The sequence below is a fragment of the Rattus norvegicus genome, chromosome 3, assembly GCF_036323735.1.
Source record: "Rattus norvegicus strain BN/NHsdMcwi chromosome 3, GRCr8, whole genome shotgun sequence".
In the NCBI taxonomy this organism is placed as follows: domain Eukaryota; kingdom Metazoa; phylum Chordata; class Mammalia; order Rodentia; family Muridae; genus Rattus; species Rattus norvegicus.
In genome coordinates this window covers 37,633,661-37,705,749 of record NC_086021.1, presented here as the reverse complement: position 1 = coordinate 37,705,749, position 72,089 = coordinate 37,633,661, and the positions used below count along the sequence as shown (strand labels likewise).

Genomic DNA, 72,089 nt, shown 5'->3' with positions numbered 1-72,089 from the left:
TTTTCCAATCTGCTTTGTCGTTCTGTATACACAGAGGTGATGCTCTGAAATCGAAATGTCCCCCCTAGGCTCGTGCATTTGAACAGCTGGTCTCAGTCCCCAGCTGGTAGCACTGCTTGGGGAGGTCACAGAACTTTATGGGGAAGCCTTTCTGGAAGAAGCAGTCACTGAAGGCGGGTGTACACCTCTCCCCACATCTTCTCGCCATCTCTCATCTTCGTGTATGTGGATGAAATGTGACCAGTCAGCTTCCTGCTGCCACCCGATGTCTTCTTGGCTTTCTCACTGTTATGGACTCTGCCTCTCTGGGCCCATATGCTAAAATAAACACTTTCTTCCTCAAGTTGCTTTTGGTCATGGATTTTATCGAAGTAACAGAAGAATGACTAATGTGGTGTGCATATGTATACACGAACAAATGTTTAATGCAAGAGAATATTCTAAAAATCTCTCGTGGGGAGAGCATTGGTTTTTGCATTCGAGAGAGCTCAAGTCTGATCTCTAGCCTCCCCGCCACCCCAATGGGCACCATTTCCCCGTTGTTTCCAATTAAATTACATGAGCCTTGTCTTTGAGTTTAACAACGGCATGAGAAGAAAGGCCAGTGTTTATTTGTGACTCTCCCCCATTGCCTCCCCAAAAAAACTCATCCCATGGGAGAAGCACAACTAAGCCAGGCCATTTCTTAAGTCCACAGGGCACTACAGCCACTGCTATGAAATTCCAAAAGTTTGACTTTGCATTTGAGCTTTTTAAAAGTGTATTTTATTATGATTTTTTAAATTATGCCTGTGTGCACTCAGGTGTGGAATTGTGCAGATGAGCGCAGTACATACAGGAGCCAGCAGAGGGACTGAATTTCCCCTGATGCTGGAGTTCCAGGCAGAGTGAGCTGCTTGGTGTAGGTTGCCTGAGACCCCAACTCGGATCCTCTGCAAAAGCTCTTAACAGCTGGGCCTCTGTACCTGTATTTTGTGAGTGAGTTCAGGTAGGGAAACAGAGCCCATGCTGGGGCTCAGGTCTGGACTCTCATGAAGTCTTTCTAGGACTAATGATAGGTGTTCATCTTAGGAGCGAGCAAGGTAGTATCTTGACCAATGTGACATGGCCCCACTCGACAGACAGGTGAGTAAGGGTCTCTAGCCCACCCTGACCCAAATCCCAAGTGTGTTCCACACAGAGGCTGCACCCCCACCAAGAAGGCTGCCCATGCTGTCATAGGTCAGGCTGTGGCCTGGAGGATGACAGACAGGTCTGTCCCTGACTGTCTCCATGCGTTCCAACTGTCCTCCCCAGTGCATGGGCCGCAGTGGGACAGAGAAATAGGAACAATTGGTGGATGTGAGGAGAGTGGGACCTGGGGAGCTGAGACGCAGGGGAGAAGACAAACCAGGTGCTGCCTTATGAACCATGTGAAGTCCATAGCCCAGATGGGGACCTAGGAGGTCTGCAGGTTTACAAGGTATGACAGAGAGGTAACAAAATGACTTGACTGATCACCCCTCCAGGCCAGTCAGCTACCTTGGACCTGCCTCTGCCCAGTGATCTTTGAATCCTTTAGCCAGTAGAATGCAGTATTCATGGGCCTGTGTATGTGTCAGACCCATGCACATCTCAGAGCTGGGAGCCCTGGGCTTCCCGTGGTGCTTCCTTGCAACCATGCAAAGACTCTGTTCACGCCCTTATGAAGCAAGGAACCTCTTGCCTGCCTGCTTGAGCTGAGGTGATCTTTTTCTGCCTTCAGACCCAACCTCTGCATCAGCTCGTCCAGGACCACTAGCCTGCCAGTTTTCAGACCAAGCTTGCCCCATCAATCCCCTGGCCTCTCTGGCTTGCTGGCTGTGGATCTTCAGACTTCCTAGCCTCCCAAACACAGATCAAGTCCTTATCATGAATCATTTGTTTGCACACACACACACACACACACACACACACACACACACACACACACCCTACTGCTTCTGTTTCTCTGAAATACCCTGATTGATACAACTGCCACCCACTCTCATTTGCTAGAAGCTGTTACCAGGCTCCTGTGCCAGTTGCCCTAGTGGCCACACTGATGTGTCTCCTGCTGACCCTCAACCTGCTGGTGTCTCATGCATACCCCCGACTCCACCCTCGAGCCTCCAAACCAGCTCCCAACTTGTGCTTTGGTTAAGCCTCCTCCCCATAACTCTATACCTTCCTGCCTCTCAGACTACAGCTGACTCGAGTATGGGAGGGAGCTCTGACCAATGGGTAAGAAGTTTTCCCTTTCTTCTGGTCCTCATTGTCAAGTGGCTAAGGGTGTGACAGGGGACTTCCAAACAGCACCTGCCCAGGTACCATAGGTGCCACTAGACCATGTGCACATGTATGAGTTGTGTGTGTGTGTGTGTGTGTGTGTGTGTGTGTGTGTGCACCTTCTATCACGCATGTATATGAATGTATGTGTGCATATGAGTAGGTATGGGAATTGGGGGACAGCTGCAAACCTCTCCTGCAACAGTCTGTCCTCTACCAAGCTAGTGGATGGTAGAGAGCTTGCAGGCTGCCCTCATTAATATTTATGACAGAGAGAGGAAGTTGCATAAATCTTCCCTGATACTTAATTAAGCCAAACTTCTTTTGATTTCCCCTCTTTCTGCCTCACCGAGTGTGGCCAGCATGCCTATTAGATGCTCCTCCTCCCCCAGTGGACACAGCCACCTGCTATTCCACACGTCCAACACTCCAGCATCAGTGGAGCCCAGGGAGGCAGGTGACCCCTGCAAGACCTTGGCAAACTCCCTATGTATGAATCTGGCCTGGTGAGGGACGGAGATCCAGACAGAGCACTGCCTTCCCCAGGACAAAAAAAAAAATCCAGGACAGGAGAGAAAAGAGGGTCAAGGAGCAGCTGAGGAGGGACTGTGACCTCCCACCCTTCCTGCTGCTCACACAGAAGGTCACTAGGCTGTGACTTTCATAGCCTCTGAGGAGCACCTATGTTTCATCGAGAGGATGACATGGGCCTGTTCCCTCACCCCCTCCCCCAGTCACCATCCTGGTACCACAGAAGAGAACCCTGACACAAGCCCCGTCAGAGCTGGGTGTCTCCCTGGACTCTAGGAGCTGCTTAGCGCCAGGCTGACATATCTTTGATAGGGCATCATATACAGGAAGCAGCTTGACCCCTGAAGGCCCCTCTTAGCGTGGGATTGACACCAAGCATTGACTTTGCTTCAGGCTTATCCACAAATCTCAGCCAATTTTTATTAAAGAGCCGCGTGTGGTGTGGAACATGCCAGGGAGACAACCTTATTTATAGATCTTGATCGGCAGAGAAGAGCCCACGCTTGCTTCCGCTGACGCCCTGGCTTGCCTCCCTCCACCTCAGGTGGGAGGGGGTGATTGGCAGGCTCGGATCTTCACTGCCTGCTCCTCCTCCAGTCCAGCTGCACGAAACATAGACTCATGTGTAGACAGACACACAGACAGGAACCTGGAACAAGCCCATACACATATATTCTCTCTCTCTCTCTCTCTCTCTCTCTCTCTCTCTCTCTCTCTCTCTCCCCTCTTTTCTTCTCTCTCCCCACCCTCTCTCATACATGAATGCACGCGAGTGCGCACGCGCTCACACACACACACACACACACACACACACACACACACACACAGAGTCTCCATTCATGTTGACAGTTTAAGCTCCCCACCCCTACACACACATATGCAAAGTCATTGCATTTACATGCATTTACAGCCAGGACCTTAGGGAGGTAATGAAGGTTACAAAATATCATTTTAAAAAAATGGGCTTTAATCTGATAGGTCTGGTGTTCTTGTAAAATGGACAAAACGTGGGACATTCTCTAATCTCCTCTTCCCCACCCAACCTCCTGTGCACACAATAGAAGATCAAAGGTGAGCAAGGACCAGACGAGATGCGCGAGGAAGAAAAGTCTTCAGCGGAACCTGGATACGCCTGTAATACCTGGACTTCAAGACTCCAGAACCGTAGAAAGCGAAGGTCTGCTGACTCCACGCCACCCCGTGCAGCCCAGGCTGATCCCAAGACAAATGCACACAATTAGGCACACGTGAGTGCACGCTACCACAGGCCTTGAGTGTGCAGAGCGTGTGTCAGGGAGCTGGGGATCTCACCCCTTTGTGTGAGGAAGCTGGCAACACGGTCTTACCGTATTCTCCCTCCTGTTCTTGGGGGGTCAGCTGTGCCATAGTTCACACACACGGAGACAGCGTGAGTTAACAGGATTTTCCTCTTAAGATGTTAAGGGAAGGACTGGGAACTTCCAGTGAGGGCAAACAAATAGAGAGGGGACCCATGGGAGCATGCAGCCTACCTCAAAACAAAGACGGAAAGGTACTTACCTGTGTTTGCTTTGAGACAGGGTCTCACCGTGTAGCCTGGCTGGCCTGGAACTTACTATGTAGACCAGATGGGTTCGAACTCATGGAGATCTCCCAGCCTCTAACTCCCGAGTGCTGGGACCAATCACTCCATATCTTTCCATTCCCATGCCCTTCAGTACGTGCCTGTGACTACTGCTAATACAGGATGCCTGTTGAGCGGCATTATCCTCAGTTGGTGCGGCTGACATCCCAGAGCTTACTGTGAACCGGGCTTCCCACTCCCTGAAACACAGTTCACACCACGGAGGGAACCGTGACATCAGGTACTGTACCAAGGATCCACACTGATGAAAGGTGTGGTTGGCAGGAATCGAGGGCTGTGATGGAGCAAGTTTCACCCATGTCATGGGAATGACTAGTGAAGTTGATACCAGAAGCCCTCATTGTCAGCCAAACACCCTAAGGCCTGGTCAAAAAGTTCCCCAGCCTTCCAGGCCTGGTCTGCAGTCTCTCTGACAGTTATTACCTAGGCAGAACCTTAACTGGCCAGCTCAGAAGATAAGGGAGGGACAGGAACAGAGCAACTGTGTGCCCCCAGGTTTCCTAAGGGCAAGGCCCATCTCCTCTGGCCAAACTGGGGTCTTGTCATGGACTAAATCTAAATGTGAGTAGGTAAGCTAGCTCAGGCCTGTCAGGCGATTGGTTTGGCTCCAGGGTGGGGCCGGGAGTACAGAGGGTTCTGAAGGGGCATAGTGATTCCTGCCGAGTGCGCATGTTCCAGGATGAGGGACATTCAGTGCGATTCCTCTGGCCTATTGTGCTGAGCTCTGGACATAAGACTGAATGAGACCCCCCAAGAACGGGAGGGAGAATGTGGTAAGACCAGCTTCCCTTACACAAAAGGATGAGATTCCCAGCTCCCTGACACACCCTCTGCACACTCAAGGTCTGTGGATTTGTAGATGAGACTTGGAGCATTCTCGGTGTTATGGCCCCGAAACAGGGAGGTCCCCAGGTAACCAGAGATACTCAGACCGGGAGCAGGAATCAGGAGTAGGCTCTGGGAGTACAGTTGGCATCAGGCAAGGCCAACAGCAGGGGGTGGCGGGTGGGGGGTGCCCCACCCAAATGGACCTTCCATGGCTGTGACGGCCAGTCTTGTTTGTCAGCTTCATTACATCTGGAATTAACTAAAACCCAAATGACTGGACATACCTGTGAGGCCTTATTTCATAATTAAATGATTTCAAGTGGGAAGACCTGTTTCTAATCTGGGTCTTTGAGGTGGGAGATCTTTAATCCAGATTTTTGAGGGTGGGAGGATCCACCTTTAATGTGGAGAACACCTTCTGCTGGCTGCACATATAAAAGACATGGAAGAAAGAATTAATCTCTCTCTCTCTCTCTCTCTCTGTGTGTGTGTGTGTGTTAAGAGAGACAGAGACAGAGAGAAACAGAGACAGACAGAGAGAGATTTTATAAGCTCTAGTCCTCATCCTGACAAATGTAGATTTTAGTGCCAGGAGTGGGGTATCGCTGTGACAGACCTGACCTTGATGTCTTTTGGGGGATTGTGGAAGGACTTTGGAACTTTGGGCTAGAAAAGTCATTGAATGTGGAGAGCTCAGTGAGCTATTCTGTGGTATCTTGGAAGATAAGAATGTTGAGAGCAGTGCAGACTGGAGGCATGGCTTGCGAAGTGTCAGAGGGGAGCCATGATTTTATCCAGCCATTTGTATGTGGTATTTGTGGTGTCTGATCATCTGGAGCTGAAGAATTGCCTGTGATTAAGAAGAGAACAGCATCATTGAGGTGAAGTCTTCGGGAAGTGTTTCCTGAGAGTCAGCACATAAAGCATGTGTTCTGGAGGTGGTCAAAGTTGTACCTTGTGCTCACAGCCAATCTTGGTAATGTAAGAGTTACCCAGGTAGTGCTGGTTTTTATGTCAACTTGACACTAGCTAAAGCGGAGGTTGTCTACCTTGCTAATGCCGAGACCCTTTAATAAAGTTACTCAGGCCGTAGTGACCCTTGGCCATAAAATTATTTCATTTCCACATCATAACTATAATTTTCCTACTGCCCCAAATCATAATGTAAGTATCTGGTATGCGGGATATCTGATATGAGGCCCCTGTGAAAGGATTGTTTGATGTAGAATGGGTTATGACCCACAGGTTGAGAACCACTGAGCTAAAATTACCTGAAAGGAGGGAATCACAAGTTGAGAAAATGCCTCTGTAAGAGCCAGCTACAGGGCTTTTTTTTTTTAATTAGTGACTGATGGGGAACGACCCAGCCCATCGTAAGTGGCACACTGACCCCCAGGAAGCAAGCAGGTAAGCAGCACCCCTCCATGGCCTCTGCATCAGCTCTTGCCTCCAGGTCCCAGCCCTGATTGAGCTCCCGTCCTGACTTCCTTCAGTGATGGACTGTGATGTGCAAGTGTGAGCCAAATAAACCCTTTCCTCACCAACTTGCTTTTGGTCAAACTGTTTGACCAACGCAATAGAAACCCTAACTATGATGAAGGCAGATCAATACTGGAGGAAACGGAAGCAGATATGGTAATGAGAAGAGAGTGGGCGGGGCGTGAGCAGGGTAGAACACAGCCCCACTCCAGGTTTCTGGTTCACACAGAGAGCAGCTGGCCTAGGGCAGGAGCCCCACCCTGTTTATGAGGCCTGGGCCAAGGCTGTTAGAGGAGGTCAGGGACAGGCCTGAGGCCAGCAGAGAGTGAAGCAGGGTTCACCTGTCATCTCTTGGCTACCGAGCCAACCGGAAAGACCATGTTTCTAGAGCAGTAAGCAGAATTCCCACTTGTGGGCAGGGGAAGGCCAAAGTGACAGCTAGTAGGCTTGGGGTTTAATTATTCTTTGCTTTAAAAGTGTTTGAAAATCAGATTGAAATGGTGAGTTTGCATTGAAGAGGTACTAAATTGCTGCAGGGTGGCTCGCTTTTAAATGGTTAATTTGGTGCAAGATGGCTCCGTGGGTAAAAGCACTTGAGTCTAAGCATGAAGACCAGTGTTTGATCACCGGAACCCACATGGTAGCACTGACTTCTGGAGACTGTTCTCCGACCTTCACGTGTACGTGGTGGTGTGTGGGTATGCACACGCGTGCAAATGATAAGTAAGTAAATAAATGAAAAATAAAAATAATTCTGCAGTATGCAAATTGACTTTAGTTTATGACTAGAGAGTCAGAGGATGTAGGTACTGAGCCCTGTATACCTGCCCTTGAGCCCCAGGTGTCACCTAGCTGGATGACATTTCCTAGTTTCATAGTCTTCATCTGTGGAATGGGAGGGTATGTTTCCCTCTCACTAGTTATTGTGGTTAATTGATGGGGAGGATTTGAATTCAGCACATGAGGAGCTAGACCAGGTTCCATAACAAACTCAAGGCTGTCTGGAGACATCCTAACCACACATCACCAAAAGTCTGAAAGAACAGCAGCTTCAGCAGCCTGGGATCAGAGCCCGAGATGTGGGAAGGATCTACTTCCCGTCCTTCCTTCTGGACATCCGGGGCCTCCTCTAGTGGAGAAGAAAGCTACTCCCATTTAGCTGAGATGAGGTGGGTTGGGCAGGGCAGAGCAATTTTGCTTCATTCTTCCATCCCTGAGTTAAGGCCTCTTTGAACTACAATTCCCATCAGGGAGGCTCTGGAGGGGACCAGAAAGAGCAACTCCGGAGGAAAGGAGAGCAGCATTGTGGGGATTGTAGTTCCTGTGAACCGTTTCCTGTAAGGGAAGAAAAACAAAACAAAACAAAACAAAACAAAACAAAACAAAACAAAACAAAACAAAACAAAACACCAGACAGCCAGGGCAGAGCATGAATGGCAGGAATGTATCTGATGGGGGTAGGGGATTGCAGTGCAGAATTGGGGAATCAGGTTCTTGGTCCCATTAATAAAATAATTTAGGAATGGACTCCGATGGAAATTCTAGGACAATTTTGTGGAGTTTAACATTAAAACCCCAGGGCAGGCAAGCTGAAAAGCTTCATCAGCTGCCTAGAGGAAATGGAGAAAGGGAAAAGCCCCTGCTTAAGTTGCCACAGGTCAGACACTTCACAGACCAGCAGACAAAATGTTAAGGAAAGCATGCTTAGAAAAAGAGAGAAGAAAAGAAAACCACCCCCTCCAGAATAAGTCAGAAAAGTGGGCGGACTTGTGACCCTACATGGTTGCAAACTATAGATTCTGCACTGCAGGGGAGGATTCTGGGAAAGAAAAGTACCGCATCTCATTAAAGGGCCAATTATTCTGCCTAGCTCTCTAGCATGGCTTAGGGTGAGCATGCTAGCATTCCTAGGGCTGGAACCAGCTTAACTGGGATGTTAGGTCTCGACCCAAGCCTGATAGTCTACTCTCTTGATGGGGCTTGTTTGTTTGTTTGTCTTCTGCTCTGATGAATTATTAAAGGAAACTCCATGAGAATGACCACACCAGCGTGATTTCAGTTTGGGACTGGACAAAGGAGAGAGCCTCCGATTGGCCAGAAGTGATGTCTGCACAAGATTTGGCAATGGGGCTCAGCTGGTGTCTTTGCCTCATGCGTTGCCATGGGTTCCATCCCCAGCACTACACAAGCAAAGAAAAAGAAAAGCGCGCCCCGGGAAATGTGGAGAGTGTACGGCAGCCCCAATATTTATGGAAGTTTTGCCCCAGGAAGCAAACGTAAATTCTAGAAAGCATTTGCTTCGGTCTTTCAATGTATGCTGGGAAAATGTGAACTGAATGAGAAGCTAGGGAGAGAGAATGAAAGAAAGAGGCTCAAATGTAAGGAGGGGTGCCAGTGTCCTGGGGTCAGAGGTCAGTTGAAGAATGAGACAACCGGAAGCCTGGGCGCGGAGGGAGACAGGCTCTCAGAGAGGTGTGAGGTGGCTGGAGAGGGTGGAGGGCTCCTGGGAGTAAGTCTAGAGGATGGAGGGAGTGGCCAAGGAAGATGCGGATCACAGGAGGAAGGGAACCTGGGCTGGGCACTTCTGATTGTTAAGAAGACCATTTTGAAAACATTGAATAGGGCAGAGTGAGGAGGGATTTAGTGTGAAGTGTGGATCTGTGATGGTGCTGCTGCCAGCCTGCTGTGATGCGCGGAGGTAGACTGGTGGGATGATGTGAGAGTCAAAGGAGAGATTTTCAGGGACGAGAATGAGGGGGAATCATGCAATGTGGCACCCTACAGGAACTGATCTCTGTCTGTGGCCACCTGTTGAACCTGGCTGACATTTTGACTGACCTTGGCCGGTCCTGCTGGCTTTTATGTGGGCATCAGGGATCCAGCCTTGGGATCCGAAATCTGGTGCCCACGTTTCTGCGGCAGGTGGTTCACACCCCGGCCCGGACATCCCAGCCTCATCTGCTTTCTCACCCCTTATATCTATATTAAAAGGGGGAGCAGAAATAAAAACCTTTTCAGCTAGCAATCCCGACATAATACTCACCATTCTTTATATATGCTGAGCATTGATTCTCTGTGTGTGTCCGTGTATGTGTGCCTGCACATCTGGGTGTCTGTGCTTGTGTGTGTGTGTGTGTGTGTGTGTGTGTGTGTGTGTGTGTGTGTGTACACTGCGCATCTGTTTATGTCTGTATATGTATATCTGTGTACTGTGATACATATCGGTGTGTGTGTGTGTGTGTGTGTGTGTGTGTCCACGCGGGTGCATGCGCGTGCGCGTGTGAGTGCATCTTGAAGTTTTATTGCCGTGAAGAGACACCATGACCATGGCAACTCTTTCTTTTTTTTTTTTTAAGATTTATTTATTATATATAAGTACATCATAGCTGTCTTCAGACACACCAGAAGAGGACATCAGATCCCATTACAGATGGTTGTGAGCCACCTTGGGGTTGCTGGGATTTGAACTCAGAACCTCTGAAAGAGCAGTCAGTGCTTCCCCCACCTCCCACCCCCGGAGCTGGGGACCTAACCCAGGGCCTTGCGCTTCCTAGGCAAGCGCTCTACCATTGAGCTAAATCCCCAGGCCCAGCAGTCAGTGCTCTTAACCGCTGAGCCATCTCTCCAGCCCATGGCAACTCTTGTAAAGGAAAACATTTAATTGGGGCCAGCTTACAGTTTCAGAAATTTAGTCCATTATCATCATGGCAGGAAGCATGATGGTGTGCAGATAGACATGGTACTAGAAAATGAGCTGAGAATTCTACAGATGAGCAAGCAGCAGGGAGAAAATGTCACACTGTGTCTTGCTTAAGCATCTAAGTCCTCCAGGCCTGCCCCTAGTGACACACTTCCTCCAACAACGCCATACTTCCTAATAGTGACTCTGCCAATTTTCAAACTATCACGGTAGGCACGTGTGTATGTGTGTGTATGTATGTGTGTATGTGTGTATATGTGTGTTTGTATGTGTTTGTTTGTCTATGTATGTTTTGTGCATGTGTATGTGCTTATATGTGTGTGTATGTGTCTGTGCATGCACCTCTGTGTGTGTTTGTATCTGTGTGTTGTGTGTTTGTCTATGTGTGTCATTCTATGTGTGCATGAACATCTGTGTGTAAATGCCCACCACAGTCTGTTGCAAGAGCCGCAGGTATGACTCCAGCCTATAACAGACCTCACTGATTTCCACCTCTGAATTCTTAAAGTTGTTTCTATTTTTTTTTTTTTGTTATGACCAAATAGTGCAAAACATAAAACTGGAGTGGATCTTCCCTCTGGCCAACAATTGAAACTCTAAAGAATGGGTTTTCAGAGGCCAAAGGGCTTGCACGTGTTTAAGTCTCAACGAATTCTGCTAAATCACCCTTCAGAAAAGTCTCCCCGATTCTGGTTCTTTCTGCACAGACTGTTCTGGAGGGCCCTCCTACACACGTGCATTAGCGGTGGTTACACTCATTATTTTAAATCTTTGTCAGTGTGGTAGGTGAAAATTTGTCTCAGCATGGATGTAATTTGTATTTCCTTTAATTACCAGTGAGGTCGAGATCCTTTTCTATTTATTAGCCTTTTATATTTCTTCATCTGCTGGTGTGCCACAAACAAGAAAAGCAGGCCACAAACCTTTGTGCATAATTTGATCCTAAGTTTGTTAGAAACAGCCAAGGCTGGCCGGAAGACAAATGTGTGCTGTGGCCACGTCAGGGCGGTGGGGATGGTAAACATTCTCTTCTTCATTTCCAGATTTGTTCATTTTCCAAATTATTCATGATGAACAAGCGTTGTTTTCCTAGCCCAAGAAGATGTGAGTTTTAAAGGAGACAACTATACTATAATGATCTTATTAAAATGAGTCCAAAGTTTTCAGATGGGGTTGGGAGGCAAAGAGAATCCCCAAGGTCACCAGAAAGCGCACTCCAACTGAACTGCCAGAGGCATCACAGGCCTCCTGGTCACTGCAGACACCCAAGTCCAGCAGTCTGCCTCTAGAAAGGGCAAAGGAGAGGCTCTGGAGGCGGGGCAGCAAGCCCAGGACGTGGCCAGTGGGTACCAGGCGCTCACAGGCATTTACATCCCCTTTTAACGCATGCAAATTGTATCAGTATTATTTATATATTCAAAGCCACGGATGAATAATATATGCATTTATGCAGAGGTAATTGCCTTAGCCAGGTTCTTCCTGGGACTTTTATTGTCTCCCCAGATACTGAATATTCAACTCCCCTCTCCCAACCAGTGGCTCTGTCTGCAGCCTGGCCTCCTCCAGGGAAGGAGCTGCACTTGCAGGGAGGAAGGTTTGGTTGGGGGTGGGGCTGGGTACCAAATCCGTTCAGCTGTCCCTCTTACACCACCCTTGAAGACAGGGGCGGGGTGGGGGGTGCTATGGCTCAGGCCAGGGCTCAGCTCCTAACCTCTCATCCTGGACCACTGACACTGGCTGTAAACTGTCCATCTCGAATGCATCTCTGTTTAACCTGCACCTTACTCTGCACACACCCAGCCCCACCTGCAGGGTCTGCTCTTCTTTTGTCCCACCGATAGCCTCGTTTTAGACCCTCTTCCCTTAACTTTGCCTTTGCACAACCCACTGCAGCCAGAATAGGTGGGGGCATGGCAGGGCAGTCTAAGCAGACACCCTATTAGTTCTCCTGTCTTTGTCCACTTACAGTAGGTGCCCCATCTTTTTAGGTCTTCCCAAATGAAGAGATGAGGAAGAATGTCAGGATGCCATGTGTGAGGAGATCTGTTCCTGAGGCGTGGTTGGTTGGCTCTTTCTAAGCATCCTTTGTCTAGAACACCACCCCCCCCCCCGTTTTGAAAGTGGTTCAGGGGCAGCCCCTGCACCCCACACGAGGCCCTCACCAGGGTTTGGGTTCACAGGGTATCACATGGGAACTATTTTAAGAAAGTTGGCCCAGAAGTGAGTTTGGTGTGAAGACAGCAGGCTCCAGAGGCACCCTGAAGTCCAGGGACTCTGAGGTACAGTGGCCAAGGTCCTCACAGAGAGGAGAGGGAAGCAGATTGAGTCTTCGACAGAAGGTTCCTGGGGGGGGGGGTCAGACACAACAGAAACATGTCACCAGGAGGAACAGTATTCACAGACGTCTGCATCACAGTTTAGACATGCTGTCTAGCTGAGTCAGTGAGCTTTCCACCCCATCCTAGACCAGACCCCTGCAATCAGACCCCAGCACTGGCTTCTCCTGCACCCTGGGCTCCTGTGGACCCTTGTCTACTCAACAGGCCATGTGATCATCTCAGTCTGTGTTCTTCTGCTATAACAGAACACTACAGGCTGGGTCATTTAGAAACAACAGAAGGTTCTTTAGCACTGGGCCCTGGAGAGTGGGATGTGTGTTAGGTACATAAGGCCCTGCCCTGTCATAACATAGCCAAGGGCACAAGAGTGGAGGGAAGGCAGAGAGGTGAAGAGGGCAGAACTCAGATTCCATCAGAAACCCACTCCCACGGTAACTAACCATGCCCCTGGTGGCTGCTTCAGATCATGCAGAACCCTGGCCACCTGAAGGACATGCTGCCCTTTCTCGCTGTTACACTGCTATGTGAGTTTTGTAAGGACAAGTCACATAAGACATGTTTAACATGTCCACACCACGGCCCTGACTTTATGCTGTTCCCACAGTGCCTGGCCTGGCGGGTGTCAACTCTTCACCCACTGCTGCTGCCCAGCCCTCAGAACCATTGCCACCAGACACCCCTATTTCTCTCTCAACCCCAATCTCATCAGTGAGGAACCCTGTCCATGACATCCTTCATATGTCTCCAGGGCCAGGCCCTTCTGACCACTTCTGCTGCCACCCCAGCCTGGTGCAAGCCTGTGTTATGTCAATTTGGGTGGCCATGGCAGCACCCTAGTGTCTCCCTGCTTTGTGCAGTTACCTTCACAGCCACCTCAGGCATCTTCCCACACTCAGGGGACAGCTGCCCTCCCAATGGTGGCCTCCACTTGGAGCAGAGCCCAGGTCTTGTGGTGGCCATTGAAGTCCACCATGGACTTCGCCTCTGCCTGTGACTCAGTCTCCTCTCCCCATCCCACCCTCCACTGCTGCTTGGGGCTGGCCCAGGGCCCTGCCTTGGGGCTGCAGGTAACAGCCATTGGAGGTCAATCATTTCAAACATCTTTTTTTTTAAAGATTTATTTATTATTATATATGAGTGCACTGTAGCTATCTTCAGAAACCAAAAGAGGGCATCAGATCGCATTACAGATGGTTGTGAGCCACCATGTGGTTGCTGGGATTTGAACTCAGGACCTCTGGAAGAGCAGTCAATGCTCTTAACCACTGAGCCATCTGTCCAGCCCCTCAAACATCATTTAAGGTGAGGCAGAAACCCACCTGTCAACTCCACATCAGGGCGGCCTAGACATGGCCACCTGCCCAGCGGGGTCAGCTCTGGGGTCCACGGGGACAGGACAGGCACTGGAGAAACTGTAGGTGGCAGAGTGCAGTGGGGGTCCCAGCAAGGCTAGGGAGAAATAAAGGACATACGTTTTAAGTATAAATGCCACAAGCACTGGAGATGGAGTGATTGGTGTAATGAGCCCTCTATGCCCACACCCAAGTTCCATCCTTAGCTTGTGGCCAGTTCTGCTTCTGACATCAGCACTCATTGGGTTATTTTGAGGGAAACCTCAGACACTGTGACATTTCGATCATGAATATTTTAGTGACACAGGGGATCCTCCACAGCCACTCTCACAGGCGTGGCAATGGCTTCATGACCGGCTCTGGGGTGAGTTTGGTCTCCGGAGCCTCAGCCTTACCCTCTGGGCTGCTGGGAAGGACTGCATCTTCAGCAGAACACTGGCAGAAAACATAGTTGGGGGTGACCAGGCATGGGGAACAGAGAGTCTCCAGAGGCCTGCCCAGTGTGACTTATGGAAAACGTGGGTTCCAATCAAAACGTCAAATAGATTTTCTAAGAGTCATCGGCAAGCTGATTTTCAGATTGATATGGGAGAGCGGAGGACCAACAATAACCAGGTCAATATTAGAGGGAACACATTGACTTTATTCTTCCTGTTTTAAAGCTCGCAGTAAAGGGACCTGGCACGGAGGCAGAGGGTGAGTAAGGAGAGTGGAGTGCAAGCAGTCCCATGCTCCCCCCCCCGCTCATTCCTCACCCTCTTGTCTGCCTCTCGACCACCTTCTCTCTCCACACTGCCCTCCCTCCTTTCCTTCTTGTCTTTCTTCTCTCTTCTTGCCAATTAACTATAAAAAGCAAAGTTTTTTTCAATCACACTGGACGACCGGATGGACGGATGGAGAAACAGAAGCAAACGCTCTCTCCCTGCTTGGCCACATGTGATGGATTGCAACCCTTGAACTGTGAGCTTCTACAAAAAAATTTAGGGGGACACGCTCACAGCACAGAGCAAAGATCAAAGCACGCACAGCAAGGGACTGCGAACAGAAACAAAAGCTGGACTCGGAGTTAAAACTTGTTTATCGAGAGACTAGGAAAGATTCCCAGTTCTCAAGTCTAATGGAGGGCTCTCGTTCCTTCTGTGTGTACCGTGGGTGTGAGTTCGTGTGTATGCGTGCAGAAGGCAACCTCAGGAGTCCATCCTCGTCTGCTTCCCAGCAGTCTCTTGTTCTCAGCTGTGCGTACCAGGCTACCCGGCCTGCAAGCTTGCAGGATTTGCTGCCTGCCTCCCGTGTCACCTAGGAGTGCTGTGATGACACGTGCTCCTCCTACTGTGTCCAGCTCTAGGTAAGTCCTGTCGATCTGAACTCAGCTCAAGAGGTTTTCGTGGCGAGCACTTTACCCACTGAGCCATCTCTCAGCCTTGGGCTTTCGTTCTTTGTATGTAAGTATGTCCTGTGACGAAGAGCAAAGGCAAGAAGGCCAACCAAAATAGGATATAACGGGTCACCAAGAGAAAATAGAGAAGTGCCTCCAAGTCACAGGAAAGAAGAGACAGTAGCCTTAGCAAATGCCCAACCAAAATCACATGAACTGCCAGCACCCCCAACAGAATGGCAAAAATTAAAAAGACCAACACTACTAAGTGTTGACAAAGATGTGGAGCAACCAGAGAGCTCTAAGCTTTGTTGATGAGACTGTAAACACGATTTGAGTATAATAATAATAATAATAATAATAATAATAATAATAATAATAATAATATAATTATAATAATTATTATAAATTAGTAAATATTATAAATTATTATTATTATTATTATTATTATTATTATTATTATTATTATTGTGTGTCTGTGTGGGATAGGTGCACATGACTGCAGATGCTCAGAGAGGCCAGAAGAGGGCACCAGACCTCCTGGAACTGGAGTCTTGGGTCACCGTGAACCACCGAGTTGGTTCTCCTTGCTGAATTTGAGTCCTTCAAAATAGCAGTCTGTGCTCTTAACCACCAAGCCATCCCTCCAGCCCCTGAAACTTACTTTAAAAGTCAAACACAGGTGCTGGAGGTGGGTCAGTGTCGAGGAGGGCCTCGTGCTCTGCCATATGAGCAGTTTGATTCCCCACACTCGTGCCAGCTGCTCCTGAGAACTCCAGCTCCAGGGAGCCAGATGCGCTTTTCTGGGCTTCTTGGGGGAACTACACACCTGAGCCATGAACATGTAGATAAACACACACACACACACACACACACACACACACACACACTCACTAAGATAAAATGAATCTTTTTAAAAAAAAACAATGATCATGGGTGCTGGTGGAAAACTCGGTCAGTAGTAGAGTGATATTCAGGGCTGTGGGTTGGAGCCTTAGCAATGCAGAGAAATTTAAAAGGAAATAGTAAAAAACAAAAAGTACTTATCGTTTGGCTTAGCAAATTCACTCATCAGTTTTTACCCCCAGGGAAATCAAAGAGCTACAGACACCTCCAGAAGGTGTCATTCATGAGCACCAAACACCAGAAGTCTGCACAGTCCCAGGTCGTGATGGGTCCTGGAAGGACTTGAAGACTCGTGCACGATCATTGTGGTGAATGGCCCAGAAGTCTGCATGGTCAGGGGTGGTGAGTGGATTCACAGCTTGCTGGTCACACCCTGGAGTATTGCTCAGCCATGAAAAAGGAGGAAATTATTAACAATCACATGGTTTATAAAGTCACGTGACTTTCCTAATACAAGGTTCAAGAGCACAAAACTCTAATGTATGACTGAAGAAGTCAGGACAGAGGCTCTGCACGTGGGGACAGGAGAGGAAGCTCACTATACATTTGTCCCCACCAAGATACCATGGCAAGAGCTCACAGGAGGACTTCACACATTTCCTTCCTGCTGAGAGACTTTCAGATGATGTACAAGACTATGCTCTTAGAGGGAAGCAAAGACAGAGAAGGCAAGGAACCTACCAAGGTCACACAGCAGGTTGGTGCAGGTATAACTCAGTCCTCTCCTCACTCTTCATATCTGCCAGGGGCCTACCTCACCTACCTGCCCCTGGCAGGTCCCAGGACCCTAAAAAGGAGACAGAAGAGGAACACCCCCAGCCTCCAGTCTGCTACAAATCTGAGGATAGGTCTCATCAGGCAGACTCGGGCAGTCAGGACCTTCCTCTCCTCTCAGAGACTTCAGAGCAAGTGAGAGTCCAGAAGAGGCAACCAGGGAGGAGCCGCGGCCACCTTGGCCCCCACTCCACACCTGGTAAGGGTTGAGGATCCTTGTGAGCATCACAGTGTAGGCAGGTAGAGGGGGAGAGGGTGGTGGAAGCCAGGCGCGGTGGGGAGGATTGGCTGCCGGAGAGGCGGCCAAGCAGAGCCTCTGCGGACCCACTTGCCCCTAAATCATGAGGCCCCATGAATAATAAATAAGAACCCTTGGATCCTTAATAGTAGTCGCATGTCTTATTAAACTAATATTTCACAAACTTTATTCTCCCTGTGGTTTGAGGTCGGGAACAAAGCCGTTAGGGGCGGGGCGGGGGGGTGCTAAGGACCTGGGAGGGGCGTGGGGCCGAGGAGTAGCCGCCAGTCAGTTCCCCCATGTCTAGGTTGGAGGGTCATAGGTAGCCCGTTTGTCCTTCAACCCATGGTGACCAGTGACCCAGGACCTCCGTGGAGCCAAGACACAGCATAGGACAGACACAGCTCCTCCGTGGGAGGGAGACAGACAGGTGAGCGCAGCCAATGCTGGGCCGCAGTAGAAGGCTGAGCTGGCCTGTGTGGGGGTGGAGGTGGGGTGGGGATCTGGGGGGCTGGCTGTACAGACGGCAAGGAAAAGAAATCCAGCAAGCTGAGAGAAAGAGCCCACTGTGTGTCAGGCTGGGCTGGGATCCCAAACAGAGATCATACACCTGCTGTGAAGCCTGCTGCCTCTGTCACCAGCCAGGTAGCCTTGGGAAGACAAAGGGCAAGTAAGTGACTGAGATGACCCTAACATGTTGAGAACCAGAAAGGGACCTGGAGACTCTTGGGAGCCCCAGTCACAGCTCATGGGTACAGGCTCTTTGTCTAGATAATGTGTCTAAAATAGTCTGTGGGAGAACCGGGTTACAGCAGGATCATCCACTTTGCACTTACTAAAGAGGCCACCGGATTTTGGGTTAGCCCTGCCTGGCTTTGTCAGAGGAAGCAGGCTCTCTCAGCCTTGCTAGCATTAGGGGAACATCTGGAGAGCACACAGATCCCCCAGTTGATGTCTGCTTCTATGCTTCCCCATCCCCAAGCCACAGCCTGCCCTCAGGTCCCTGTCACTCACCCCATGGGTGTCACTCTTCCAGCTCCATAAGTCTCCAGTCTCAGCTCACACCCTCTGGCCCTTGTCCTTTCTCAGCCCCAGCAAGCCTCGTACTGCCTGGTGCCATAGTGCCTCCAGACTGGGCACGAGGATGCAGCAAACACCGAGGAGGACCCAGGAATGCATTTTCTCCAGCATCCTGATCACTAGGTCTACCCTGCAACTCCACAAACCGCCTCCCACCCAGATGGCTGGCCTGAGTACCCACTCCACGGGGACAGGACTGCACATCTCCCAGGCTCTCCAGCTACATAGACCCACCCACATCCCCACATCCCTATGGGGTGTAGGCTCCACCCATCCTTAACTGGTCGAGGTGCTGTCTCTGTCTCGTTCCTGTTCTCAAGTTGTCCTCCCAGACTCACAGGTATGAGGTCCAAAGGCTTCCGAGCCCATCCCATCCCCTTCCCATGAGATAGCCCCAGCCCTGTAAGTGTTCAGGGCCTTTTAACAGTTGCCTTTGACCGTGTGTGTGTGTGGCCATGACCTCGTACCATGGATATCTGTAAAATGGAGAGACAAAATGTTTAGTTGCTGGGATCAGGAATAGTAGCAGTACCGGTTGAGTCAAGTAGCTCAATGAAGATTCTAGAGTAGAGGGAATGGCGTAAAGCCCCTAACAGGAAGCCACAGTGATCCCATGAGAGCAGTTGCTAAGAAGAGCTGATATCAGATGGGCCTGCACTTTGATCTCCAGCATGAAGGAAGGTCATGGTTTGAAGCTAAAAAGTGGTAAGAAGTCTCTAGGAACAGACGTCCACAAAAGGGACACAGAGGTGGACGATTGCAGGGAAACAACCGATGTGATAGCCTAGGCTACCTGAGGTCTCCTTATTGTGAGAAGGTCCCACAGGGTCAGGATAGGGATGGGCATGAGGGTGTGGACCTATGGTGGGCTCAGAACCAGGGCACAAAACCACATGAAGATCACTACAGGTTCTTAAACATGAGTCCCAGAGGAGGAGAAATCTCGGCTACTCAGAGAGTGCAGGCAAGGCAGTGGGGGAGGGGTCCCAAGAGCAGAACAATACCGCAGTTTCCTCTAGTGCTGGGCACCTTGCACTTGACCCTGGGAGCCTAGAGGACACTGGAGTCCCGTACACAGTCACCTGATCAGCAGGCAGCAGGACCAAGATCCCAGGGGGACACAGAATGGATATACCTCTTCTCAGGTCGGCCTGCAGACTGAAGTTGATGTTCTTTACCACCCAGAAAAGACGACAGACATGGGAAGAGAGAAAGCACGTGGCATTTCTCCAAGAAGTCCTAGGCTCTGGGTTGCCCAGAGTGAACGCTACTGATCCAGAAGGAAGGAACAGCATCCTTATCCCTGGCTCTGCCCAAGACAGGGTGACTAGCCAGACAGGAAGCATTGTCAACAGCAGCCAAGTGGGGCAGCTACCTGTCAATCAGAATATGAGGGCGGGAGTGGGCAGTGGAGGGAAAAGCTAAACTGGGGCCCAAGGGGAATGTAAAAAAGGACGTTCTCAGAATTAGATTTCCTAGAGTGGTAATGAGTTCTTTGGTCCTAGGGATAACTAAGTTAAAACTGGTGAACTGGTTTGTGGGAGTGTGGGGGTCGGGGAGGCTGGTTCACTAGAGGTTTCAATCCAGGGCGCGGTGACCTACCTTCCAACATTGAAAGCATCGGCACAGAATGTTTCTACCCCTTGGGGTGACTCTCTTGCTTAAGTCCAGGCTCAAATCAAACCTCACCTCTGGGAGGTGCCCCTCTGAAGTGCCTCAGTCAACTACCTTCATCTCCTCACCCTGCTTTATCTGTGACTAACTGGACAACCTATCCACTCAGTAGGGTTAGAGTCACGTGACGCGCTCTCATGACTCCGTCAGAAAGAACCCGACTGTCACTGACCCACCCACCCCAAGGTCTGGCACTGCGTCCCACGTGCACTGAGCTAGCTGCATGGCTCCATCCCTTACCTGGGCGGACGAGCTACCCTCATTAAGAGGAACTGACCTGTTTACGGTTACACAGCTGAACCCAGGGGAGAGGTGAGGTCCAAAGTCTGCTTCGAGGGCACACAGTTCCGGAGACTTGGGGCTTGATCGGTGGAGTTCACAGTAAGAACGTGGCACCGACCCTGTACACAGTCCCCTCAGAGGGTGGCTGGCCTTAATTGCTCAAGTCTTCCCTCTTCCTCCCTGCCCTTGCTGTTCCCACCCTGAGTAGCCTCGGGGCTCTTCTGTCCCCCTCTCCTTTGCCCAGTCTGTCTTTCACCCCTCTCCCGCCCCATCTCTCCCTCTGTGTCTCCTGTCCCCACTGTTTCCCCCCCACCTCCCCATCTCTCCACTCTGTCCTCTTTGTATTCCCTTTCCCACCAGCTCCCGCCACCTGGACCTCACAGAGTCACGTCTCTGCCTCCCCTTGTCCTCTGGAGGCGCACATCACCAAAGCATCCTTTGTCCTCCCAGCTTGCTGGGCCTCTCCCCCTTTCCTCCATTTATGAGCTGGTGTGTAAGTGGACAGGGTAGAAGGTGGAAGCCACTCACTTCTCACGATCACTTCATTATTTATCACCAGGGACACCGGTGTTTCCATAAATTACCTCGACCTGGAGCTGCCCGCGCCAGAATCAATAGTGCCGCTTGCCTAATACCCAATTATTAATAACCATGGGGGGAAGGGTGGCCAGACATGGCCAGACATGCCACTCTGGGCCCTTGCCTGGCAGGGGGAGGGAGCAGGCTGGGAGGGAGCTATGATCTGCCTGCACAGGGTGGGACCAAGAGAAGGAGCTAGTAGCATCCCACATCTTCCCAAAGTCTGGGACACCGTTTCTGAGAACTAGTCCCCCGAGGGAGGCAGAGCTCTGTCCTGGGCACTACCGAGTGAGGATAGGACACACTGACATCAGCTCTGAGGGACCCTCACCCTACTAGGCACAGGACCCTAGTGATAAAAGTGACTCTTCTTAGCGGTGAGCTGGGGTGGGCCCTGCAGCATGCCGACTGAAAGCTGCCAGTCTACTTACTACATGCACTCAGTGAACGTTAGGTGAAGCTCTTTACCACAGTCTCAGTGGCTGGAGAAAGGAGGCCCAGAGAAAGATACGGGCAGGGGAGGCTGAAACACAGAAGCCGAAGTGGGTAACAGCCAGTGAGGCCTCAGCTTGAGGCTCTGAGGGTCAGATTCAGAACAGTTGTGTGTGGAGGAGAGGGTCCTAGGCAGGGGGAGACAGCTTCAAGAGTCCCTGGCCTTGGTGTAAACACAGCCTCAAGCTGTCCTCTCCTCTCTCGAAGACCCACTTACCCTACATGTGCACATCAGGACCATAATGCTGTTACATACAAACACTGTCTCCCCTGTGAGCATTCTTAGCTCTCATAGTTATATGGACTCAGAGACACAAAGACACACCACCATTAAAATCACCCATGAGGGCACGGACACGAACCACCAAAAACCAAGTATGTATATGTACCTATGCACACAGACCCCTCTAGAATCTACTATTTATAATTACATGCACCCTCATATACCATCCAACACACGCACCCTTTTGTGCACCCAACATGCACACTACACAGCAGCCTCTGAAGGCATCTTGTGGGAGCTGGCTGGCCTGTGCCTCCCAGAGCCCAGTTGGTGCCAACACTGCCACCTTGTGGCCATGAGTGAACAGTGCAGCAGCTATAAGCCTGGACCACCAGGCAGAGGTGGTGGTTGTGGTGGAAGAGGAGGAGAAGGGGGAGGAGGGGGAGGGGAGAGGGGGAGGGGAGAGGAGGAGGAAGAGGAAACTGGTAAGAGGCAACACCCAGGCCTCTCCCCATGTCTTTGGCCTTGGCTCTCCATCTAGAGGAACCCAGGTTTCCTGGGCCATTTCAAAGTGAGATTGACCATAGTCCTGGAGAAACTGGGTTGGAAATTGTGGCATCTAGAGCCAGCCACTGTGGTCAGGGATGTGCACCCAGCCTCAGCCTGCCTTAGTCCCTGTCTCTGTTCCCAGTGATTAGTGCAAAGCGGAAGGCAGGTGACGCCCTGCCCCATGCTAGCATAGACTATGCTAAGACGTTTAAAGTCTCAAATTCAATTTCACCTTCACTTCATTTACTCATTATATTGACAAAGTGAAGCAGTCTGTGTTCAGGTACAGTGCCGGGATAATGCCACAGTGAGCATTGCAGACGGGTCCCTGTCCTCAAACACCATCGCTCAGGTGAAGAGGTGGCACCATGGGTCTGTAGTAGTTAACCCTCAGAAACTGCCTACAGCGTGATTTCACAAGTTCAATGCTGGCAATTTCCTGATTTACCCTAAGGCATGTGTCCCAAGAAGGGCCAGTGGAGCCTCGCCAGAGGAAGGATACATCATAGAAGGCTTCCTGGAGAGGGTGTCTAAACAGTGAGTGCAAAGGGCCTGAGGTGGGAAAAGGCTTGCATGTGAAGATCAAAGTGTGCTTAGAGCCAAGCACCAAGCAGCAGAGGGTACATGATGATGAAAGAATGGGGGAGAAAGAACACACAGGCAGGGCCTGAAACACAGTGAGGTGGGAGCTTTGAAAAGCTTCAGTCCAAGTGTACAGTGGCAGTCATGAGACTTCAGGCTCACAGCCTGCCATTACTAAGAAATGAATACTCACCAATGATTCCCAGGACCACTGTGCTCCAGGCTAGTGGCCCATGGACAGAGAACTTCAACTGCCCTGCACAACATCTGGGGACAACTTCACCGTGTGGAGTACTACACAGCCATTAAAAACCTCACCATTCACTTGTAGATGTGGAATCAAGGATAAGTCTTGTTAAACAAAGACCCTGAGGCAGTATTCACGAGCCCAGTGCTTATCAGCTTGGCTACTGGGAGACTGCCGCAAGGGATCTTTTGAGCACAGGGGTTCAAGGTTATCTGGCGAACCAGATCCTAAGATAAAATAACCCCCTGCTAACCACAGTACTTGTAGATTCTCCTTCTGTAATATATATTCCCTCTACACCTTTTCCCTTTCCTTCTTGCTCTGTGCATGCTGTCTGTGCGAATGTGAGTGGGCACACATGCGTGGAAGTCAGGTGTTTAGAAGCTGGCTCCCTGACCTCACTGAGGCAGGCTCTCCCACTTCTGCTGTACTGACCGACCCCTGCTTTGCTCACCTTAGAATTTCTGGCTGATTCTTTCACTTGCATTTTCTATCCCACCATAGGCATTCTGGGATTGCAGATGCCTGCTGGAGTGTCCAGGTTTCCCCAGAGTTCTGGGGTTGAACTTGGGGTTCAGGGTTAGGCAGCCTGAGGCTATCTCCTCAGCCATACCATATTTTCTTGATTCTAAGAGGTTTGTGTTTTTTTTTAGGATGCACACTGTACATGGGCATATATGTTTAATACACTTTGGAGCTTTGCAGTTAAACCTGGGGTTCAACCTGCTGTCTGTTACTCTAGAATCAAAGGGAAGGAGGTATCATGCACATATTACATTACATTCATGCCTATGAAAATTTCCAGGAAGACACAAGCCACAACATCAAAAACTTACTCATGGCTGGGGTTGTGGCTCAGTTGGTAAACTGTTTCCCCCATAACCATGAAGCCCCAGGTTTGTTCCCTAGAACCCTATCAACAAGGAGTAAAGGTTCCTGCCTGTAATTTCAATACCTTAGACCTGAAGGCAGGAGGATCAGAAGTTCAAGGTTATCCTTGGCTACATAATAAGTTTGAGATACACCTGGGCTACATGAAACCTGTCTCAAAAACAAGACGAACCAAAAATATATTACTGTAAGAAGATGTTTTTGCTGATGTTGTGCTGTATAGCTTTTTACAAACTGAGAATACATCATTTTTATAACCAAAAGGGAAAAATACACCCTATTTCTTTATTGTAAAACAAAACAAAAGTTCAGATTGAAAGCTAAGAAGCCAAGACTCCTCATACTCATTAGGCTGAAGGATCGTCAAACAGAGCCTCAGACATGAGCAGCCAGAGTTCTTAGTCTCAGCAACTGGGAGGAGTCCCCTAAAACAGGAAGGATTGGATGAATGGAGACCAGGAGTAGGCACATCAGGCAGAAGACATAGCCTAAAAGGTGATCTGGCAACCTGAGACAGTCCTCCAGGGAGATGGCTTGGTCTGAGAACAAGCAGAAGGCAGTGAAGATGACAACATGGGGACATTGGATGACATTGACTGAGGCTTTCCATGAATGGGGACTCTTCAGAGGTTCCATAAGCTGTCCCTTATTGTTACCAGCTAAACTGTCCCTCACTGTAGCTGTCCTTTATTGTTACCAGCTAAACTGTCCCTCACTGTAGCTGTCATTTATTATTACCAGCTAAACTGTCCCTCACTGCAACTCATATGTGGACATTTTGACTCCAACTTCTCAGGATGGAACTGTAACCACACACAGTTCTTTAAAATAGAAGTGACTTTAGAATAAGGCCATTGGGGTGGTTCCTAATCCAGTATCACTGTCTTGATATGAAAAGGAGGAGAGGACATATCCAGAAATGGGCTCTGGAAGACCTCAGGAGAAGGTAATACCTAGTCACAGCCAGATGGAGAGGCCTCAGGAGGAAGTGACTACCCTGACCCTCTCATCTCAGATCTGCAGACTTCAGAACATTGAAGTACAAATATCTGGTTGAATCCACTTGTGTAGTCCATTGTCATGACAAACTAGGTCACATCGTTTTCCTCAAAGGGCTCTATAGGGCTAGTAGCTCAGCTATTGTTGGCTGGGTGACCAGCTCCCCAGCTGTAAGATCTGAAGATGGCCCTGAGGATTTACCATGCTCAAGGCCTTGTCTGGGCACACTCATTCAGCTCCATGGGGTATCTCCTGGAGCAGACCTTTATCAACATGGTGCATTCTCAAGGTGGGCAGGTTGGCACTGACTGCACACAAGGTATTTGTGATGGGCTCTCTTGGAGTTTAGCCACTGGATTCTAAGAGAGGTAATCTCAAGGAGTCAAACAAAAGTGCATGATATTTTATGATCCCCTTGTAAGCACATGTAGACCAGGCATTAAACAATGTCCACTGGAGTTTAGGAGAGAATCTCTGCCGTGCCATAAGAGGAGCTCATGGAGTCAATATTGGGACTGCTATCTTTGAGAAAGGCCCATCTGTAAAAGTGGATGGGGACCTCCATCATCCTTGCTGTACAGGTGAGGAAATGAAGGTAGACAGAGCATGAACCGGCAGGTTCAGCTCCCGTAGCTGTGGCAGTGGATATACTGGTGCTGAGCCAGGAAAGGCCTTGAAGGGTAAGTTCATGGTTTAGGCTTAAAGTGGGTAGGCATTAGGAAGACTGTGTGTGTGTGTGTGTGTGTGTGTGTGTGTGTGTGTGTGTGTGTCCCCACGTGCAGGCACATGTGTTGAGGTCAGAGGACAACTTGAAGGACTCAGCTCTCTCCTTGTGTCTTGTGGATCCTGGGATCAAACTCATGTCAAAAAATTTGTAAACCTTTCTCTGCTAAGTCGCCCTGCTGGCCTGCCAGCTTGTTTACTGAGACAAGGCCCCTCATTGGTCTAGAATTTTAGTCACCGCCGAATTGCTGTGAAGAGATTATAACCAAGGAAACTCTTACGAGAGAAAGCATTTACCTGGGGACTGGCTTACAGTCGGAGGCTTAGTCTATTATCATTAGGGTGGGGAGCATGGTGATGTGCGTGTCACTGGAGCGTATGAGCCAATGGGGGCCGTTCTTATTTGAACCACCACCATAGGCTGTGCTGGCTGGCCAGCGAGTCCCAGCATCTTCTATCTTTATCTCCGCTGTGTTGTTATGGCAAGTGCTTGTAGCAATGTCTGAACCCAGGGAGCCATGCCTGTGCCACCAGTGTTTAGAGACTGGGTCCTCTGATTTTGAGCTTCAGATTTGTGTTCCAGGACAATCTCCCCAACTGCAGGACAGACAGGACAGAAGGAAGGATGGAGAGCAGGCAATGCAGCAGGAATTACAGGGCTGGGGTATGGGGAGTTAGTCCAACTCAAGGCAGCACATGAAGGCTGCTCAGTCTCATGATGTCATGTAAAGGACTTGACAGATGCTGTATCTCCAGGACATGTGACTGCGATTATGCCAGGCCCTGTCACCAGCTCCCGTCACATGTTGGGTTTGGTTGGCTACTCAGAGCTTCCACCAAAAACATAAGTCCTTATTTGCTGAATGAACAAATAAATGACTGGATGAATTGATGAATGAGAGAATTGATAAATGAGTGAATTAATGAGTGAGAGAATTGCTGAATGAGTGAGTGAATTAATGAATGAGAGAACTGAGTGAATGAGTAAATTAATGAATGAGAGAACTGTTGAATGAGTGAGCGAATTAATGAATGACATAACTGACGAATGAGTAAATTAATGAATGAGAGAATTGATGAATGAGTGAATTAATGAATGAGAGGCTTGAATGGGTGAGTGAATTAATGAATTAGAGACTTGATGAGTGAATGAGTGAATTAATGAATGAGAGGCTTGAATGGGTGAGTGAATTAATGAATTAGAGACTTGATGAGTGAATGAGTGAATTAATGAATGAGAGAATTGATGAATTAGTGAGTGAATGAGAGAACTGATGAATGAGTGAGTGAATTAATGAATGAGAACCGACAAATGAGTGAATTAACAAATGGTTGCATGCAATAGTGAATTAATGTTAGGTAAGATATTTGAAAAAACATGAAAAAGTGGGAAAAGGAAGTGGAACTTAACATCGAATTACAGGTTTTGAGGTACTACTTGAACCATGAGTTCTAGACACCTCGACAAACGAGCAGCAAAGGAGAAAAAGGAAGGCAAATGGGCTGAACCCTGATTGGACGTAATAGGTGTCCATCATAGCCTTCCATCAATCAGCCAAAGAGCAACTCTGCTGAGCCTAGAAGGCAAGGTTGGCCCTCAAATGTGCTCAGACAGGAGTCCATGAGGCCTGAGTGACAGCTACTCCACCTTCAGTGTCCTAGGCCACCTGCACAGGTTTGGTTTTATCAGCTACGCAGTGGGAGTGAGGGTGCAAGGGCTGTGTGGGACCATAAGGTGTTGTGTGCACAGTCCCAGTGTGCACAGTCCCCACCACTGGGCCTCTGGTTTGGGAGTAGGACCTCAGAGGGCCCGGGCGGTGACCTGGGTTCAGTAAGGAGTGGCTTATGTTTCTCACCCATCCACTCCTAATGGGCAAATTTTGTGTTCCAGGTCAGCCAGGTAGGGTTGGAGGAACTGGAGGTCTCAGCAGTCAGGTGCATTGTGGGAAACTGGCTCACTATGGAGTTGTCCACATCAAGGAGCGAGTGAGGTGTCTGGATACCACTCAGAAAGCCATGGTTTCAGAGACTGGGCAGAGCCAGCTGGGCCCACAGGAATCTAAGAGAAAAGGATCTGGGAGGGGGTACCTGAATTGAAGGAACACCCACAATATGCACCCATCTAACAGCTGGGGAAACTAAGGCTGGAAACATTACACCAAGCGAAGGTTTTGAACCCAGGCCTCCCTGACCCTCAAATGATGTGCTTGGTCCATCCGCAATGATATTTGACATATTTGAGGAGGAAAAAGAGGGGACATTGATCAGGTAGCAGGAGGCTCACTCTGACTTGTTGGAGACAGGGACCTTGTTGGAGTTGTTCCTGACCTCACACCCCTCAACTTACCTAGTTTCCTCAGAGCCTCTGACTACTGGTTCACTCTGGATCACCACCCAGAGCAGCCTGTCCTGCAGGAAAGCAAAGAAAAGGCAGTATTCTCCACAGCTAGTTGTTCCTGGTGGGGATCCCCTAGTTGGATGGAGACAGCTGAGGACCCTTAAAACTGCACATGACCAAGGAAGGAGCATTAGGGCAGTCAGTGACCCCCAGAGGTCCCACCTTCTGCCTGAGACTCCATAGAAGGGAAGGAGTTACTTTCTAGTCCTCTAAGACCCAGTTCAGGACTGGAGCTTCTGGCTTTGGACCATGCTTGGCTCTCATGCTCTGAGTGTGAGTACACACACATGTGGAGGTGTGTGTGTATAAGTGCATGTGAGTGTGTGACAGCCAGAGTTTAACATCAGGCATTCTTCTCTCTTGATGGACTTTATCACTGAATTTAGAGCTCACTGACCAGGCAGATGTCCCTGACCAGCAAGTTCCAGGGAGCTTCCTGTCTCTTCCCCAGTGCTTAGACTTGCATGACCCTTTGTATAGGTGCTGTGGATCTGAACTCAGGTCCTTCTGCTTGCATGGCAAGCACTTTGCCGACCTAGCCATCTTCCAAGCCCACTGGCCTTCATCGTTAACTTCCTGTCATTTTTCCCTGCAGCTGAGGTCCCTATAGGTCACCACTTGGCCCTCTGCTGTCTGGTCAGGACAGAGAGCTCCTCTGGTGCCAGCAAGACGAGCTGCACTCCCCTTTGGCTATGGGCAGCCGGGCAAGCCTCAGCCTTGCCTGCACCCTCTCCAGCTGGCTCAAGTCAAGGCCAAGCTCACACAGCTCTTTGGACACTGATTTGAACAGCTCCCCACTCTGCACACTGGCCTTTAGCCAGGCCAGGCCCACAAACATCCTCAGGACTCCCCCTGGCCCAATCCAGTTTGTCCAAAGCCCCTGAGTCCCATTCCTGCACCCCACCCCCCACCCCCGCCCCCAAGCCTGCCTGCTCAGCGGTTCTGTTGCATTTGACATTCACCCTCCAGCCCAGCCTCCTAGGACCCCCCCACAGCCCTGCCTGGGGACCCAGTCTGGGTTCCAGCTGGCTGGTGAACCCAGCCAAGCATCACAGCTCCCGCGACATCCCTGAGTGACAGGAAACAACTCGCTCCTTCCAAGAGGCGACGCTCTGACAAACACTCACTAGGAAATAATAAAGTGGCGAAATAATTCTGCCTCGGACACACTTACCAGAGCAGAAAGCGTCTGCGGAGGAGACAACATCTCGTACCATCTATCTTCCTTAAATCCCCACGCTGTGACAAAGTGGAGGGCAAAATCATGATGAATGATCGGACACATTTAGCCAGTACCTGTGCTCTGTAACGAGCGTGGCCCGGGAAAGGGGCGCTAATGAAGATCTGTGCCCCCGCCCCTATTCGGCCTCGTTGCAAAACAAGTCTTTATTAGGGAATTGGCGCCCGCTCTTCCTACCACGCAGGCTGGAGGTGCGAAGGGTGACGTGAATTAACGGCGGCCCCCGCGGGGTCAGGCCGGCCCTCGCTGCCGTACAGACAGACGGGTTCGGCTCCCACCACCATCCACCGTCTGGTTGACAAGGCGCCGTCGCCTTCCATCCTGGAGGAGCGCGCCTCGGTTTTGCCCCCCCCCCCCAGCCCGCCATCATTTATTCTGCCGCCTCATTTGAATATGATGGATACTGAAGTCCTTTATTTGTTCACAGCAACCAAATAATTGTAGATCCGTGGGCTTCGGGGCAATTAATCACGTTTCCCTCCACCAATCCACTAGGAACACGACATTGAACAATAAAGTACATTAACCTCTGCTTCGCGCAAAACTTTGCTTATTTAAACCCCGCAAGGTTATTTGTTTTCTTTCTTACCAGGCCTCTGCCGCCAGCCAGGGAGAGGGGTTGGGGGAGGAAGAATGCCCTATAGTGACAACTGCCCCACCCATCAGGTCCAAATCAGCCCGGCAGGGTCTGGGGTCCAAAAAATATATGTGTGGTTTGGGCATTGTCTGGGTGTTCATCGGGACAGGGTCTGCTGGAGCGCTCTCTCCCTCTCTCTCTCCCCTCCCCCTCCCCTCCCCACCCCACCCCACTCCTCTCTCTCCCTCTCTTTCTCTTCCTCTGTGTGTGTGTGTCTGTGTGTGTGTGTGTGTGTGTGTGTGTGTGTGCGTGTGTGTAAGCAACAACCCAGGTTGACTGACAGAGCCTGAAAAAATCTATGCTTGTGGATACATAGCATGCACACATGTGCCTATGGGTACCCCTGCGCACTTCTGTGTGTGTGTGTGTGTGTGCTTATGTGTGTCTTTGCATTCACACACGTGTGAGTATTCATGTGCATGCGTATTTTCATGTAGTGTGATCCGGTGGGTAGCCGTGTCGTCTCTCATGTACATGTGCGCACAGCGTCGGATGCCTGTTTTGCTCCACTCAGAGCCACACATATGGGGCTTGCCTAGACCAGTCTGTCAGAGAGCAAAGCCAAAACCAGGTCCTCCTGGGTCTTGCATTCCAAAAGATAGACAGACAGACAGACAGACAAGAAATGACAGACTTGAAGAAAAGTGTAGCTACTGCATGCTATGGCGATATCTACTCTAGCAAAAGTAGAGTCTAGCGAGGAGGGTGGAGGGCTGGGCGCTGGGAAGGGTCAAGGTTATCCACGGGTTAGCCAGGGTGAGCCTTTGGGATGACTGTAGCGGTTTATCTTCGTTGTCAATCTGACTGAATCTTAACCACCTAGGAGACACACCTCTGGGCGCCTCTGTGAGCATGCCCCAGAGAGGTTTAATGGAAGCAGGAAGACTTATCCTGACAATGGGCGGTGCCATCTCGTGGGCCAGGGTCCCTGACTGAATGAAGAGAAGGCCAGCTTCCCCTCAGCATTCACCTCCTTGCCTGCCTTCTGACTGAGCACGACAGAAAGGAGTCAAAATGAAGTCTTTCCTCCCTAAGGTGCTTCTGCCCAGGATCCTGTGACATCGAGGAGAGAGCCGATGTGTGCAGTGATGTTGGAGAGATCCTTGGAAAGTAGGAACTAAAGCCACAGATCTTGCTATGGCCTCCACTGAAAGACCCCCAAATTATGTTAAGGTCCAGACACCCTATTTGGGAATAGGATCATCATCACATTTGTGTAACTGGGTGAGAGAAAACTGCCCCAGAGTCTGATAGACCCTCACTTAACTATGACTGGCGTCCCTATGTGAAAATAACCAGAGAAACGCACAGAAGAAAAGGCCATGTAAAGACAACGGCAGGAATTGTGGTGACAGGACACAAACCACGGGGCACCGAGGGTGCTCTGAAAACACCAGCTAATAGAGGGAGTATAGCAGAGGCCCTTAGACCTTGACTGACCCCAGTTCCTGATTGTTGTGCGGTCCCATCACACAAACGCAGCTAGGGCTTTGGAGATGTGGAGATGGGCACTCTCCAGGCAGGACACTAGACAGTGCGAGGGCCCCAGGCGAGGCCCACAGCAGCAAGCTTGCAGGATTGGCATAGGGTAAGAGAGGGACAGAGAAGGGTCAGGAGGAGACATCAGGCAAGGCAAGCTAGGGACTCATTCAAGCCCTCTTTGGCTGGAGATTCCATTCATTTTTGGATGTAAAATATTGGAGCTATAACATGTTTCTTAGCTTGGCATTTTCTAGCCAGGAGCTGCCACCCTACCACCCAACCCCAATCTGGTGCCCTGAGGACAAACTCTGGGGGTGGGAAAGATTCTGAGTATGGAGAGAAATTAGAACTGGGTGTGGTGGCACATGTCTGTAATCCTATGCAGGAGGACCAGGAGTTCAAGGCCAGGTATATTCTGGGCTACGTGAGCCTTTCTCCAAAAGGCAAAGCAAAATATAAGGTCCCTGAAATAATCATGTTTCATGACACTGGTGCAGCAGGGTGAAAAGAGATTGACTCAGTCTGTTGGGTTTTAGTGTTTTTGTTTTGTTTTGTTTTGTTTTGTTATGGTGGGGGAAGGGGTTCAAGATAGGGTTTTTCTAGGTTTCTGAACTCGGAGATCTGCCTGCCTCTGCCTTCAGAGTGCTGAGATTAAAGGTGTGAACTACCATGCCCAGCCAGCTGTTTGAAGCTCCAGGCAGCAGGATTTCTGGATAGGCTAGAATATGCAGGGAGGAGTCGAGGATAACATCAAAACTGAGAACCAGAAAGGAGCGAGTCACATCCCAGAAGAGGGTGATGGGAGGGGCAGGTTTAGGACTGGAGACAGCAGGTGTGAGCGCCACCTGCAGGCTGTTGTGTGCACCTTCAGGCATTCTGGTGAGCTTGCCGGTCATGCTGTGTACGGAATGTGCGGGTCTGCGTGGACATTTGGATGTGTCATGGAGCTAGTGTGAGTCCGTGTCTGTCACATGTCCATGGGTAAGCATTTCAGTTTTTAAAATTCTTTTCTAAAGAATTATGCGTTTATTTTATATACACACACTGTCGCTGTCTTCAGACACACCAGAAGAGGGCATCACATGCGCGTGTGTGTGTGTGTGTGTGTGTGTGTGTGTGTGTGTGTGTGTGTGTGTGTGTACACAGGTGAGGTGAAGTGGTTGCCATAGAAACTGCTGTTCCCACAAACTTCTTAGAAGCCTCGTTCCATGGCCGAGAAAACCTGGCCATCCATGCTCTCCTGGAAAAGGAGGTGTTGAGATGCCAGCATCAAGGGATTAGCCCAGTGGTTCCACATGTCCACAGGTGTGATATTGTCTTGCCTCCAAAAATAGCATCTTCAAGAAATAGTTATTTGGAAAACATCCTCCCTGATAACAGTTCTAATAGGAACTGACAAACACCACCCTTTGTGAAGACCAGGGAAACCATCAGATGTGCCCTCCGGCTCACACTGTGGCCCTGAAATCTGCGTCTCAGAGACTCCCTTCCCTCCCACCAGGTAGAACAGAAGTTACTCCGGTACTGCCCTGGCAACCTTTGTCCCCAAAGGATGCACATGCCATTCAATCGCAGTGGCCTGGATCCTGTCTCCAGGTGTGACGTACTGCCTTTGCTACAGAAGGCAGGCAAGCCTTGGGCGCAGACCACGGTGCTGTGGACTTAATAAATAAATTAATTTTGTTTTGTTTGTTTCAAAGAGGCAGAGTGGCTCTCAAGCATCTTAGATGGCCTTGAACTTGCTGGAGGCAGCCTTGAACTCCTGCTTCAACCTCCTCCGTGCTGAGAGTACAGCCGTCACCATACCCAGTTTATGTGGTGCTGAGGACCGAACCCAGGGTTTTATGAGTGCTTAGCAAGCACTCTACTAGCTATGTCCGCAGCCACAGGTTCTGTTCTATTGCAATCTAACTCCATGCTGCCCAGAAGTGGATGACACCACACCGGTCTTAATAACCTGGATCCGGCCAGTTCCTTGGCGGGACCAGTGAAGACACAGACCCACACATAGCCAGGGGCATGCTCGTGTGTTTATAGTTCACATTGGCAGTGCACTGCCACACTGACGTTTTCTTACATTTCAATTGTCTCTCTGCTGGCAAGATTGATCTGTGTGGTTCTGTGGTCACAGGAACCTCTGCTTCATGGTAATGGGGTCACTCCAGATTGCACCTATCTGCCCTCCGACAAACCAACACCGCCCTTGTAGGGTTCCCTTCGAGTCCTCTGGGTCCCTGTGTGCATAATTTCATAAGTGGTGTGGGATCACAAAAAAAGAAAAAAAGCCCTTACCAATTTACACTCCCATTGGCCCCTGTGAGGAATCCTAGCTTCCTCCGTTCTGCATTAATTGGTATTCCCCGGCTGTGGAGTTTTTGCCAGTCTGAAGGTGCAAAGTGATGTCTGATTTTTAATTTGCATTTCTTGGACTGTTAATGAGTTTGAGCATCCAGTCGCATGCTCATTAGCTTTTGGGGTTTCCTTCTCTGTAAATTGCCTGTCACGGCGCTTGCCCATTTTTCTGCTGGACCTGACGTCCTCTCTTCGAACCCTCATGTAAGTTCTAGGTGTGAATCTCTTGTCAGTTTTGGACTTTGGAAAAAAAATATCCTATTTCTCTCATCTGACTCTTAATTGGCCCGTGTTGTTTCTTTGTTAAGTAGGATTTCTTGGTTTCGATGTAATCAAATTCAGGATCGCAGTGTGGGCTTTCGAAGTTTGGGGAACCAAGCAATTTCGTTTCCCTAACTCTGAAGATGTCCCTTCCTGTTCCTACTAACCGTGTGACTTTTGCATTCACATTTAAATCCTTAATTTGGTCAGGGGTTTTCCGACCCACAAAGCCAAACTGTGATCTGGTTATGACTTTCTCAGTAGATTAAACTCTGAGCAAAACAACCCATCCGTTCCCAGTGACTCCCTTCAGCCCCACTCCATCCCTGTGCGTTCACGAGTGTGTTCACCAGTATATTGTTTGGTTTCAAAGATGCATTTGCTTATTCGTGTGCCAATGTTGTTTGTTTGTTTGTCTGTTTTGAGGAGAGAAAGAGAGAGATGGAGAGAGACATACACAGAGAGACAGACAGACAGAGACAGAGCAACACAGAGAGAGAGACAGAGACAGAGACACAGAGACACACACTGAGACAGAGACAGACACCAGAGAGAGACAGAGACAGACACACAGAGAGAGACAGAGACAGAGACACAGAGACAGACACAGAGAGACAGAGACAGAGAGACACACAGAGAGAGACAAAGACAAAGACACACAGAGACAGAGACACAGACAGAGACAGAGAGACACACAGAGACAGAGACAGACACAGAGAGAGACAGAGAGAGAGACACACAGAGAGAGACAGAGACAGACAAAGACACACAGAGACAGAGACACAGACAGAGACAGAGAGACACACAGAGACAGAGACAGACACAGAGAGAGACAGAGAGACACAGAGAGAGACAGAGACAGACAAAGACACACAGAGATAGAGACACAGACAGAGACAGAGAGACACACAGAGACAGAGACAGACACAGAGAGAGACAGAGACAGAGACACACAGAGACAGAGACAGACAGAAAGAGATAGAGAGAGAGACAGACACAGAGAGAGACAGACAGAGACAGAGAGACAGAGACAGAGAGAGGAGGCCAGAGAACAACCTCAAACACCATCCCCAGGAATCTACCCACGCCCTCTGAGACAGGGTGGCTCACAGGCCTGGATCTCGATGATTAGGTTGCACAGAATGCATCAGGCTGGCCAGTGAGTCCAGGGCATCCTCCTGTCTCCATTGCCTGGGCATCGGAGTACATCCTTTGTACCACATCCTTCTGTGGCTTCTGGGCCCTCACACTTGAGAGGCAGACACTGCTGACTTAATCCCCACCCCCATGGTTTTAACCACTGTGGCTTTCTTTGTATTGCCCTTCCTGGTCATTTTAACTCAGCTCTTCGTGGACTCCCTGTTACTTGATCTTCCTCTAGGAGTCGATGCAGCAAGTTTCATGCATATGAGTTTGAGTCTGTGTACATGCACGTACCCTTCATACAACCACAGTTACATACACATGAGTTTGAGTTTGTGTATGTGTGTGAACCCTTCATATAACCGTAGTTACAAACACATGAGTTTGAGTCTGTGCATGTGCGTGTACCTGTTCATACAACCACAGTTACACACACATGAGTTTGAGTCTATGTACGTGCGTGTACCCTTTCATACAACCATAGTTACATACACATGAGTTTGAATATGTGTATATGTGTTTACCCTTTCATACAACCGTAGTTACACACACATGAGTTTGTGTCTGTGCATGTGCATGTACCTGTTCATACAACCGTAGTTACACACACATGAGTTTGTGTCTGTGCATGTGCATGTACCTGTTCATACAACCGTAGTTACACACACATGAGTTTGAGTCTGTTCATGCGCGTGTACCCCTTCATACAACCATTTCTGCGAGACTGACTCACTGACACTCATTTGTTTCATCACCGTCACTTTTCAGTGGGTGTCGTATCAATCACTGTTCAGTTTGACTTCCCGGTTGGCTGTTACTGTAGCCATGCTGTTCATTATGAGGGCAGTCCTGTGTGTGGGGACCCCACTGCAGTCTCGGATGTCCTTTATCAGCTATAATGCTCCCTGACACCCAACAGGATTAAACCATGTGAATGTTCAATGACAGTTTTAGGCTGTCCCTTCCGACCTCATAGTCTTCCCACACTCCTCACTGTATTGTGAGATCTCTGATACGCAATCAATCCTCTTAAGGGATACTGAAGTCGTGAAACTACCTCAAGTGTATCTACGACTGGTTCATATAAACTTTGTCCAATTAAGTACACTTCTCTACTCCAACTTCATAGTTTCAATCATTTGCATTTATTATTATTATTATTATTATTATTATTATTATTATTATTATCTCTCTGTGTGTGTGTGTGTGTGTGTGTGTGTGTGTGTGTGTGTGTGTGTAGCTCATAGGATAACTTTTGGGAGTCAGTTCTCTTCTTCTATCATGAGAGTCCAGAGACTAAACTAGAATTACTAAAATTGACAGCAGGTGTCTTTCCTCACTGAGCTGTCTTGCCAGTTCCAGAGTTTTCATTTTTTTATTATTAAAAGGTACTGACCATTGTGGAATGCCTTTCCTTTATCTCCTATTAAGGTTATTGTATATTCCTCTTTCCCCTCTATGAACGTGCTGATATAAGTGGATTTTTTTTCCTGATGTTGAACTATCCTTGCACTCCTTTAATATAGCATATTAGTACATTACCAGACTTGTTTAGCAAGAAATTTCTTTCAGATGTTTGATTCTATAAGTAAAGTTAGTCTACAATTCTCCTACTTTGCATAGCTCCTGTCTGGCTTTGAAATCAGGGAATAGATTAGATTTTTTGAAGTTAGCAGGGCAGATTTCCCCCTGGTTTTTATTTTCCTTTGGAGGAGCAATGACAAAGATTTGGTTATTTCTTCTGAAAATCAGGAAGGAAAAGTACACTAAATGAAAACTGCAACTAGAAAATAAACATTAGTGGGGGGGGCAATGACAACTGTTGTGACACGTGGCTCAGGAACATGGCAACAGTCAAAATAGGTGGCTCAGGAACAGGCATGACATATGGCACAGGAACATGATGACAGTTGTGACACATGGCTCAATTTAGAAGAAACCAAGACACACACACACACACACACACACACACACACACACACACACACATACACTCAAAACCAACTTCAGAGGAGAAAGAAATGATAAACAGACATGCTACCACAAAGCGAACAGAAAATACGTTGCAGGTTTCTCCACAGTCTCAAGAAAACAACTCATTCTAGACAGTTTTCCAGGAGAATTCTACCTATTTTCGAGAGACAGATAATTCCAGCACTTCATAAACTGTCTCGGTGTCTACATCTCATGAAACAATTTAGATCATTTCACTTATGCAAAGCTATTTGACCCTGGGTTTTGACCAAGACTGTCCATACCTACAAATGTATAATCTATGTATTTACAAACATAGTAACCCAAATTCAAACAGCAACTAAGGGGCTAAAGAGATGGCTTTGTGGTTCATTCCCAAGGCCCCACATGGTAGCTCACAACCACTTATAACTGCAGGGCATACACTGCTGTCTCTTCCTGTCAGAGGGTACTGCACATCAGTACACACATGGGCAAGCAGGCGCACACACACAGTATTTACAGTCCAAGTAAGAAAAAGCCACCGTGTGGGGAGGAACATCCTCCATACCACAGGAAAGGTTTTACGTATCAACACTAGGCTATTCACATCGGTTTTAAGACTCTAGGATAAACCACAGTGTAAGCCAGCACAGTCGTCTGCCCTACAGGACATATCCGGAAGGTAGACCCCACCCACTTTTACCTTCTTTCACCATTGATGCATATTTGAAAATTTTGACAATAAAAAGCCAGGGGAAATATCTATTAATATAATTCATCACCTTAATAGGTCTAAAGAGAATGATCCGAGGACATTTCCACAAGCCCTAAGAAGGCATTTGACACAATTCAATAACTATTCTTAATTTTTAAAGCATTTAATAAAACAGGAAGAGATAGTTATTTCTTTAGCATATGAAATAGATCCATCTCTTTCCAGAAGCTGGGTTGATGTTTGGTTGATATTTTTATTAGTAAAAAAAATAATTTGTGCTTAGTGCTTAATGGGAAAAACACTAAAAGCATTCCCATTAAAGTCAGAATAAAACAAAAAATGTCCAATATTAGTCCAGTGTACTATTATTTAGCATTGTTCTGGAGGAAATTACCAGTGTAATTAAAGAAAGACATTGTGGGAATAAATCTTAAAAGGTAGGGGTTGTTAAATCATCTTTATCTACAGATGACATGACTGTCCAGCTGCAACACAAAAGGACCCAACCAAAACACTATTATAAACTCTAAAAATGTCCAAGGGCATCATAGACTACTAACTTCATCAAAAGATCAAGTGCACACACACTCACACACATACACTCACTCATACATGCACACACACACACATGCACACACACAGACATACACACTTAAACATGCACACACAGACACACACTCATACATGCACACACTCACTCATACACACACAGACACACACACATACACACTCACTCATACATACATACACACACAGTCACACACACACATGCACATACACACAGACACAGTCACACATGCACACATACACAGACACACACACTCACTCATACAGACACACACACACTCATACATGTACACACACATACCACTCACACACACATGCACACACAGAGACATACACACTTACACATGCACACATACACAGACACACACACACTCACTCATACAGACACACACACACACTCATACATGCACACACACAGACACACACTCACTCATACAGACACACACACTCACTCATACAGACACACACACACTCATACATGTACACACACATACCACTCACACACACATGCACACACAGAGACATACACACTTACACATGCACACATACACAGACACACACACACTCACTCATACATGCACATACACACACTCATACATGCACACACACACAGACACACACTCACTCATACAGACACACACACTCACTCATACAGACACACACACACTCATACATGTGCACACACATACACACTCACATACACATGTACACACAGACACACTCACACATGCACACACACAGACACACACACACTCACTCATACATGCACACACACACTCACTCATATATACACACACAGACACACACACTCATACATGCACACAGACACTCACATACATGCACACACTCATACATGCACACACACTCACTCATATAAGCACACACACAGACATACCACACAGACACACATACTCACTCATACATGCACACACACACTTATACATGCACTCACACACAGACACACACACAGACACACACACCAAGTATTCTAAGAATAAATGTCTAATGATAGATGGGCGCAGAGGATCACTGTAAAAAGTTACTTTGTATTGTCAGGTAGAGAGACTCAATATGAAGTAAGACACATTTCTGAAACTTAATTTACAATGTAATGAGACCCGACTAAAATAACCACAGTGTTAAGTAAAAACCAGCAATCCGAGGTTCCATTTCAAAGAGACAAGCTGAACTAGGAAACCCATCACCACTCATGCATTTAGTCTGCATGAATGTGTGCAGACATGTGTAGAGGCCAGGACAACTTGCAGGAGTCAGTTCTCTCCTTCCACCCTCTCATGGGTTCTAGGGATCAAACGCAGGTCTTCTGGTTAGCGCCGCGAATATCTTTACCTGCTGAGCCATCTCACCAGCCTCAATTTTTTTTTTAATTCTGAGAACTCTGGAAGAATAACACTAGATAACAAGATGTGTGAAGTGGTTCTAAGAAAACGATGCAGAAGTGTGTGTGCATGTGGAGAAGGATACGGGCACAGACTAAAAACTCACAGTCCAGTGTGGGAGAGGAAGCATGTCAATGAGGGAGAAGAGACAGATGCAGTCGCAGGACTGAAGGTTCCTGGAACATCACTAGGGCATCAAAGGGTATTAGATCCTACTTCAGTGCTACATCAACACCAATCCCACGCAGGGAAATTTCCACATGGAAAATGAAGCTATAAACTACAGAGAGACGTTTGCAAAATTTTGGGATGGCAAAGGCCTGTGTATGGATGTGTATGTGCATGTGTGTGCTCTGTTCTTTAATATGTGCATGTGTGTGTTTGTATGCATGCAGATGCAGGTGCATGTGCGTCCGTGCATGTGTGCGTGTGCGTGTGCGTGTGCGTATGCGTGTGCGTGTGTGTGTAAGCCAGAGGCCAGCCTCCAGCCTCATTCTTCAGGTGCCATGTCCACCTTGTGTTTTGAAACAAGTCCTCGCTCGCTGACCTGGACTTCCTGGTTAGACCAGGCTGTCTGGCCAGTGGCCCCAGGAGTTTTCCTGTGTCCACTCTATCAGATTTCCAGCACATACGCCACACTCCTGGCTTTTTACATGGGTCACACATATTGATTACAGATCTTCATGCTTGCGTAGCAAGTGTTTCACCCATTGAATCGGCTCTCCAGCAATTCAATTACATTTAAAAATGAAACAACAACAGCAAACATGTATATACATCTCAAAAGCCGATTCCAAGAAACCACAAACGCAGGTTCTGTGTAACGCATATCAGAGTGGCTCTTTAATAGCATTCTTGAAAAAACCGAAAAGTGCAGGAACAGCAACCAGCAGGGGGCAGCATACAACAGCTCTGCCTCAACTATAAAGCAGGACTGGGAGATGGCTCAGAGGGTAAAGCACTTGCCGCACAAGCAGGAGGACACGAGTTCAAATCTCCACAACCTGGATAAAGGTCAAGCAAGGGAATGAGGGTCAGTGACATCACTCTCCTGTAGTCACATGGGAACAGGAGAATCCTGGAAGGTTGCAAGCCAGCTAGCCTGCAGTAAACAAGAGACCCTGTACCAAACAAAATGGAAAGAGCAGATGGGCATTCCAGGCTGGCCCCTGCCCCTTAATGAGACTGGCAACTGCCTAGCGTGAGATAGATTAGGTGCATAGGAGGACAGAGCAAACTGTATGGTACATGAGTTAGATTCATTGAAGCTTTTTTGTGAAAATATAACTCTTTCCAATAGTGGTTCTTAGTCTTTGGAATGGGCCGCTCTGGAGTCTCATTAAAGCTCTGGATTTGTACTGTAGAGAGAGTTGGTGGTAAGAGTGCTTGCATCGCCAGAGTTTCCCGCACCTACATCAAGTGGATCTTGACTGTGACTCCAGCTCCGGGGGATCCAGAGCCCCCTTCTGGCCACTGCAGGCACCTGTACTCACATGCATATAACTTCACACAGACACACATATGCATACAAGCTAACCCATAGGCAAAAGCACAGGCACATGCACAAGCGCGGCGCGCGCGCGCACACACACACACACACACACACGTAGGAACAGGACCAAGGATTTGGGGGAGGGGGGCGGTAGTGAGAGGCGACAGAATCATGCGGTGAATCCCAGAAAATCAAACTCTGGAGACCAACATCAGGGTGCAGATCTGGGTTTATTCGGAAGCGCATAAACTTGTATACAGAATTTGAGCCAATCCCAAGCTCCTAAGTCCTCAGCCAATCATATCTCACCACACGATCACCATGCCACAATGAAAGCCCTGCTGGATAAGTTAACTCAGATGAAGCAGGAGGAGGGTGGGCATCGTTACTCGTTAGGACTTCCGGGAAGACAGGGAAAGCGGCCACCACCCTGGCCTGAGTTCCTCTTGCTGTCTCACTGGTGTTCCAGGAGCCATCTTAGATCTAATGACTTGTACAGCAAGACTCTTCGAGGCGTCCCAGGAGCCTGTGGCCTCCCCGCCCCCCTGCCCCATACACACACACGGTAAGAAGAAAAACATAAAGCTTTGAGTTCTTTCTAGAGGAATCCACCCAGGCAGCAGAATTGCATTTGATTTCAGAACATTTAAGGATGCACCAAAGTCCACGTGACTTGGAACCAGAGCTTCTGTCAGAAAATATCGAGGATATGAAGATGTCTTCACCAAACACCATAAAGTACAAAGGGTTTCTTTATAAAGGTAGAATAAGGCCTGGGCAGAGGGCTCAGTGGGTAAAGTAGGTGAGCTGTGTGAGCCTGATTCTCAGATCTTGGGGGCCACCGGAAAGTAGTCTAGACACAGTCTATATCCTAAGATGGGATTGGCTAAGGAGACAGGAGGGTCCATGGAGCTCATTGGTCAGCAAGCTCCCGTGGGGGACCCTGCCTCAAAAAATAACAAGAGAGATAGAGGACAATACCCAACCAACATTGATCCCCTGGACGGTCTGGCGCGCGCGCGCGCGCACACACACACACACACACACACACACACACACACACACACTTTGCAGGGTTACTGAAAACCTGCTTAAGTTCCAAGCTATTCACAGCGATCGTTTCTGGTGAGTGGGATTGTACATGTTTTACATCCTCCACACTGTACTCGTTGTATTTTGTATAATGAATGGGCTTCAGTTTTGTAAGACAAAATGTAATGAGCTTCAAAAAGCTGTGCTCCTACCCACGGAAGACAGGTCTGTTATTAATCACGCTTCCGGATAGCTTTTACATTGTTTTAATCTTTTTAATTTCTGCCAGGTGAATTTTAGAATTCTCACATGAGATTTTTCCTCCAACCAAATCCTGTGTCTGGAACCTGGAATTTAAATTATTGTTGTCTATGTTGGTGTATGCGTGATTTGGTGTGTGTGTGTGTGTGTGTGTGTGTGTGCGTGCGTGTGTGCATGTATGTGTGTACGTGTGTACGTGTGTACGTGTTTTTGGTGTGTGTGTATGTGTGCGTATTTTAATGTGTGTGTGCGTGTGTGTGTGCATGTGTGTGTGTGCGTGTGTGTGTGTGTGTGTGTGTGTGTGTGTGTGTGTGTACTTTGGGACTCAAACTCCAATCATCAGGCCTGGCAGCCAGCACCACTACCCGCTGAGCCATCTCTCTGGCCTTTTATCCCTTCTCTGGTATTTTGACCTCACTTATATTTCTCTGAGGAGAATAAAAGTCTGCAGAATCTGAATCTTAGGACTTTCTTGGACTTCTGTTGTTGTTGTTGTTGTTGTCGTCGTTTGTTGTTTATTAAAGTCTTCTTTTGTGTCTATATGGTTCTACACACTCCCAATTATTGACTAATTCAGGATGCATTTTAAATTGAGGCTTTATTCCAACATAATCAATTCTTCTCATTAATTTTATTAATTTATTTGTTTCCATACTGAACTTTACCAGTGGCTTTATCCACTCTTCCATTTTATTTGATTTACAGAATGAAACTGTCGTTATTGTTTTCTGGGTATAACAGTAAGATGTGTTCATCACTTTGAAAATACAAATAATTCCCAAGAATAGAAACTGAGAGCTCAGCAACTGTGCTACCCCAGGGGACATGCGACGTTTCTTATTAGTCCTAAGTATTTTCCAATTAATTATCCAGGGTTTCCCGGATAGAAAAACCATACTGTGGTTAGTTAATGTCTGACAGGGTAATGCTTTGAGGGTATTAAACCAGTGCATTTTCTCTTTTTAAAATTCCAACTATGAAATATTTCAAATATATGAAAATTATAGAAAATGACACAACACACATCTGTTTCACTAGATGAACAACTGACCATTGTGCTAAGATAAAGCCCCTTCCACCCCCGTTCATTTTCACCAAATCCCCCTGAGGGCGCCACACCCACAGGGTGCAAGGGTCACCTTGCCTGCAGAGGCTTACTGTCAAAGCACTGGCTGGGCAATGTGTGCAAGCCTTTAGCAAGTACATTGGTACATGTGTGTGCAAGTGTGTGTGTGCATGCACACGGAGGCCGGAGGTCAACCTTGGCCATGTTCTTTAGGAGCTGTTCACCTTTTGTTTTTCTTGTTGTCAGTGTGTTTGTGTGTGCATGTGTGTGTGCATGCATGTGGTGGCTGGGGACTGAAGTTGGGGGTCTTCTCCCTTGGCTTTCTCCTTTGTTCACCAAGCCAGACCTTTCAAGCGAACTCAGAACTCGCCGCCTCTGCTGGTCTGGCTATGCAGCTTGGCCTGGGACTCCTCTCTCCACCTTCTGATCTCTGGAGTAATCACTGGGCCGCCACACCTACTTGGGCTTTATGTGAGCTCTGGGCATCTGAATTCCAGTACTGCAGCTTGCATAGCAAGCACTCTCCTGACTGGCCCGTCACCCCAGCCCCACTATGCTTTATGAGGTAGGGTCTCTCACTGGCTGGAGCTTACCAATGCAGCTCAGCAGACTGGCCAGGGAACCTAGAGATGCGCCTGTTTTTACCCCTCCGGCACTGGGGTTACAAGTGTGTGCTGTGACACCAGGCTTCTATGTGACCACCCTGGAGACCAAACCTGGGTCCTCGTGCTTGCACAAGTGCTTATCTGACTGAGCATCCCTCCACAGCCCCTCGGCTTTACCCTATTCCATCTGACTCGTGAGAACAATTCCTTCTTATGTCTTCTTAGGCACAGAGGAGAGAGCTCACCTGGAGTGGACGTACGGACGTGGGTGGTTCAGCTGCAAATATTGACACCTGCTACATAGCAAGGCCAGTGTCCTCAAGCCCTCACTGACAAGGACCCGACTTTTTCAAATATTTATTCACTGCTTGAGTTTTCCTTAACCCCCTGTCTAGAGCCTCACACATTTCTCCATTTTCCTTCTTATTGATTTGTAAAAGCTCATTATATATTGTGGACATTAATATTTTTAGTGCAAGTGAGTTTTTCCAGACTGTCATTTGTCTTGCACTTCTGTTAAAGGCACATTTAATTGTGTGTAAATGTTTGATTTTTATGTAAAGCGATCGGTGTTTGCCTTTATGGGGAGCACTTTTACTGCCTTGCTTAGCGAGCCCCAATGTCATAAAAATGTCAAACTCCAATGTCATAAAAATATGCACCTGGTTTATTTCTAAAAGTTTCAAGATCTCGCCATTTATGCTTAGTCTTCGATCCACCTGGAACCTTTTTTCTTTTTAACTTCTGATTCTCTGTGAATTTCATATCTTGCACCCCCGTCCGGCTCATCCCTGTTCCCTCTTATCTACTCTTTCCCTTGTGACTTCCTCCCAAAATAAAGAACACAAACAACAAAAACAAAACAAAACCAACAACAAACAAACAAACAAACAAACAAAACCAAAGCACGGACACCATCTTATCATGGAAGCCGTGGCTGTCACAGTGTGTCCCACAGTGTAGCCCTCTGTCCACACATCTTCACTTGCAAATGTTCACTGCAGTGAGTCACTGGTGTGGTCCCAGATCTCTGGCTTCTGTGACACCATCAAGATTGGATCCTCATCGAGACTCCTCCCAGTTATCCTGTTGCTGCCCTGTGTCATGGAGATCCTGCAGCTTTGGATCAGCAGGACTGGCCCTTTCATGCACCCCAACTTTTGCAGATGACATAGATTTTAGGGCGGGCCAACTCAGAGCCCTGGACCTGGGCCTGGGGGTAGCTGAACTGCTCAGCCCCCCGTCTCTCCCTTATCTACACCGCCAAGGCTAGTTCTCCAGCGCTGCTCTGGCGAGCCCACCAATGCCACCATCAGGCAGGAGGCAGGGTCAGCTCTCCTGACCCTGGGGCTGGCTCAACCACACCCACACCTCCAGGGCCAGCTTTGTTGCTCTGTCCAATCAAGTCTGGGTGGAGGTGGGGGAACAACAAGACACTCTTCCAAGCCTAGCACCCATCTTTATAGAAACCAAGTCAAGGCAGGGCTCTGACATTCTATCCTCTACACACAAACAGGTAACAGCTCCGATGTTTACTCTCCTTTCAACTTTCTGTCAAACGTCCACAAAGGGACAGACGGTGGGACTTGCCAGCCTCTCACACTCGCGGCTCAGCTTCAGCAATTATCCAATTATGAGCAATCTTGATTCATTCCTGACTCTAAACACTCTATATCTTTGAGTCTTTTGATTGACAGATGATAGTATCAAGTCTTCATGAACACTGACATCATCTAATTTCCAGCCATAAATATTTTGGCATGAATCTTGAAGAGATCAGGACTCTCTTTAAACCATAAGAACATCATTCGTCTTAAAAATAACAGTAAGCCCTCTTATCAATAAAAACAGTTCTGCACAGGTGAGATGGCTCATCAGGTAAAGGCAACAGCTGTGTAACTATGGTGACCTGAGTTCAATCCCACAAAAAGGCTGCCACAAGACTGCCCCCTCACTTCTGTAAGCACACTGCCCCATGCAAACCCAGGGCACACACATCATACACACACGCGTGGTAATAAACAATAAATACATACCATTTAAAATTCATTTAAATAATACCATAACTTTATTTTTGCATTAATTTCAATGCTGGAGACAGACCCAGGTCCTCTTGCTTGTTAGGCAAGGATTCTGGTACCACACCATTTTTTTTTCAGTTTGTTTTAATTAGGCTCCAGAAAATGCCTGTGTGTTACACAAGTCTGTTTCAACATCAAGCATCTTCCCTACTTGAAATGTCTACTAGAGAAACCAGACCTCTTGCTTCACGTGGACCCCCACAACCACACACTCGGTTTCCCCCAATTGCCTCCCCTTGGCATCCGCCCATCAACATGCCACTCTGTCTCTGTGGTGCGGACAGTCACTATAGAAAGTTGATGAAATTCGGGTTCGATGTGGGGCCAGGATGCTCCTCCAGGAAGCTGCGTGCTCCGGTTGGTGAGTGCACCATGTCGACCAGTTTGGCAACACCAAGAGTCATCACTTCCTAGATCCATTACTAGATCCACAGAGGCTTGGAGACAGCCGCAATCCAGTCCCTCCCTCCGTCCTTATGTTTATAGCGTGCGATGCGGCGTCCGCCCCTCTGCCTTCACGTGTGCCTGCAGCATGCGATGCGGCGTCCGCCCCTCTGCCTTCACGTGTGCCTGCAGCATGCGATGCGGCGTCCGCCCCTCTGCCTTCACGTGTGCCTGCAGCATGCGATGCGGCGTCCGCCCCTCCTCCTTCATGTATGCCCACCACATGCAATGTGGCCTCTACCCCTCTGCCTCCACGCGTGTTTATAGCACGTGATGCGGTGTCTGCCCCTCTGCCTTCACACGAGCCCGCTTCTCACTGGTTGGGTGGATTTCCCTTCCTTTGTCTGTCCTTCTGTCCATACCCTCCCAGCTCTGAAGCCGTACCACTTCATCCTTCTGGCCTCATCATATGTCTTCATAGCTGGGAGGAGAACATGGCTTCATCTGTAAGTTTGCACACACATTTAAAACGTATCTGTTCCCGGCTACGGCTGTGTCTTCACAGCTTGACTTAAGAGCATCATGTTCAAGGAAACTTCCCTTGATGTTTTAAGATGGCTGTTTGCCGACTTTATGTGTTTATCTAAAGAAAATCCTCAGCTTTAGGACACTCGACTGTCCGCCCCTCTGTGAAATCTTTCATTTCCTTACTACTGTACGTTTCCCTGCTTGACTCTGTTCCTCCTTTGTTCTTATAAACGTTACACATTCCATTTGTTGCTAGTGTCTAGAAACACGAGAACTTTTTATATCTGGGGCTGGTGCTAATAGGGCTTGTTGAATACCTTTAATTTGATAGTTTGTTAGTAGATTTCCTTAAAACTTTCTTCAAATATAGACAATGACATGGGGTGGGGGGTGTTGCTTTCACTTCCTTTCCATAAATTCTTTCCCTTGTCTCAATTCTATTTTCTTATCTAACTAAATGTAAGTGGTTGTAGCAACCTTTTACATTTTAATTTTTTACTTAGAAGGAGGATGTATCCAGTAAACACCATGTGTCCTGTAACTTCCCGAGCAACGTGGCTGTGAGAGAAAGTAGCCTCCTGTCCATTCCCCGGATTGTTTCTTAAAAGTTAGCATTCATCATTACCACATGCTTTTCCACACGATCTATTGGGGATGATAGTATGTCTTTTCTGTTTGTGAAGAATGAGGGGACCTTGATGATGACAGTGATGATGCTGATGTTGATGGTGGTGATGGTGATGGTGATGGTGGTGATGATGGTGGTGGTGGTGGTGGTAGTGATGATGGTGATGGTGATGATAGTGATGGTGATGCTGGTGACAATGGTGATGGTGGTGATGGTGATGGTAGTGATGATGGTGGTGATGGTGGTGGTGATAATGGTGGTGATGGTGGTGTTAGTGATGATGGTGATGGTGGTGGTGATGGTGATGGTGATAGTAGGTACTAATTCTCTGAATTGCAAACAAGGCCCCAATTAAATGCATTTTCATAGGTTGCCTTAACAGAACATCAGATAAGGCATTTGCGAAGAACAATCCAGCGTTGCCTACCTACTCTCTGTTAGCTTTATGTAGAATTGACTTCTATTATTTCTTTGTTATTGCCTTTTGAGTTTATTCTGTTTTTCTTGGAAGGCGTAGCTGGATTTCCTGTTCGCTTTCTTCTCTGGATATTACTTCTCAAGCATTGTCGAAACACACTACTTTCTGTAGAGAGCAGCGTGGCGAAACAAAGATGGCACCGACATCCAGCCTTGTCTGGATGGCGACAATTTACTGCGCATGTGCAGGCTTGTCCCCTTGCTAGGGCGGCCATACGAAAATGAGATGTAGGGCTCCCTCTAGTGGTGAACAGCGGCACTGCACACGTGCGGTTTATGCACCAGGTGTCAGTTGACCGTTAATATGCTAATGAGGTGATTCATTCTCCGCCAATCCCTGGAGGACAAGTAGTGGGGTGATCCATGCCCCACCAATCCCTGAGAGATAATTAGCATACTGTTGTGTATATAAGTCGAGCGACTTTGCTGCTCGGGGTCCCTGTTCAAGAGCTGTAACGCTAAGAAGAGCTGTAACACAGTAAAGGCTTGTTCGCAGAAGAATCCTGTTGCCGCGCGTCGTTCTTGCTGGCGGGACATTGGGACTTTTGCTTCGTATTCTAAGTGAGCCCTAAGTGTTTGAGCGTCTATCTGTGGCTGACATCTGACTTTGCTGTCGTATTCTAAGTGAATCCTAAGTGTTTGACCATCTATCTATAGCTGACATCTGACTTTGCTGTGCTGCTGTTGGAGTACATGCTCTGCATAACTCATCTGGTTTCCTGATTCATGGTGATTTTTATAACCGCTCACTAGGAAAAGCTGGTGACTCACTAAACTTCGGCAGTAACATTCTCAGAAGCTGTAATTCCCTGCCTGCTAATGGTGTTACTTTGTTACTTTTTTCTTCCTGATAATGGCCTTACTTGAATCTTCTTTATCTTGCCCGGTTCACTTTCACCTCCTTGCTACTTGATATATAAAGGAGGGGGGGGGAGGGAGGGAGGGAGAGGGAGAGGGGAAGGGGGATGGATGGAGGGAGGGAGGGAGGAAAGGAGAGAGAGATTCACAAATCTCACTCCGTGGTTTTTGGTTTTCTCTACTTTTCCTTTACCTTGCACATTTTGAGCCTGTTGGTAAGTGCATACAAGTTCAGGGTTCTTAGATCTCCCTGGTCAGTCGTGTCTTATCATTAAACACTACTCTTTATCTGTACTCTTGGTTTTGCCTCCAAAGTCTGTTTTTCCAAGTCGTAATATAGCCACACCCCAAGTTTTGAGTTGGATTTCTCTAACTTCACACTTTCCGTCTTGTTACTGTGGTTCTCAGTCTTTCTTGCCCCAGTCTGGGCATCGCTGTCTTTTGAGTGAGAGGTGTAGTCCGTTCACAGTTATTTTAGTACCAAGTTTTACTTCTTCCTCCTTGTTTGGGATCCCTGTTTGCTCTTTTTTTTTTTCTTTGCTTGCTTTCTTCTGCCTTGTTTTCCATCCTTTCTCTAATCATGTTTCATTATATTCCCATCCATCTTCTTCCCAGATGACTCAAACTTTTAACATTTATTTCTCTGCTTCAGAGAGAATGTTTAAATTTATATACTGTATGCTCGAGTTATCAAAGTCTGAAGTTAATAACCACGCTTTTGTCTTCAGACATTGAGGACTCTGTGAGCCACTCCTTCCTAGGTTTTTCCATGTAATTCTTAGGAGGAAATTTAAAGGGAACATTTGTTTTTATATCTCTCCAAATCGATTCTGCATTCAGTTTCTGGTTTCCTCACCCCAAGACCACCGAACTTCAATATATCCTACAGACCTAGTTTTAAAAAAAACAAAACGAAACTGGTGAAGTGGCAACTTCAGTTCTGGCATTTGAGAGACAGAGGCAGGAGGATCCTCTCAGAGCTTAGGCGATGGCTCAGTGGATAAGTGCGTGCTCTGCTCTCGCAGAGGACTTAAGTTAGGTTCCCAGCACCCACCTCTAGTGGCTCACATCCACCAGGAGCTCCAGCAACAGGGGACAGTACACCATCATCTGGCCTCTGTGTGCACACTCACACAGAGTCACACAGAAGCATACACAATTAAAAATAAAAATGAATCCTTAACACAGCCCTATTTGTTTCTCAATTCTGGATACTTTTACTACGTGAAGCACATACACACGTCTGTAGCATGTGCATGTACATACATGCGTGTGTGTGAAAGAGTGTATTCTGAAAACCTCACAAACTATTTTGTGCCAATTTGAAGAGGATTCTGGGCAGGAGAAGGAAGGACAGCACAGTAATGGATTGCTCTACGGTCTTTCTCTGATTCTCCTGCCATTTATATACTTGGGAGCTTGGAGTAAACATGGCTTGTTTTGTTATCTGCCACAGAAGACACCACACCCCACACCCCACTCTGCTTCCCTCTCTTTCCTGTGCTTGCCCATCTTTACCTGTCAACAGCTACACAGCCCATGCGCTCATTTCAGCCGCCGCAGTGTGCTGCCCATGGGTCAGATGTGGTTTGCCGACGACATTCTATTCAATGGCACTGAAATTACACCCCGGTTTTCCTGGCATAGAAAATGTTGCCCTCAACACCACACAGAGACAAACTAGGAACACGTGCCAGTGTTTCTTTCACTGAGACAGAAGCAAGGGCGGGCAGCTGGCATGCTACAGAGCATGCCTTGATCGTCCCGGACTTGCCCAAAGCCTCTCAGAGCAGGAATGCCAGCTCAGGCACGGTTTTAGTTGTGTTTTATGTTCCCCTGTTCATGGACGAACCTGCTGCTCCCGTCCCCCTGGCACTGGATGCATTAGCTCTTGAAAGTAACTGCTAACGAGGGCCAGAGAGATGGTTCAGTGGGCAAAGGTGCTTGCTGCCAAGCCTGATGACCTGAGTTCAATCCCTGGGACACACACACACACACACACACACACACACACACACACACTAAGCAAATAAATGAATATTTCAGAAAAAAATCCTCACTCTGACTCCATGTACCTCGCTTCCTTCTCTGTAATTAGCCGTCCCCACTTTCCCTCCCTCCCTTCACCTCCTGCTCTTGCCCTCTCTTCCCTGCCCGCCCTCACCGTCCTTCCTCGTTCTCTGGTGGTGAGCACCTCTGCCTGCTGGTGCAACTCACTGGCTCTTCTCACAGATTTCAAAGAAAATTTTAAATCATCGTCTCAATTTTAAAAATCAATTGGAGGATTTAAATTCGCACAATAAAAACCAATGAAAGAGGAAAAATCACCAAAGTAAAAATGAAGCTCTGTAAAAGAAAATGCCTAAATGTGCAGAGATGTGTGGACGCGGCACGCACGATGCTTCCAGGCATTACTAGACGGAAACAGAGTGGCTCTGGTGCAGGCCTGAGCAGTGGCTCTTCGAAGCCAGAGCTAGTGTTTGAAATTATGATGGTCAGGTGCTGACTTAGCCACACCTAACTTATGCCTTAAATGTAGTCTAGATAATGACCACTAAGGCTTAAAAAGAATTGTTTCATGTTTTTGAGTGTGTGTGTGTGTGTGTGTGTGTGTGTGTGTGTGTGTGTGTGTGTATGTGTCTGCATGTGTCAGAGCACACATGTAGAGCTCAGAGAACTATAGCTAGGTGGATGGAGTGAGTTCTTTCCTTACACCATGTGGGCTCCAGGATTGAACCTAGGAGGTTGTCAAGCACCTTACCTTCTAAACCATCTTGTCAGCCCCTTCCTTTATTTTGCTGCTGGGACTTCTGTCCATTGGAAAGAATGAGATAAAGATACAACTTTCTTCCCAATCTAGAGGCAATCATTCCATGGTTGTCTGTCAAATAACATTTCTTTCTGCAAACAGTTTACATTGTATCTTATTTAGGCCACTAACTCAGTGGGCAGGATTCTCTGCATTTTACTCAGTTCTGTTCCTTCCGTTGTCTTTGGGGCACTATTATCCGACCATTTAAAGTTTCTCCTGAGCCAGTGAGATGGCTCTGTGGGTAAACGTACCCCAAAAGCTTGAAGACCTGAGTTAGATTCCAAGATCCACATGATGAAAGAACCCCCAGAACTGTCCTCTGACCCCCACACACTGCACATGGAACGCCTGCCACTAGTGCACATACACAGTCATGAAATTATAAATCTTAGAAGGAACAGAGAGGGGGCCAGCCAGATGGAGATGTGCAGAGCACCCAGACTACCTGGGTTCAATCCCTTTGACCCATGTGGTGAAGGAGACTGAGGACTCTCAAAAGTTGTCCCCTGACTTCCACATGTCTGCCGTTATAATAGCATCAATATATATGCTCAGGCATACACAATAAGTAAAAATTTTATTCTACTATTTTATATGTGTGAGTGATTTGCGGGTTAGGATGTCTGTGCATCTGGTGAGTATGTTGTCCTTGGAGACCATAAAGGGGCATCAGATCCCCTAGGATTGGAGTCTAGGATGGTTGTGAGCAATTATATGGGTGGTGCTGGGAATTGAACCTGGGTCCTCTGGAAGAGCCTCCCTGCTCTTAACTGTTTAACCATCTTTCTAAACCTCCAAGTGTGTGTGTGTGTGTGTGTGTGTGTGTGTGTGTGTGTGTACCTGTTTTGTTAATTTTGGAACAACACTACAAAATTGTAAGTGCTATTACATTGGTTTTTAAATATTTGGGGGTGAACTTGCTGAATTTTCCAAACTCTTTGCTTACACTCTATAATTGGATGCTTTATTTCTTTATTTTCTCACTGCCATGACAAGTTAGCTAATCGACTTAAGAAAAGAGGAGTTTACTTCGGCTCATACTTTGAGAATGTGAGCCACCATGACTGGGAAGGTAAAACACATGGCGGCATGAGTGTGAAGACCCATCATGACTAAGGAGGCACACAGCAGGAGTGTGAAGACCCATCATGACTAAGGAGGCACACAGCAGGAGTGTGAAGACCCATCATGACTAAAGAGGCACACAGCAGGAGTGTGAATACCCATCATGACTAAGGAGGCACACAGCAGGAATGTGAATACCCATCATGACTAAGGAGGCACACAGCAGGAGTGTGAAGACCCATCATGACTAAGGAGGCACACAGCAGGAATGTGAATACCCATCATGACTAAGGAGGCACACAGCAGGAGTGTGAAGACCCATCATGACTAAAGAGGCACACAGCAGGAGTGTGAAGACCCATCATGACTAAGGAGGCACACAGCAGGAGTATGAACATCTATCATGACAGAGTGGGCATGGCAACAGGAGTGTGAAGGTCCATTATGACCAGGAAGACATCAGCACGAGTGTGAAGGCCCATCATGACCAGGAAGGCATGTAGCAAGAACATGGAGACCCATTATGACAGAGTAGGCATGGCAACAGGAATGTGAAGGTTCACCATGACCAGGAAGGCACACAGCAGGAGTGTGAACCTGTATCATGACAGAGTGGGCATGGCAACAGGAGTGTGAAGGTCCATTATGACCAGGAAGACATCAGCAAGAGTGTGAAGACCCATCATGAGCAGGAAGGCATGCAGCAGGAGTGTGAACCTCTATCATGACAGAGTGGGCATGGCAACAGGAGTGTGAAGACCCATCATGACCAGGAAGGCATGCAGCAGGAGTGTGAACCTCTATCATGACAGAGTGGGCATGGCAACAGGAATGTGAAGGTTCACCATGACCAGGAAGGCATGCAGCAGGAGTGTGAATGTCTATCATGACAGAGTGGGCATGGCAACAGGAGTGTGAAGACCCATCATGAGCAGGAAGGCATGCAGCAGGAGTGTGAACCTCTATCATGACAGAGTGGGCATGGCAACAGAAGTGTGAAGACCCATCATGAGCAGGAAGGCATGCGGCAGGAGTGTGAACCTCTATCATGACAGAGTGGGCATGGCAACAGGAGTGTGAAGACCCATCATGAGCAGGAAGGCATGCGGCAGGAGTGTGAACCTCTATCATGACAGAGTGGGCATGGCAACAGGAGTGTGAAGACCCATCATGAGCAGGAAGGCATGCGGCAGGAGTGTGAACCTCTATCATGACAGAGTGGGCATGGCAACAGGAGTGTGAAGGTCCATTATGACCAGGAAGACATCAGCAAGAGTGTGAAGACCCATCATGAGCAGGAAGGCATGCAGCAGGAGTGTGAATGTCTATCATGACAGAGTGGGCATGGCAACAGGAGTGTGAAGACCCATCATGAGCAGGAAGGCATGCGGCAGGAGTGTGGAGCAGCTGACCACAATGTCTACAGTCAGGAGCAGAAAGCGAAATTCACTGAGTCTCAGCTCACATCTTCCCCTGTGCTCAGTCAAGGATCCTAACCCAGAGGTCCTACCTTTAGTGTGGATCATCCCACCACAACCTAATCTAGATAAGGCTCCACAGATTCGCCCCAAAGATTTATTTCCACGGTAATTTTAAACTCCATCAAGTCCATGACCAAGATGCATTCCAGTAAGATAGTATTATATCTTTGGACAGGGATAAACACTTGTGCCTATGTTTTTGCAGCCATGGTCCCAGACACTCAACAGTGGACCTGAAGCAGAACCACTCTCAGCCCTCCTGTGGCTTAAACTTTCCAACTGGTGAAAGAAGAAATGTGGCTTTTGTGAATTAGAGGGGGATTAATGTTCTTAAGTGCGAAAGGGAACAGGTTGAGATTGTGTGTTCTGTGTGGGTTACCTTGCGTGAAACATACCCAGTAATCAACTGTATTAATGATATTACTCAACTCCTCCATGGTTTTGTTTTTACTTTGCCTACTTGATTTGACAAAGACTAAACAATGCAATAATGTCAGGGTAGCTCATTAAGACAGTGATGTTGCGAGATTCATCTTGGTATTCCTAATAGCTTTTGGTTATATATTGCTTTTTAAAAAGTACCATTTATTAGATTTTTTTAATATAGAAAATGTTAAAGAATAATCCTACAATCAACATAATCCTTAAAATAAAAGTTCAAACAAAGGGGAGAGGGGGAGGGGGGAAGAAAGAAGGAGAGGGAGGACTGAGGGAGAGGGAGGGAGGGAGATGGGAAGAGGATGAATTCAAATTACACAAACAAAGCCTCAAGCTCTCTGCTTTGTTTTCTGCTATGGTTTGGACCTGAAGTGCTCTTCTCCAAGCTCTGTGAGTTTGTCACATACTGTGAGAAATAAAACAATGATAGTAATATTAATAATGGTCCCTTTGAAAAGTCAGCTTTAGTCTGGCTACAGATGAATAAAAACCCCAGGCTCCAGCCCCACCTCCTAGTCCGGCTTCCCTCCTCAACCCAGACTAAAAGTTTACAACAGAGGCATGGCCAAGCTGGTAGCTGTGGTGGGGACCTGTGCTCTATAAACTTTAAAAGAGGATTAAAAGGTAGAGATGAAGCCACCTGTGCTTTCAGACAGACGGATTGTGGCAGAGGGAACCACAAGACCTGAGTTATGTAAGACACACTCTGACCCTCCTGACCCTCCTGACCTTCCTGACCCTCCTCACCCTCCTCATCGTCCTCACCCTCCTCACCCAGCCAGCAAGGAAAGGAATTCCCACATTAAAGGACCCACATTAAAACAAAAACAAAACAAAACAAAACTAATCTTTGCGCTCTCAGGGAACCACCACCATTCTGGGCCAGGTCTGACTCTCTGGTTTATAAAACAAACTGTCTCACTGTGGCTACTCTGAGTTTCAGGTGCTCTTTTTATGGGATGGAGAGCAGGTTTTCACTCCTCACTTGGGTTTGCTACTTAGGGTGGGGCTATCGGGTGCCGGAACAGCCTTCAGATTGCCTGGGCAGGTCCCTTTCTTTTGTTTTGTTTCTTGGCCACAGGTGTGTGTTTCCCTCACCAAACGTCCTCCCTCCATGGTGCTGTCTTGCCCAAAGCAGCAGGGTCAACTGGTCATCCGCTAAAGCCCCCAGAACTATCTTTGCAAGTTGATTTCTCAGGCAGTTTGGTATAATAACCCACTCTCCTTAGGGTGACCCAAGGGGGGCCCATCAGAAGCGCTTTGGCTAGCTTCACCCATGGTGATGTCTCTCTCCCTGCCATCATTGTCCCACAGAGCCTCCTGCTTCGGGAAGCTCAACAGTGAGTTGAGTTGTTTTCAGAACCATGGCCCACCGGGTTCAGATCCTGCTCTTGTTGTCAGTGCCTTTCTCTGAAGGTTAAGCCTAGGACACCATTCTAGTTTTATCTCTGTTGTTGTGATCAAAAAACAAAAAAAAAACAAAAAACAAACAAAACAAAAAAAACTGACAAACAACCTTGACATGTAAAGGTATTTTAGCTTACAATTCTATGTTTGAGTCTATCACTGTAGGGAGGTCAAGGCAGGAGCCTCAAACTGCTGCTCACATGGCATTCACAGCCACGAGCAGAGAGAATCGGGTGTACACATATTCACTGGGCAGTGTGTACTCTGCTATACTCTTAAACAGTTCAGGACCCCCTACCTAGGGAATAGTGCTGCCCATGGTGGGCTGGGTCTTCCCAATCTATCGAAGGCAGGCTCACAGGCCAATCTGGTGTAGACAGTCCCTCACAGAGACTCTCTCCAGGTGATTCAAGGTTACAGCACCCTGACCCCTAAAGATAACCATCACACACCACAACTAGAAACCAAATCTGTTTATTGAGGAAAGCTTACATTGCCCCTCCTCGTGAAAATCCTTTTTAAAAAGTCCAGAAAGGGCTGTGGGTCTGGTGCCCTTTAACACTCTGCCAGTTGCACCAAGCCACCTTCCCTAAAAAAAAAAAATTTTTTTTTAATCTTTTTTTCCCCCCTTCTCTCCCTCATCTCCAGTGATAAAGTCAAGCTAGGGCCTCTCACACACTTCAGGCAAGTGTTCTACTACTGAGCCACACCATCAGCTTGAACACTTAAATTTCTATCAAAGTCTGTGTACATTAGATGACAAACAGCACAATGCCTGCCCATGAGAAAAGGCACTGTAGTGGTTTGAATATGCTTGACCCAGAGAGTGGCACTCTTGGGAGGTGTGGCCTTGTTAGAGTATGTGTGGTTTTGTTGGATTAGACCCTCCTCTTAGCCACATGGGAGCCGGTCTTCTCCTGTTTGCCTTTGGAACAAGATGTAGAACTCTCAGCTCCTCTTACACCATACCTGCCTGGATGCTGCCATGTTCCCGCCTTGATGATAATGGACTGAATCTCTGAACCTGTAAGCCAGCCCCAATTAAATGTTGTCCTTATAAGAGTTGACTTGGTTACGGTGTCTGTTCACAGCCGTAAAACCCTAACTTAGACAGGCATCATCCCTGGTACACTCCCAATGTCCTTCCCCAAGAGCACGCTGTGTTGCTGAGTGCTCTCCAAAGGTCTTAGTTCTCGGGATGGAAGGGAAGTGGGCTATCATGGGGTAAGAGCTCATGGAAAGCCCTTACCTTGAAGAGAGTTGTGGCAATCCGCATGGGTCCTTTCTCTTTCTCCTCCCCAACTCTTACTGTGGGTGAATTTACACACACACACACACCACCACCACCACCACCACCACCACCACCACCACCACCACCAGAGCATGCACACCATAGCCCCAGAGGAAATAGACTCGCTTGAGCTTAACCTTGAACCATCAGAGCTGTGAGCTGAGTAAATGTGTTACCTCGAGTATTTCATTGTAATGATGGTAAGCTGACAAACACAGGAAGTTTCAACGTTTAGTGTCTCTTCTGCTGTTTCTCTTTGTGTTTCAGAATAACTGTTCTACTGCACTACCCACTCTATATTACAGAAGAAAGTATCTATCGCCTTTCTGGGAAGAAAAATGGGGATGAAATCCTCTTACACCCCACCACACATGACCCTCCTCCCAACTCAACAACATAGCTCTTTCACAATTTTTGTTAACTGCATACTCAATATTTACACATAGATAAGACTATAAAATATTGAATATAGCTGAGCCATGAAGTGTACTGTGAGGGTATTCTCTGCCTACACAACTTTTGGGCTTTTTCTCATAGTTAATCATTGCTTTGCTCTTGCTACTCCAGATTTTCCCTTTCACTGAATTATATTTTCTGGATGCTTTTTTTTCTATCTGGTTTCTCCCCTCACGATTGTGTGCAGCTATGCTATACTTGTCCAGAGGCCCACAGAGGGAGGAAGAGGGCATCAAATCCCCTGGTGTTGGAGTGGCAGATGGCATGACCTCCTGACCTCCTGACCTCCTGACCTCCTGACCCTCTGACCTCCTGACCTGACCTGGGAACTGTTCTTGTATCATGTATTTGATGATACCCTCTCTGTTTGTTCTTTGTTGTTGTTTTAACCACAGCATCTATTGTCACTCATTCTCCCCCTCTTTTTTTTTTTTTTTTTTTTTGGCTTTTGTTTTTTGAGGCCAGGTCTTACTCTAGCCCAGGCCTGTCCTGGATCTCATAGCAATCCTCCTGCCTCAGTCTTTCTGAGGCATCACACTATACTCTTCTAGATTCCCTTTGCTTTTCAATCCCTCTGTGTTCTCTAGGCATCTCCTTCTAATACTGTCACTCTAACCTTATTGTATGGCCCCTGTGCTGTCTTATCTTTTACAGGATGTTGTTAGCATGTGCTAATGTATGCCTCATCTCTTTTTCCTCCTGGTTTCCTCTTTCTCTTTACCTAAGTGCAAGCACTTGGTCTCTTTCCTTGTAGTTTCCCACACATACCTGCCGGTGCTCTGCTGTCATTCATATTCAGGCTCAATGAGGTGGACACAGGATGATAGGATGCTCTGGATACCCCCAAAGGAAATCAGCAAGAGGGCCCTGCCATTGGAGAGCCATCTCTGCAGGTGGCTTTCTCAGAACACAGCTCCCTACACAACTGGTCTGGGGTAAGAAGGGGATGTGGGCACTGCTCTCAGTCTAGGAGCCAGCACTGTGAGCTGTGTCAGGGAGAAGGACAGGCCTTTCATACTGTAGCTTACAGTAATGCCCCCAGGGTTAGTCTGGGTCTCTCCCTTTCCTCAGTTGGTGTCCCAGGTCCAGAAGTTCTCCAAGCCCCCGTCTCAGGGCACTGCCTTGGTAGAAAGTGTGGATGATCCCTGGCTGTAGAAAGCTGTCTCTGTCTCCCCTGCTACTCCCTCTACCCCCGTGGTCATACCCAGCCCCTTCCTGGGCCTCTCCCAGCTGCATGGGCCTGGATGCTTTCCCTGTACAGGCTGAGGACCCAGCTTTGTTTGCCCTGCCATCCAGGTGCCATCAAGAACCTGCTTCCAGGGGTTGGGGATTTGGCTCAGTGGTAGAGCGCTTACCTAGGAAGCGCAAGGTCCTGGGTTCGGTCCCCAGCTCCAAAAAAAAAAAAAAAAAGAAAAGAAAAGAAAAAAAGAACCTGCTTCCAGTATTCAGTTAACACCTGGTTCATCGAGTCTCCTCTCCTGTTCTCTTCATCCTGGGGCTTAAAATGTTCAAGTTCTGTTAAGGTCCATTTGGGTGACATGTCACAAGTGATAAGTAACACCTTCAATCTGCCACTTACCTGAACTTCTACACGTCTTCTCCCCTTCGCTTTCTTTACCTGAGTCATGCCTGTGCTTGCAGCTGTCTGTCTGTCTATCTGCCTGTCTGTCTGTCTGTCTGTCTGTCTATCTATCCATCCATCTATCATATATCTCTCTTTATCTTTGTCTCTGTCTCCATCTCCATCTATCCGAATCTGCGTCTGCGTCTCTCTCTCTCTCTCTCTCTCTCTCTCTCTCTCTCTCTCTCTGTCTTCTCTATATGCCATTCTTATCCCCTGGAGCCACACCCTGCTCCTTTGGCTTGCACTTAGCCTGCCTCATGACTGTGACTGATCAGATTGTCTCAAATGCACACACACACACACACACACACACACACACACACACACACACACACTCCTCAAAACACTCCGCAGCCCTGGGCCTCCTCTAACAGAAGCTTCTACCATGACCTTTTGCTGCTTCTGGGCCCGCCATGATGCCTCCCTCCCTCCCTCTTAGACTCAAGGAGAGAAAAGAAAAGAACCCTTCTATTGGAAGCCCACTGGGCCTGACCACAGCTTCCCCACCCACTCTCTGGTCACATGGGTCTTACCCTTAGTTGAGCTGTGCTGGGGTCCCTGCCAGCTGCTTGCCAGAGGTTCAGCTGAAACAAGGCTTCTCTGTGTCTCCCCAGCCTCCTATTCCTCCAGGATTTCTGAGGCTCACTGTTTTCCTGTGCCCCTCCCCACACTCATGCTTTCTCCCATTCAATGCTCCCTGTTGCCATTCCTCTTCCTTCCTCCCATTCTCTCTCTGTCTCTCTCTGTCTCTCTTTCTGTCTCTCTCTGTCTCTGTCTCTGTCTCTGTCTCTCTCTCTCTGTCTTTCTTTTTCTCTTTCTCTCTTTCTGCTTCTGTGTGCGTGTCTCTCTCTCTCTCTCTCCCTTTCTCTCTCCTCTCCCTCTCCCTCTCTTTGTCCTTCTCAACATTTCTTCCTTGTCCAGTCTGGCTCTGGCCCTAAGGCCCAGCTTCTCTCCCTGGCACTGACATCCTCCCAGGGTCTCTGCCTCCTTCCACGGTCTGTCTTAGGATGTGTGCCTGGCTGATGGAAGCCCAGGTGTGGTGTGGCCCCGTGGCCGGCCGGATCGCCTGCTGTCTAACGCTCTGGTAAGGTTACTATTTATCTAGTGCAACCGAAGTTGGCGCGCACATCTGGCGCCTGGTACTTAGCGCAATTATTTATGATTTCTACCAAGATTTAAAAGCTCATCGCCGGCCTTGTAATGCAGTAACTGATTGCGCTGCTAATGTAATTAAGAAAAGATTATGATGTCCACGTGGCGTACCAGATGGTGGCATTCATAGTAATCGGCGTGCGCAACTGGCAGACAACTGCACAAGGGCAGCAGAACAGAGGCAGCTGGAGACCTCCATCTTCCTTGTCACTCAGAGAGGAAAGGGGCAGCCCGGTGTGGACAGCACAGGTTGACAGGAAGTGGAGACGGGTCTATCTCTACCAGCCTCCTGCTATGAGGTTGTTGTGTTACATACAGTTGCCGCCAGAGTACACACACTGAAAGTGCTGCTCAGACACAATCAAGCAAGAGCACACGTGGGTAGGTACACATGGATCACCATAAACACAGAACTCGTTTCTTCACTTATGCAAAAAAACTTCAATGGTGTACCTGGCTGTCCTCAGCTCTGAGATTACATCAATAAAGACTCTCGGAGTTGGGGATTTAGCTCAGTGGTAGAGCGCTTGCCTAGGAAGCGCAAGGCCCTGGGTTCGGTCCCCAGCTCCGAAAAAAAAGAACCAAATAAATAAATAAATAAATAAATAAATAAATAAATAAATAAAGACTCTCATGGTCCTCTCAACCTGTGAAGCCCAGTAGATGAGATGTGATCAGGTACTCAGGAATAAATGCAGAATCGATTGTAAGCAAGGTCACGAATGGATGTCAGGTGACCGAGGTGTGCTGCCCCGGAGAAATTAGCCAGGGAGGTCATGGGAAGCTTCTCTGAGGAAGTGACAATGGAGGTGAATCCTGAAGAACCAAAAACTCAGTGGGTTTCAGCAGAACTGCCCAAAGACCGTGGGGTTGGAAATCGCGCATCAAACGCTGGAGTCTAATAGAAGGCCAGGGACCAAGAATGGAGGTGGAGAATTTGAAGAGGCAGAATAAAAATTGGACAGCAATAATTTAAATAATGCTAGCATAAGAAGAGTGGTGTGGCCAGACATGAGGACAATTAATCTGTAGGACATCGGGAGAGTCAGGAGCAGACGCATGCAGTGTGGTTTCTTCATGTGGATGCGGTGGGGCACAGAGGCCCAGCTCAGGAGCTGGCCACCTTGTTCTGAGATAGGACGTCTCACTGGTTGGAACCTAGGGCTTTTGGTTAAGCTGCTTGACCAGGGAGCCCTAAGGATCTGCCTCCTCAGGATTGGGATTGAGACTGTGTGACATGGGGCCTGGCTTCGTGTGTGACTATGGGGACTCACAGTCCTCAGGCACTGCCTCACTAGCTCTGTCCAGTTGAAACCTTTGAAGGAGTTTGTTTCATCTTTCCACTGCTGGGGATTGAACCAGGAATGTGTGCATGCTAGGCAAACACTCTACCACCAAGCTACCTCCCCAGTTCATGCATGTTCTTAACCTGGGAAGGAACGTGTGTGTGTGTGTGTGTGTGTGTGTGTGTGTGTATCTTTCTTCGTGTCTGTGTATGAGAGAGTGTGTGTTTATCTGTGTGTGCTTCCATGCATGTCTTTGTGTCTATGTCTGTGTGTCTACGTCTGTATATGTGCCTGTGTGGGCTCATGTGTGTGCAACCATGTGCAGAGAGGATGCCTGCAAAGACAAGAAAAGAGTGTTGGATTCTCTGGAGATGGAGTTATATGTGGTGTGAGGCAAACTGAGGTCCTCTGGAAGAGCAGCAAATGCTCTTAACTTCTGAGCCATCTCTCCAGCCCTGGGAGTGATCTATTCAGTGCTGAGTCCGCCCATGGCAAACAAGGGTTTCTTGATCCTTGCCACACATGACAACAGCCCCAGATGATCAGCAAGTAACAACAATAGAATGAAGAAGCTTTGGCGAGACAGGAAGGAGGCCATCTTAGCACCGAGGACCAGGCCAACATGTCTGAAACTACCACACCAAGCTGAGGAGAGAATATAAACGTGTAAATCGAGTATGTATTCCAAGAAGATCATAGAAAGTGGGTAAACAGCTATGGGAAGCAGAGAGATGTGTACATGCACACTTAACAAGGAACACCAGGCACACGCCTGTCATCCAGCATTCATAAAACAAAAGCATAAAATCGATCGCAGCAAAGTCAAAGCCAGCCTGGTCTACGTAGCAAGCTCCAGGCTATCCAGGGCTATATAGTGAGAGCTAGCCTTAAAAAACCAAACCAGGGGTCAGGTGTGATGCACACACCTTTAATCCCAGGGCTTGGAAGGCAGGTGGATCTCTGAGTTGGAGGCCAGCCTGGTCTATATAGGGAGTTTCAGGACAGCCAGGGCTACATAGAAAGACTGTCTCACAAAACCAAAACCAAAACAAAAATCTCACCAAGCCAGGGCCTTGAGAGACAGCTCGGTGATAAAAAGCATATACTGCCCTTGCAGAGGACTTGAGCTGAGCATTCAGTAGCCATGCATGGTGGTTCACACTTGTGTCACACTTGTGACTCCAGCTCCTCGGGATCTGGCGCCCTCTTCTGGCCTTTGTGGGCATCTACACTCAGGTGCACATACCCACACACAGACACACATGCACACATGATTTAAAAATGAACTAAAAGTCGACTGACCAAACCTCCAGACCACACTCCGGTCTACCCAATATCCTGCAGTCACTGGCTGACCAGAGGAAGCTGGCACACTGGGCCACCAAATATTCCCTAATTGGCGGCTGCTTAGCCCTAACCTTCTGCTTCTGCTCCTCCAGCCCATGTCCTGTGAAGAGAGCTTCTGGAAACAAGTGAAGATTTCTAGAAATCCCTTCTATCAATTTTCCCGTGGGTGCTGAAAGACAGAAGAGCGAGCACATGGTCAACTGGACCGCAACGGACAACGCAGTCTCCAGTTCACCTCAGCTTTCACTGAATGTTGAAAACGCCCTCTAACAGTGAAAGCTAAGTATGGGGCAGGCTAGCGATCTCATCCCTCCAGAAGTTGAAGAAGGGGGTTCCGAGTTTGAGACCAACCTCGGCAACACAATGAGAGTCTGTCTGAAAACGAATTAAGTTTTTAAATAATGGACTTGTACACACCTTCAATCCCAGCACTGGAGAGGCAGAGGCAGAAGGATCCCTGTGAGTTTGATGCCATCCTGTCTACATAGTGAGTTCCAGGACCACCAGGATAACCTGTCTCAAAACAAACAAAAATGGATTTGTTATGCAAATCCTTTGCAGCCCTGCAAAGGAATCTGTACACTTTTTGTAAAAGTGACAACGTGTGCTAGGGAAAGTGGTCGAGATGCATAAGAGCCCGTTCTTTTTTTTTTTTTTTTTTTTTGGTTCTTTTTTTCGGAGCTGGGGACTGAACCCAGGACCTTGCGCTTCCTAGGTAAGCGCTCTACCACTGAGCTAAATCCCCAGCCCCAAGAGCCCATTCTTAAAAAAAACGATATTGGCGTCAGCCCACCTGGGGGTGTATGTCTGTGTGTGTGTATATGTGAGATACATATAAGTTTCTGAGATATAAACATTAGATGCATGTACACATAAATCTATGTAGATCAAGTATGCACGTGTGCAGATCTGAGTGCATGTTTGTGTACTACACAGAAAATGAGAAAACGCTCTGCTGTTAAAGACACCCAAAATGGTGGAAACGGTTATTACTGCCTAGGAGAATTCCAGGCATCACTTATTTTATTCTTTATAGATTCATGGGTTGTCTGAAAAATTTTAGATGTGCATAAATTGCCTTCTCAATTTTTTTTGTAGCATCTGTAACTGACCTCAAGCTTACAGAGATCTCCTTCTCCCCACCCCCAGTGCCAGGATTAAAGTCATTTATTGCCACACCCAATCTTGCACCTTTTTGGTTGTGAGCCTAGCCTTTAATGGCTGAGCCATCTCTCCAGCCCATCTTGCACCTTTTTGAAGTAAGACATTTTCGGCATACAAAGCATATTGACAATGAAATGAACTAGCATGAGACTGTCAACTAGCATACAACACAGGTAGCTTTGGTTAAGAGAAGAATTGTGCCAATTATTCCAACAAATGCTGTTCCTTACACTTCCAACGATATGGAGATGTGCAAAATATTCTCGACTTCACCAAGATTTTTGTTGAATTGCAAAAAAAAAAAAAAGAATTCAAGTTCTTAAAAATGTATTGTGAGGAAATCAGAACTATATTCTATCTATTTGGACGGGTCTTTGATATAAGCACATAGGTTATGATCTGGGAGATGGACAGATTGGTAGAGTGCTCTCTGTGCACCGAGTTCAAGCCCTAGAACTGTACAGAAGAGTCAGGGGTGGTGGCTCTGGCCCTTGTGGTCTTAGCTCCAGGGAGGTAGAGACATGTGGCCTGCCCTACTTGGTGAGTTACAGAGCAGTGACAGACTTGGTCTCAAAAAAGTCCCAGGTAAATGGTTCCTGAGGAATGATGCTTGAAGTTGTTCTGTCTCCATGTGTACATGAACACACACATGCACGTGCGCACACACACGTGTGCATGTACACACACACACACACATCACCACAATTCAACAAACAGTATTTCATTTTAATAAGTGGGGGCGGGGGAGACTAATTAAGAAATCACAGGAGCAAAAGCGTCTCTCTCTGAGAATAAATGACAGAGGAGAATCCATTCCTAACAAGGCGTTTATATCATCCCTGCCAAGACTCAAGAAACATTTCAGAAGAGGGGGCGGAAAGAATGTAAAAGCCAAATGCTAGGGAGAACGGCTGTGAAATACAGAACACAGAGCCACTGTGGGTACCTGGAGGTCAGCACAAGAAAGGGCAGGCAGGCGTGGATGGAGGAGGGGCTTGCGAGGCCCCGCCCCTCGCTGCTGAACTGTTTCCTAGGGAAAGATTCGGGGTGAGGGGGAGTCCTTGCTTACCCAAGGAAGACCCAACCAGGCTCCCATGGATTGCTCCCATCCACGGCTCACAGAAATGACCCGGGTTAAATGAAGCGGGTCACAACACAAAATCAGAAATCATGACCTGGGAAAGGGAGGGGGCGGTGACGACAGGAATGGAAGGGAGATGAGAGGGTGTGGGGGGAGAAAGTCATCAGATTACATTATAGAGAAGCATGACATCGACAGAACACAAATTTGATAAGAAATGACAAAAAGCGGCAATCTGTAAGAAAATGGGATCGGATCCTAGCCTCATAGCACACATACAATTTAAACTCAAATAGGAAATAGCCCAAGGCAGGAACCGGAGGCAGGAGCGGAAGCAGAGACCATGGAGGGATGCTGCTTCCTGGCTTTGTTCCTTTGTGCTCAAGTACCTTTCTTACGCAGACGGGATGCCTGTGGATGGCACTGCCCTCAGCGGGCTGAACCTTCCCATATCAACTAACAGTTGATAGGATGCCTCATTGGCCTGGCGACAGGCCAGCCTGAACTGGACAATTCTTCAGCTGAGGTTCCCTCTTCCAGATGACTTGAGGGTCGCGTCACGTGGACAGTTGGGGCTAACTATGACATGCATCCATTTCTTTGCTTATGTTTTCTTTGTAATCATTCATTGCTAGCAGACTTCCTTCATGTCCTTGACAACAGCCTTAAAATATTTGCCTCTTAATTCTAAGGTGTGGGTCACCTTGAGGTTCAGCTCCACTGATAACCGTTCCTATTGCATATGAATTACATTATCTCATATCGTCATACATCTAATAGCTTTGGAATGTGAGTTGGTCACCGTCCCTTATTGGTACTATATTGTTTTGGGGAGGGAATGTACTACATAAAACTTAATTTTGGAAATTCATTCATTCATTCATTCATTCATTCATTCATTCATGTGTATCCCTCTGGAGGTCGGACAATGTTTGGAACTTGGTTGTCTCCTTCCACCACGTGTGTCCTGGGGCTCTAACTCAGACCATCAGGGTTCTTGGCAAGCTCCTTTATCCACTGAGCCATATAAAATTTAAATTTAAATTTAAACACGTTTAGATTTCCATAAACGGCATTAAAAGACACACAGTCAACTGGAGGCAAATGCGTTCTCGGTCCCTGTGACAGACAAAGGGTTAATTTTCAGCTCCTACAAATTGTTAAGAAAAAGACAAAGCATCCGACAGCAAACGGTTCCCAGGATGTGAATAGGCAGGAGAAGAGTAAACCCTAATGGCCAATAAACATATGGCTGGAGCTCCTCCACTCAGGGAAATGCAAATTAAAATAACAATGTGGTAGCGCTTCTCACCCATACGGTTGGCAAGGATTCAAGAGTGTTCACACCTACTCCTAAAGAGAATGGAAGAGAAAGTGGATTTTTAAGGATAGCTGAGGACAATAGAATTAATTCTGCCTGTTGGGGAAAGCAATATGGAACAAAACTATTTTAAACACACACACACACACACATACACACACACATGCACACACACATACATACACACATGCACATGCACACACACCCACACACATACACTCACACACGCACACACACATACACACTCACACATGCACGTGCACACACACATATACAGACAAGCATGCACACACACATACACGCACACACATACACACTCACACACACATACACACACATGCACACACACATGCACACACACATGCACATGCACACATACACTCACACACACACATACACACATACACACTCACACACGCACGCACACATATACACACACGCATGTGCACACACACGCATGTGCACACACACACGTACGCCATACGTATATCTTTCAACCGATATCCCTGCTCATAAGAATCTCTCAAAGAAATAAGCAAAAGCTCTCCGGTGTGGTGTGGGCATGGATGAAGGTGCTTAATGTAGCAGTTTTTACTGTGGCTAAAGAGCTAGAGAGAACTCATCTACAGGAGAATGTTTAAATCACGGCAGTTTCACATCACAGAAAAAAACAAGACTTAAAAGAAGAAGAAAACCAGCAGTAGGGTTTCCTCCGTGTATTGCAAATTGAGGAAAATAGGGCAGGGAGGTAATAGGGCTCTGTCCCGTAATAATCAGCCCTGAGTGTGTCTGACAGACAGGTGTGTGAAGTGTGCGGGAAGGCGCGTGTCAGGAACATTGAGATAGGTTGTGACAATAAATCACATAAATAGAGCAAACACCATTTTTAAATTATTGTTTTATGTGTGGGAATATTTTGCTTGCAGGTATGTTCGTGTGTGTGCCACGTGTGTACCTGGTGGCCAAGTCGGCCAAGGAGGGCCTTAGGTTCCCTGGAACTGGAGTTCCGGAAGGTTTGAGCTGCCATATGGGTGCTAGGAGAGCAGGCGGTGCCCCTAACCACTGAGCCATCTCTCCAGAGCCAGAACATATATGAAGAAACTATTTTTTGGGGCTGGGGATTTAGCTCAGTGGTAGAGCGCTTACCTAGGAAGCGCAAGGCCCTGGGTTCGGTCCCCAGCTCCGAAAAAAAGAACCAAAAAAAAAAAAAAAAAAAGAAACTATTTTTTACTATGAAGAAACGTTGTTAACTACACAAGTATAGAAGGCAAAAGGTAAAAACTAGGGAGCAACTCGTGCATCTGTTACTCAGGTGCTCTATCTTAATGAATGGACTCTGAGATTAACCATGTCATATATGCAAATATGTACACCCATAATATATATACATATGCATATGTATGTATGTATGTATCATGTACATGTGTGTTACCCAGGTATTCTATTTTAGTGAATGGACTCTGAGGTTAACTATAACATATATGCAGACATACACATCCATAATATATCTTATGTAATAAATATTTGCATGTATGTAGTGTGTGTGTGTATGAGAGAGAGAGAGAGAGAGAGAGAGAGAGAGAGAGAGCACACAGGTGTATCACTTACTTTCTATTACTGTGATAAAACACCATGACCAGAAGCAACTGACAGAAAGAAGAGTTAGTTTGGGATTACGGTTCCTGAGGGAGAGTCCACCATGGCTGGGAGGCAGGAGCAGGTAGCCAGGCTGGGAGGTTGAGAGGTCACATCTGCATCCACAAGCAGGAAGCAGAGCTTGAGCGAGAAGTGGGGTGAGTCTATAAACACCCAAAGCCTGCCCCCAGTAAAGTGCTTTCCCCAGCAAGGCTGCACTTTCTAAAGGTTCTATAGCAACACCTCCCCCCCCCCATCCAAACAGCACCACCAACTCCGGACTAAACACTCTGATACCTATGAGAGACATTTCTCAATCAAACCACAATATGTATACACACATCTTTATTACATTTTTTTATTTTACATTTATGAGTGCTTGCACGTGTGTATCTCTGTGTACCCACATGTGCCTGCAGAGGCCAGAAGACAGCATCAGATCCCATGGAACTCTAGTCGCCGTGTAGATATTGGGAAACAACCCAGGTCCCCTGTAAGAGCAGCAAGTGCTCCTAAGCACTGAGTCATCTCTCCATGTCCCATACACTATATATATATATATATATATATATATATATATATATATATATATATATATATATATATATATATATATATATAATCTGGAAAGGCTATTTTGTTGAAAATGAAAAAAGAGGAGGGAGTAACAGTTGGTAGGACACCACAAGGGGAGACAGACTTGCTCTCTTACAGGACTGGGGCTGTAACTCAGGGTCTTGTGCATGCAAGGCCAGAGCTCCACCTCAGATCTGCACGCCCAGCTCTTCCCTGATATCTAGGCTATGGCCTTGATGGTTTTGTGGGTATGCACTTATCCCAGATCTAATCCAGTTTTATATCGTGTGTACTTTCTGTATGTCAACCATACCAGAGAGTTTTGTTTAAAAAAAAAATCCAAATGAAAGAAGAAAGACATGCACAGCAAGGTGATGTCCTTCTAGAAGTTTCTGAGTGACAGTGTCTGACCTGTCTGCTGCTCTGTCCTATGTCTCCCGCTGGGAGTCACTTAGTTTATGAAGAACTGTCTCCTAGCATGAAGTATCTCTGAAGGAGAGTGCACTCCAGCTATAGAGTACAGGGCTTCGCCTCCACAGCCTGGATCAGCACAGTGTAAGGAAGGGCACCCAGACGACCCAGTGAGGGGATCTGTCATCCCGGTGCTCGAAGCCACCCCACATACCATAAAGACTGCTGCAGGAATAACTGTGACCCCTCTTTATATGCTGAAGCCCCAAACCCCAGAGTATCTGGAAGGGAGCTTTCAGAGTTAGATGAGGTGATGAGGGGGAGGTCTCCTGATAGGATTAATACCTTTTTAATTTTTTGTTTAAGATTTGTTTTTATTTTATGTGCATGGATGTGTTGCCTGCCTGCATGTATGTCCTGCGCCTCATGCATGCAGTGCCCATAGAGACCAGTCTTCCAGCCATTAGATTCCCTAGAACTGGAGTTAGAGCTGTTTGAATAACCACGTGATCCTATGGACCAAGCCCGGGTCCTTTGCAAGAGCCATGCGAGAGGCTCCGTATCCCTGTATCCTACCCCTCAAGCTGTGAGCATCTCCCCAGCCCAGGGTTACTCACTCAGTGCCTTTCTGAAAAGGCCACTGCTGTCCTCCGTGTGCTGGAGGACACACTCAGAAGGTAACTGTCCACAGCCTGGGAGAGGGACCCCCAAGAAACGCAACCATCAGCGCCTGACCTTAGGAGTCTCTCTCCACAGAGCTGTGAGAAAATTGGCTTTTGTGGTTTGTTACCCAGTCTGTAGTTGTTCTTGTTCTTGTGCTGGTGCTGGTGGTAGTGGTGTGTGTGTGTGTGTGTGTGTGTGTGTGTGTGTGTGTGTGTGTGTGTGTGTGTGTACTTGCAATGACTGGTGATGAACTTGACCCTCTGGTTCTCTGGTGCTCTGAAAAGCTGGGAGCCACATGATTACACAGAGAGAGGCTATCATGAAGGCCTCCAAAATGGCTTTCTAACTGGAAGCCTTCACTCCCCCCCCCCCCCAGTGATCTTTCTAAAATGCCCCTAATGCCACCAGCTAAACTTTCTAGCATCCATTAAAACTTGGTGTCTTGTTTTCAACACTTCCCTCCTAGACTGTGGGTTTGTTTTACACTGTTTCCATAGTTCACAGTCAGCGGCGACCCAAACTATGAGACTACTAAACTGGCAATCCCAGAGATGAGCAATCTTTGATTGTAAGCTCCGAATAGCACAGTGAAATCTTCTACCAACAATGCTATTCTGCCTGTGTATCCACTGTGTATGCTACCCACTTTGTGATGTAGACAGAGTTAAAGAACAGCCACCTTCTGCTCAGTGGACAAAAGACACACAGACTGAGATATGCTCACTTTTGAGTCCTCTTTGTTGAAGTGAATGGCTCCATCTCACCTGTGTCCTACCCTTGACAGCTTGGCTTGCATCTGTGTTATCTGCTGGAGACTATGGCTCTGACAATTCTCCCTTGATGTCCACTACCACCTGCCATTCTCTCCCTCTCCTGGGTCCTAGCTATCAGCATGCAAATGCCCCAGCCCCTGTAACTTCCCCTGCCTAGAGCTCCACTGGCCCAAGTACATCTTTGAACGGGAATCTGCCTGTGAATGCTGAAGGTCCTATTCCCCAATTGGTTCTTGGTCAGTCAATAAAGATGCTAGCAGCCAATGGCTGGGCAGAAGAGGAGGGCCTTCCAGCCTCCCACAGGTGGGCTAGGAGATAGAGAAGAGGAGTTTCACCATGCTTCGGAGGGAGAGCCACCAGGCCTGTGAGATCTTGGGTGGAGTGACTGCTTCCCGGACTGAGCCTGGGGTAGCAGGCAGGAGATTAGAAATGCAGCTAAACTAAGGGCAGATTTAGCATGCTGAGCAAGGAGAGGGTAACAGGGCGACTAAGCTGAGGGCAGGTTTAGAGGTGTTGAGCTGGGAGTGAAGGTAAAGGCATGTTAGCCATGGAAGCTTAGAAGTGTCCAACATTGAGCTAAAAAGAATATTAAAAATAAGCTTGTGTGTGTGTGTGTGTGTGTGTTGTGTGTGTGTCTGTGTGTGTGTGTCTGTGTGTGTGTCTGTGTGTGTGTGTCTGTGTGTGTGTGTCTGTGTGTGTGTGTCTGTGTGTGTGTGTCTGTGTCTCTGTGTGTGTGTCTCTGTGTCTGTGTCTCTGTGTGTGTGTCTCTGTGTCTGTCTGTCTGTCTCTC

At 47.7% G+C, this 72,089-nt stretch overlaps 1 long non-coding RNA gene across 1 annotated transcript; it reads left to right on the top strand.

Moving 5' to 3' along the window:
* Positions 1-60,323: 60,323 nt before the first annotated feature.
* On the top strand, positions 60,324-66,791 carry LOC120101526 (uncharacterized). The gene is made up of 2 exons (XR_005502091.2): positions 60,324-60,974; positions 63,768-66,791. It is a non-coding gene; the product is annotated as an uncharacterized LOC120101526 (long non-coding RNA).
* Positions 66,792-72,089: the final 5,298 nt, after the last annotated feature.